Source organism: Callithrix jacchus, chromosome 13, assembly GCF_049354715.1.
Source record: "Callithrix jacchus isolate 240 chromosome 13, calJac240_pri, whole genome shotgun sequence".
In the NCBI taxonomy this organism is placed as follows: Eukaryota; Metazoa; Chordata; class Mammalia; order Primates; family Cebidae; genus Callithrix; species Callithrix jacchus.
Genome location: NC_133514.1, coordinates 84,738,211 through 84,810,299, shown reverse-complemented (window position 1 = coordinate 84,810,299; position 72,089 = coordinate 84,738,211). Strand labels below are relative to the sequence as shown.

The 72,089-nt window shown below is 37.9% G+C and overlaps 1 pseudogene; it reads right to left on the bottom strand.

The window, feature by feature from the left end:
• Positions 1 to 30,174: 30,174 nt before the first annotated feature.
• On the bottom strand, positions 30,175 to 32,749 carry LOC100411339 (SWI/SNF-related matrix-associated actin-dependent regulator of chromatin subfamily E member 1 pseudogene; annotated as a pseudogene).
• Between the last annotated feature and the right edge of the window lie 39,340 nt (positions 32,750 to 72,089).

Below are 72,089 nucleotides of genomic sequence, written 5' to 3'. Positions count from 1 at the left end.
ATATAAAGTCTGGTCTTTTCAAACCAACACCTCACAGCAATCTCTGGAAGGGCATCACATCTTCAGAACTCTCTAATAGAGAGTCTGAGGTTTGTGTTGAGACCTTATCAAGGCTCAACTTCTCCCTCTGCCCAAAACTGCTTCCTTCCATCTCTTTCATAAGTGCTGTTTCCAGGAGCATGGCCTCCTAAACCCTAGGCACACTAATGTCTATCTCAGAGTCATCACAGCATGAGCCCTTGGGAGAATCTGGCATTCCACTTCACTCTTTTGATGTAAGACCTGTGCTCTGTTTCAAAATGCCAAAACTCGGTGCTGTTTTTAAGCCATTTTTGCTTTTTTTTTAGACAGAGTCTCACTCTTGTTGCCTAGGCTGAAATGCAATGGCACCACCTCGCCTCACTGCAAACTCTGCCTCCCTGATTCAGGTGATTCTCTGCCCCAGTCTCCTGAGTAGCTGGAATTACAGGTGCCCACCACAACACCTGGCTATTTTTTTTGTATTTTTAGTAGAGATGGCGTTTCACCATGTTGTCCAGGCTGGTCTTGAACTCCAGACCTCAAGTGATCCACCTGTCTAGGCCTCCCAAAGTGCTGGGATTACATGTGTGAGCCACTGCGCCCAGCCTTAAGCCATTTATACTTTGGTGTGAATGAATTTAAGATCTTCCCTAAGCCATTTTTACTTTAATGTGAATGAGTTCAAGATTTTTTTTTGGATGGGAAATTTCTTGGATATAAAGAGTAGGAAACAATAGCCATGGAAGACAGAGAACATGTCAGCATTAGGACAAAGGCCAATAAGCAGACATCTGGGGACACCACCGACAATCTCTAACAGCCTTGTGTTTTTTCCAGGAATTTTACCTACGCTTTTGGACAAAAAATGATGCTTCTTTGAAGCATGGAGAAGGGAAGTTTGCCACTTTAAAAGAGTCTTTGGCGGCTCCAAGGGATATGTTGTTTCATAGACATCCAAGAAGATCCATGCAGGGCAACACCTCTCTCAGAGTTTGGAGCTCACAGATAGTTATAGGAATTAGGTAGCAGGAGTTTTCAAATTGCCCAATTACCACTCTCCCTTAATGGGATGTGGGTCCTTGCTGTGTAATCCCTCTGCTCTCTTGTTACTATCGACTGAGCTTTTCTTCATAACACCTGCTCTCTCAGTTTCTGCTCCTGTATAACTTCAGCTGGCTCACAACTTCACCTGGGCCCTATTTTACTTTACGCATTCTCTCTAGGCAAACTTTCAGTTTTATTTCCTCCCATTAACTGCCTGATTCTCTCTCAAAGGCTCCTGAAAAGAAGAATCTGAACTCCAGCTTAGGAATTTTTCCACTGGTCACTGGTAAGTTCATAAACTGGCTGCTCTGTGTTCCAGTCCCTACCCCAGGGCAGACAATTGTCTGTAACTTCAGGGGTTGAGAAGCAGTAATGAATCAACAGGAGATGTGCCAGCTTCAGGCAATTTATTCCAAGGGGTTGGAGCTGAATTTCTCCTTAGGCAGGGCTATAGGTGCGGAAAGTATAACAGCTTGCTCATCTTACACCTTTTCCTTGACCTTGCCCTTGGAGATATTTGGCCCCGGGAAATGTTTCTTATATGAATCTGTAAGCTTTATTAAACTTCACCTTTATGATGAGATGGCTTGTCTTTGTTCCATTTTGGCCTAAGCATTTCTGATAACTATCAACAAAGTAACCTTATGAGAACTCAACTGTACCAAAGACTGACTTGTTACCAAAATTTTAAGTAATGGTTCTTGTTCTCAAATATCTAACATATTTCTGGCAAAATGAGCTATACATACATGCAAAAAAATGGTCACAATGTAGTAGCATTTGTAAGTGATAAAACTTATTTAACAAACACCAGGATTCAAGGTTTGGTGGGGAAAGGGCAAAGATAAACCAATACGGTGACTTCTCTGACCTGGCTCACAACTGTTAGAGGATGAGTGAAATTTCTCACTGGAAATGATCAAGAAAGTTGTTATGCAAAGGTAGGAGTCGGGTACCAATGGAGAGAGAGTATTTCAATAAGTGATACAGACTATGGGAGGATATTCCAGGCCTGAGAAATTTAGATCCAAGCCACAGAGGGGAACTAAACTTATTTTTATAGAATTTATGAGGAAAGTAGAGAGGAATGATGACAGATAATACTGCAGAAAGAAAATAAAGGCCTCTGTGCAAGTCCCTGGTTAGTGCTCTCACAGTGTTAAGGGAACATTTTGTAGTCAATGTGTTTTACATAGTTTTATCCATTTTGAATGCCAAGATCTTGGCTGTAGTCTTAAGAAAGCGTCCTGTTGTTTCAGAGGGCTCCTTTAACACCCCTTGAGAAGGTTCTATAACTTGGAACTTCCTAAGAACACACATAAATTAATCTGAGATGAACAAAATTTACAAAACATAATATTTGAACTCTTAATTTATTACTCATTTAAGTTAAGCAGAGAGAATACCATATATAACTGGTATAACACAGTTCTGATATTGATTTCTGATTATCTCTCCAAGAAAGAATTAGTGAGAAGTTTTAGCCTATTATAATGAAGACATTTTGTTTTTCTGTTTAGATCTAGTCTGAATTTTTCAATGTTCAAATTCTGCTAATCCTTTTCTAGGCCCTTGTCCCACACCACTTTATACTTCGTATAATTTCTTGATATTGGGGTCCTTTTCCCATAGGCAGGAGATGCCAATTGCAACATATGTAAAAATGCCCAAAGTTGTTTGCAGGTAAAGCAAGACTTCAGGGGGTGTGGCTTCTTTATGACATGTTCTACAAATGCCCACCAGGAGAATGCATCTTTTGTTTGTTTGTTTGTAGTTGCTGGGTTCACTGTAGATCCCTCTGTTGCAGGTGCCCTACATTTCTAGGCAGATGCCCACCTATTTTGTCCAGATGTACAAACAAAAGGCAAGGGTGCTTATATTTTGTCTTCCCATAAAAACAGTAACTCAAAAATTGAGTTTTGCACTGCTAACATTTCAAGTGCGGACAGCAACCTCCCCCCTGCAAGAACTCTACTAGAAACTTCCTTGACTGCAGCAGCTCAGAACCATTTGTGTTCATTTTTCTCAATCCCTCTTTCTTGAACAAAAGAGATCTTCAGTAAAGTTTGTTGACTTCCATAGAATTTTCATCTAAGGACTAGAAGTTTTTTTTAATGGAAAGGTTGTTCAAGGTTTCTGAGCAGAGTGTTTTGTGAGGATTTATCTGCAAGCACCCAGCAGGATGTAATAATAATGTCAATATGCGTAGCTAACATTTAATGGAGTTATCACACCCCAGGCCCTGCTTTGAGCGTTTTACTCATATCATCTCATTTAATCCTTAAAACAATCTTGTGAAATAGGTCTTATTATTATCCTTATTTTATAGATAAGGAAATAAAAATGCAAAGAGATTATCACACATATATTTAAATGCAGGTATCTGGCTCCAAAATATATGCTTTTAGTGTACAGAAGACATGTAAGAAGTCATCAAAATAGAAATAAAATGAAGTGAAAATGGATCATATATTTGCTTTTTTTCTTGTGAGTCTATATACTACAGCAAAATAACCCAATAATTTTTTGTAGAGGCTTTGCTTTTAGAAGACAGGGACTGTTGGTGTTACTCTAAGGCACTATGTCAGCATATCAACCATGCTGACAGCCTGGCCCCAGAGATATTCCCAGACATATTAGAATAGCTTACAGCATCTGTCTTCTTGGTCTTTGAGCACCTGAGTTACATTCTGAGTGGTCATAAGAGAGTCATAGAGCAAGTCCTTCAGTCATCACCCATAACTGATTACTTAAGAAGTACAGTTAGGGGAGTGTTGATTCCATTCTCCAGAAAGCAACTTCAAAAAACCCACTGGTTTTTCATTCCTTGCCCTCCTACTCCTCTGAGCATTCCCATAGCAAATTTCCAAAGTCCTTGAGAATTAGCAACAACAAAATTTGGTTATAGAAGGAAGGTAACCGAAGGTGTAAGAGTATATGCTCTCATTTCACTTTTCTACTCAAGACTTAGAACCAAAGGCACAATTACTTTCAAGACCGTAGACACTGTGTCCATTAACTAAGTCATGGGGTAATTAGACATAGATTAAGTGAGGCAGGGGTAGGTGGATGAGTGACAAAGTCCTGGGAACTAACTCCACAAATATTCATTGACTAGCATTAAATGACTTTAAAAGGAACTTCGCGACAGTGACTTATGTCTTCTTCTCACTGGCTGTTTTTGGAAATTATCAAGTTGGGAAAACATCATCCCCTCCGTTTCTAACTCCAAAATTTGACTGTTTGATATTGACTTTAATTTGGACATCCTGTGCCTTGACACATGGTGCACATATTAATTGTCCTTTTCTTTTTATTCTATCACTCCTTTTGTTTGTCAGGGGTGGTCAGGAGCTGACCTTGCTTTTAGACTTCCTTAGGCTGGAAAATGATTGTATCTTATCTGAAGAGATAAAAGATAAGGAACTCAGGGGAGAGTGCAGAAAGCAGAGAGGGAATTTGAACAAGTTGCCCAACTATAGAGGTAGAAATAGTTATTGATAGGCAGCTTATCAGGCTAAAGAGGCAAGCAATCTGAGAGCAAACCTGGGCAATAATCAGTAAATGAATTTCTATCTATAGCTGGCCTTTGTCAGACTGCTGTGCAGGAAAGGGACAAGATGTGCTGGCAATTTTAAAGGGCTAGAAAAAGAGGAGTTATTTCTCCCAAACTGGCCCCTTTCCTCACCTCACTATATTTGGTATTATTCATTTAGCCTTTATTATTTACCACATTTGAAGCAGGAGAATAGGGTCTAGAAGCAGGGAAACTAAGGCCAATTCAAGCTGACCTCCTAGAACTAAATAATAATAATAAAAAAAAACCCGAACTTTCCACACCTAAGTAACAAAAACACCGGAAGCTACTCCCTTTACAACCTCCTCCGCCCCCCACCAACCCTGTTTCTGCATGGCAGCTGGCAAATTGAAAGTATCTCTCATTGGTTGCTTTCTGTAACCAATCAGACATTTGCATAGGAGTGTAATTTTATAACGTCACTTCGGCCTCTGATTGGTTGCTTTCTGCAACCAATTACCAATCAGACTGATTGCAGGCCACTAGTTTATCTGTATAGAGTGTACACCAAGTAACCAATGGGAAATCTCTAGAGGGCATTTAAACCCCAGAAAATTCTGTAAAGGTGCCCTTAAGCCCCTATGCTCAGGCCACTCCCACACTGTGGAGTGTACTTTCAATTTCAAGAAATCTCTTCTTTTATTGCTTCATTCTTACTTTGCTTTGTTTGTGCGTTTTTCCAATTCTTTAAGATGCCAAGAACCTGTACACCCTCCACCAGTAACACACTGCATATAATTAGCTAGCTTTAATGTACACATATCCTGTTTTCCTATTCTATTGTAAGTTCCTGAGGGCAGGAGTCTTGTCTAAATCTTATTTGCATTCCACACAACTTATGAAGATTGTCTTATACATCCCAAGGTGAATACTTGTGATGGATTGCTCAAGACAGGTCGTTAGGACTCACTGCTGTGAGCTGACTGTAACTGCTTTGAGCAGATGGTAGTGGTTTTGCTCACTTCATGTGGACATAGTATGCGAACAGGGACGATCCGAGGCATGGCTAAAAGGTGAGCCAGTAGAACTTGGACTCCACATCGTGGTCATCTCGGATCAGAGTGGCACAGTGGCCCATTCACAAAAGGAAACTCTATCTATTATTTAGGTCGCACTGAGAAGGCATTCTAATAAAGGCCCTCTTGGCCCATTACCATTATAATATGATAAAATGTCTTCAAACTTAAACCCATCTTGTTAATAGTGGTTTTTGTTACTACCCAAAATCTATTGCCAAGTATCTCATTTTTGTGATCAAATCGCCATTATAAAGTAGATAATTCAGGCCAAAAAGTTTATTATTTAGGGTAAGTTTTCCAACTGTCTATTCTTTTGCTATTAACTAGATGACTGCTTTATTCCATAGAGTTTCTGAAATCTTAATACTTCAGCCCACACTGGTATCACTCGGATCTGATCTTATGTAATACATATTACTTGAACCCCTCATTTTGACATTTAATTATATGTAATTGTATCTGTGGTATATTTTAATCTTGTACATTATAGTAGATGGCAAGTACTATCTTGTATCTATTTTATGTCCCCTGAATCACTCAGCACAGATTAAATGCAGTAAGTGTTCAATGTTTTATTTTTTAATCAAAATAAATAGTCAACATGGAGTAAGTTGTGGGAGCCTTCACATTTGTTTTGAAGCCTACACTGAATTAATTGCCTCCTCTCACTTGATGGCAAGCTTTTCAAGGGCTCTCTCTTGGTTCAGAAAATAATTTTTCATAATTCCAAAGCAATAACATGAACTCATTTTTTGTTTAGTAAATATTTGTGGCCTATGAAGACCATGGTTTTTAAGATAAGCTACTATGTAGAGTCAGCACATTGAATCTAATAAATACAGAAATAACATATTAAGCTAACATAATGGGAGCAGCAGAGCACAGGAAATGGTAATAGGCTGAGGGGGTCTCTTGCTAGTTGGTTGAAAATTCACAAGTATCGAGTTATTACCTTCTGACAACCACAGTTCTAATCTTGGCTTCTATGCGTTCAACCTTTTTAGAACCAGGAAAAATGGGGAGGTATTGGTCAAAGTGTACACATTTTCAGTTATAATATGAACATGTTCTGGGGATTTAATGAAGAAAATAGGTGATGATGGATGTATTATTTTGATTTTGATCATTATTATATACTATGCATATATATATATACATATCTAATTGTCATATTGGACATTTGAAATCTTAGTCAATTAAATATTTTTATAAAGCTAAAAAGTAAATACCATGAAAGAGATTTTATAAAAGATCCTTTCCATGTATTTTGAGTGGCACTTGTCCAATATGAAATGGATTTTTAAAAAATAATAAAATTTGATTGTTCTTCTAACCCCTTAACATACTCTTTAGAGCATAATAAAAGTTTTCCCATAAAAACAAAACAACAACAAAAACAAAGAATCTGTCTTTTGATGGCTGCTTCCTTGTCTGAAAAGAAGGCTTTAGTCTAATTCCTAGCTAAGGGCTTTTTGTGTGCCCACAGGGTGGTAGTAGGACATGCCATAGCCATATTTTTAAAGCTAACTTCTTAAATATTTCTTATCTCATTGGTTGCCATTTCTCTGAACCAAGTTAACATTTCTGTGAAACTTCTATTATACCTTGAAGATATACTAGAATTATGTATGTTATGCATTTTTACACATTGACAAGTTGCTCTTGAATTACACATGTGAAATCCCTGAGGAAACAGCCATTCACTGTGGTCTCTTTCTTCTTCTTACCTTGGGTAAGGTTTGTGCTCAATGTTAGTATCTTTCTGACTACCTCATCCCCAAATGTCTGTTTCAGCAGAACTCACTGGTCCTTGAAAGAGTCCACACAAAAATTAAACTGTCAATATAATTGGAGCTCTTCTGTCCTTTAATTTCTACTTAGCTCTCTCATGTTGTTGTAGACTACTTAGCTAGTTCTCTCTCTCTCCCTAAAGCATTTTGAGGCTGACATTAAAGCAAACAGATTATTCCTGAAATTCCAACTTCTCTGCATCTCTTAGAAGTGGTTCAGTAAGGTCAGTACTAGGGCATCAGGGCCCAGCTCCTCCCAAATATGGCCATTGTGTCTCTCAGTTTCCCTAGCATGAGGACCTCCAACTCCTTAAAGTTGTAAACCTGATAGTTTTTAACAACATTAACGAAAGCCACCAAACAACAATGACAAGCCCCTGAAATAGATTCACAGGGTTTGTGGTGGCTAAGAGATGGGTTTGCTAAAAATAAAGCTGCTTCTGCTCTCTCCGTCATCCTTTTTCTGCTAGACTATAATTAAAGTCCACATCTGAAATTCTTATTGAGCAGCAAAGTCCCATGAGTGATTGGCATCTGGCATCCAAAAATATTCTGCAAAGAATAGTGTTCTCAGTGGCACATCTGACAGGCTTGGCTCACTTTCAGTGCTCCTGGCTTCCTGATGAGTGGCAAACCATTGGATGAACAGGACGATTGTTTCACCCCAATATCAATCAATCAGTTGGTTCTTCCATCAATGACTTGAAGCAATTTCCCATGCCTACCCTCACTTACCCCACACTGGCACAAGAGAGAAGAGTGATAGCGACAAAATCAGCCTCGCTAATTGGAACACTTTTTGCCTCTGCCAGTGATAGGAATGAGGGACCCAGCTTGGTTGGGAAAATGCAGTTCCCTGGTGAGATGGAGAATTGCACTTGCCTGCTAGTCCAAATAGCATTAGTTTTGCATAGAAATTCTACCCAATTAAAGGACTTTTATTTGAACCTGAGATTTGTTGTCCCCCTGGAATGGAGAGATTAATTTTAGAGAGGAGGAAAATAAGCCTTTCCCATCATCTTGTTTTTCATGCTTGTGTCATTTGCATGAGGACTAGACATTGTGTGATTGCACATGGGTTACTCCTCATAGCATCCTAAATAAGAAGATGTTGGACAATGAGAGGCATTTTTTAAAAAATCTGAGCAGTCAAATAAATCTAATCACATGAATATACAATGAGATAAAACACCAATCTTGCACCAAAAGGTTTTATGATTTTAAGTAGACTTGTGCTAAACTCTTACTGTAATTGTAATTAGAAAGAGCAGGCCAGTTTCCTGCTGCTCGTGCTCACATTTGACATGTGAACAGTATGAGGGTAGTTGCCTGAGCTGGGTTCTTGATTTGCATTAGTCCAGAGTTGCTGTTTGCTATGTAGCAAGTAAAAAGGTCATATAAAGTGACACTAACTCTGCTAAAAACAAATGATCTTTCTACATTTGCTAGAGATGGCCAGTATTTCAAAACTTTTATTGTGTGAAAAACATCCTCTTAGTATACATTATATTAAATAATAGATTTATCTGACAAAGGAGACTCAGATATATAACAAATACAAATATAGGATCGAGGCAATGATCCAAATGTTTTGGGATCTATGTGACTCATCTGCTGGTGGCACGGATTCCTGCAATTGATTAAGCCCATTTCCCAGATTTTGCTATATCACTGGGTGTCAAAAGGGGAGAAACAAAACAACAGTCTTGACTGAGAATGAGTCTTGGAAATGAATGCAGTGAGCAGAAGGAGAGTGGAATGCCAGTTAGAAATGTTTTCTGCAGAAGAAATTGATGAACCAATATATATTGACACTTTGTACTTCAATTGAGTCTTTTGATGAGTTTCAAATAGCCTTTGAAGATACTATAGATGGCAATACTTGACACAAATGCCAAAGGCAGTTACTTGCTTGCTGTTGCACAGCTCATTTCTTTATCCATAGACTATTAGAAAAATGGACATTGGCACTAGAAAAGCACCTCAGATATGCTGTAGTTCTTTTTCCTCAGATGAAGAAGCTGTCAACAAAGAAGGCTAAGGGATGGACATAAAGTCCTATAGCTAATCATGGGAGATCCTGAAGACTAGAATTTTGGACCCCCGAATGTAATTCAAATGCACTTTAAAGTTTGGTTAATGACCAAAGGTATGGCCTGAACAGAATATGAGTAATGAAGCAATGCTCACTCATTTTGTCATGAGTACCATTATAGGAACACTTAGGTCAATAATGTGGTGAATCTGGCTTGTTTTTGCCTTACAGTCTCAGCTCATGAGAATCAACTCATATATTTTCAGAAATTTTGTTAGCTGGTTGATGTCATGTTGGAAACTTGAATTCTCCATGGTGGAGGAATTTTCAGTAATTAGGACTAATTCATGGAATGAAAAATGCAGTGTTTGCTTGTGCAAATGTACCAGGCTGAAACTATATGCCAAACACCTATTCAACATAAAAGAAAAACTTAGTGAATTCTACTCCTTTAACAGATGCTTATAGAAATGGCACCATCTATTAGGGACTTAGTAGAGCAATCTTATGATTGTACAGATGAACTCTGATCTGGAGATGAAGAGAGATAATTTCTGATCTTCATGCTAAAGAAGGAACACATCAATCTCTCTTAAAAAAATCTAGGAAGGAATTTCAAAGACAAATTTTGTAAAGTAGAAAGTTCAAATTTGTCCCAGATGGTTCTTAGTGTATTTGTCGATTTGAATGATATTTACGGAATAAATCTAATTTAGGGCTCCCTGGAGAGACAAGATTGTACAATATCTTAAAACAGAAAAAAAATCACCCATAGTAAAGATAGAAGTATATTCACTAGTGAGCTGGAGTTGCCACACACTGGCTCGAGGGGCTAAGCGTGCACATCTCTCCTCTTTGTGCTTTATAATACCACTTTGGAAGCTTGAAATCAGCTATGATGGAACAATTTACACCATGTAAGCTGGCAAACATTACAAATCAGGTTTTGATATTTTTTGTTTTGTTTTTTACAGAAAGATGGCTGTTGAACATTTATCAGACATCAGTGGACATTATAGTTCCCTAACATTGAAGCCACAGACAATAACAGACATTGTATACTGAAGGTACAGTTTTTTCTTTTTTCTTTCTTTCTTTCTCTCTCTCTCTCTCTCTTTCTCTTTCTTTCTTTTCTTTCTTTCTCTTTCTCTCTCTTCCTCCCTCCCTCCCTCCCTCCCTCCCTCCCTCCCTCCCTCCCTCCCTCCCTCCCTCCCTTCCTTCCTCCTTCCTTCCTTCCTTCCTTCCTTCCTTCCTTCCTTCCTTCCTTCCTTCCTTCCTTCCTTCCTTCCTTCCTTCCTCTGAGTCTTTCTCTGTGGCCCAAGATGGACCGGGGCTGGAGTGCAGTGGTACAATCTCAGCTCACTGCAACCTCCGCCTCCCCGGATCAAGTGAATTTCCTGCCTCAGCCTCCTGAGTAGCTGGGATTACAGGAATCTGCCACCACTCTTGGCTAATTTTCCTATTTTTAGTAGAGATAGGTTTCACCATGTTGGCTGGTCTCAAAGCTCCTGACCTCAAGTTATCTGCCTGCCTTGGTCTACCAAAGTGCTAAGATTACAGAGGCATGAGCTACCATACCTGGCCTCCTTTTAAAACTATTCTCAAAAAATCATTTTGGCAAAATATATAATTATGAAACAGAGACATGGCAGTGATAGACCTATGATGTGAAGCCCTTATAGGAGAATGAGGCATTACTTTTGCCTGGCGGTATAAGGGGATCTATTGAAATAAATAGAACCAAAGTTAAGAGAATTGGACTGATAGTCCCCATTCATTTAACATATTTTGTATAAAACTTAAACTATAACCACAAACATTATAGGTACTTTAGGAAATACAAAAGATATATAAGCTTACCATTCAAGAGCTTAGAATGTGACTAAGTAGCAAATCTCGAATAAAATATTAAAGGAAAGTACAGTAAGTACAGTAAAATTGCAAAAAAAAATCTTTTTTTTTGCCAATCAGTTTGAGCTTATGAGGTTGCTCAGGTTAGCCTTGAACTGATGACCTCGCCTTCGCAAGCACCATGACCTCTGGCGGGAGCCACTTTGGACCCCCCCAAAAAATCTTTAACATTGGGTAGAATTAACAGACAAGGTCCTGGTGAAGGTAAAACTGGAGTAGAATCCTAAAGTATGGAAAGTATTTGGAAAACATTTGGAGCACCCAAATGGAGAGGTGGTTGTAAACGTGATCTAGGGGTATGCAAGCAAAAAAATCTACAGAAAAGTACACTGCATGTGAGACTATGTCAATTACCTTCCTGGTAAGAGCAGAAGGGGCAGCTGGGAAACAGGGCAGATACAGTGGGTTACAGAAAAATAAAGGAAGGAAGAAAGGAAGAGAGGGAGTAAGGGAGGTAGGGCAAGAGAGAGGAGAGGCAGTAGGTTAAAAGTGAAGCAAAAAAAGAGAAACCAAAAAACTGTACGAAATAGCTCTTATGTGTTTCTCATCAGGTAGTTCAAACATCACTGGGGGCAGACATCATTCTCCTTTCACAGATGAAGACACCGTAACTGTACCAAACAGACTCACTAAAAAACCATAGTTACTAAGGGTGGAGCTTGGTGTCCAGTCCAACTCTTCTGGCTCTAGATCCAGGGTGCTTTCCATACCACAACACACTCCCGCACATGATTTCTTGGAAACTCCAGCAGTTTCCCTAAAGCATTGTTTTATTAAATGCTTATAAGAGAGGGAAATACATCATATGTAGAAACTTGGCACATTGAACCTCTTATATCCCAGGCAATTAAACATTTAATAATTGGCTTCGTTGAGTATGGAGTCTTCTAAGTTTGGGTGAAAGTCAAGGTTGTCAGAGGGCTATGGTTTCACATCTAGGTGAAAAGACACCAAAGGGAGAATAGCCGTAATATGGAATGAAAGAGGTTCCAGTCATTGAAATGGGAGTAGACAGAAGATTCAACTAAAAAGAGATACTAAGTCCTGAGCATTTGGTACAAACTGTACCTCTAAATCTTTCCCAAATGGTGGAACTACCACAAGTTAGCTCACCAGGGCCTAAAGATAATTTTGACAGAACTACAAAATCCCCTGGTAAAGATAAATGGGGTGTAATTTAAGTAGTCTCGAACTTTTCTGCAAGTTTCAAGATCACTGCACATTGTTGGATCTGTTCATAATGGCCTGGACTGTATCCCAAAAACACCAGTGGGAGAGGCTCAAGCGGACTGGCCAGGCTAGAAAAGGGAAATGAAGCCATTTGGATTTGGCTGAGACTATGGATGATCTGACAGTTTGCAATTTATGATTTTTTTTACTCCTTTTAACATTCTTTATCTGCCTTTATTTGCTCAACAGCCCTTTGCTCAAGTTCACGCTCAGCTTACCACATTCGATGAAGCACACAGCAGTGGACAGGGGAATTTAATCTAGAAATCAGCCTGACTTGTCTTCAAAATGTAGTTTAGCTTCCAGGGCTGTGCTAGGAGGATGCATAAGTAAGAGCCCTTCTAGGTCAGGTGGCCTGAGAGTCCTGCCAGCATCCCTAACAATGCCTTTTAGGCAATGCTGTCAAACAGACTCCCATCTCCTTAACTGACAGCGATGAGAATTTTAATAAAATGAGGTTCTGGTTGTTTTGAAGCATGAAGCCTAGTAGAAAGGAGAATCTGATCAGCTTTTGCCATGGCTTTCATAATTGTGAATCCTTCCATCTGTCTGCCAGTAATTCGCCTTCCCAGACATTTAGAATAGATCATCCTCACTTCAAGCTGTCTCTGACGCATTGCTCAGGATTCTTTCAACCTGTCTCATAGCTTTCAGGTGCTAAGATGGCAGGCGTCCAGTCTTTCTGAAGAGAAAGCCCCCATTGTTCATTGTGCCACTGTATCTTCCAACCCTTTTTGTTATATCCCGGAAACCTATTTGCTTTTTAACTGCTGCCACATACTGAGCAAACATCTTTATTGAGCAGTCCTCAATGCTGTGGCTTCAGTCCTTTTCATCAGGGGGCCTGTAAGTCCCTAGCTGAGATGAAAAGTCAGAATTTTTCCATCCACCTGGTTTTCTTTATGTCAAACCAATTCAAATGGCATTGGTTCTTGTGCTGCCTTGTTGCTGAAATTTTTCTGGAATTGTCACCATCTTCCCAGAAGAAAACTCAAAACCATTGGCAAATATTTTCCAATTATAATTCCTTACAGTTTAAATACATACATCACTTAACAGTGTCCTGTAAGAGGGTCTTTCACAATGAAATGAAGAAGCTCTTGGTCAAGCATGCCATACGAATGGATACTTGTCCACATTGCCATAAAAACTCTATAATCTCTCTCTCATATTGCCTAAAATCTGATTTTGACTTCAACACATAAAAGAGCTTGATTTCTACAAACTAGAGCTTAATTTAGATTCCAAACACACCCTACGATTCAACAAACATATTTTAAGCATACCTTTTTAAAGTATGTATAATCCTGGTAAGATCAAGAAGGCATCACTCATTCATACCTTAGAAAAATGTGTTTAATTACATCGCTTCCCTCCTGATGTACAGCAGACACTAGCTGCACTGAAAAATGTAGTTAATCATGTGAGACAATTTTGTATCTTTTGACCAACATCTCCTAAGTGTCCTCATCACACATATGCACACAATAGTAACTATGTGTGGTAATGGATGTGTTGATTAATGATTGTGGTAATCATTATACAGTATATATGTATGTCAAGTCATCACATTGTACACCCTGAATATCTACCATTTTTATTTGTCAATTATAGCTCAATACCTCTGGAAAACAATCAGTTGGGCCAAAGGAAATTAGGAAGAAAGAAAAAGTTATTTTGTGCAAGTAACTCTCTAAGAAAGCAAACCAAAATGTATTCTCTATACAAAGGACGATGAGGGTATTGAGTATCTGGAAAAATATAGTGGTGAGTTCACCAGATTGAGGGAGACATGTGTGGAAATACAAGAGGGGTCTCCCCAAACCAACTTTAGAGATTTCTCAATTTAGAGGAGGGCTATAGGCATTTGGGATACCCTAATCTAATTGATGCAATTAAATTAGTTTAACTCTGTCCTTTCCATCCTGGAGACTATGCCCAGAGGAACATTACAAGCTTGGTACATGTAACAGTTAGTTTCCCTCATCTCCCTCCACTCCCTGGATAGCAACTTCTCCAGCATCAAACCTACTTTTCTTTTTGATATGCTGTTTTCTGCTTTTCCCAGTTACCTGCTCAGAGGGGAAGCATGCCCACTTTTCACAGAACATATATGATTTTGCAGGTATAAAACATAAACATTTGGTACTCACTGAATGCTTCCAAGCAGACACATAATCTTTGCTCGATTGAATACTAGAAGCCTTCATGGAAAAGATGAGCCAACTCTCCTATGTCATTCTATCTGTAGAATGGCAACCACATCTCTATTCTCCTTCTGAACTTAAAGAACTCAGGGGTTCATATCATACTTTTTTTAAATTCTTAAAACAGTGCCTTGCACAGTGTACTGATAAATAACTAGTATTTATTGAGTGTTTGCTGTATGTTAGACACAGAGATAAATATGCTGTAGGAATTATTTACCTCATGATAATCCTATGACATACTTGCTATTATTATTCCCATTTGTCAGATGTGGACACTGAGGCTTGCAATATTTGATGGCTTCTCAAAGGTCTTATTCTTCAGGTATGAAGAACAAGATTAAATTCAGGTTTGTCGGATAAAGAGTACCTGCTGGACTTGTGAAGGAAATAATTCTATCAATTTCTTATGCTGGATCTGTGGGGAAAACAAACATTTATGAAGTTCTGCATTTACAGGTCTATGTTGAAGTATTCTATCAAGAAGCCTTGTTATACAATTCATCTGACCCTCCAATAAATACTGAAAATTGCAAGGACTGTTTAGGAATGGACAAAGCATGTATTGAAGATGTCTGTTTTACCCCTCTATCAAGAAGGCTTCAACATAGACCTGCAATAGATATTGTAATAGATCTGTAATAGATATTAACCTGTGTTTTTTATATTTATTTTTATTTTTATACAGGCTTTACTATTCTCTCTGCCTATTTTCAGGATCCTGCTGAGAATGTCCATGACGGCTCAGGTTGTGAGTCCAACCTTTCTGGGTTGCGGGACCAGTGCCAATTCTTACTACCTGCCTAACTTCATGCAATCTATTCTAACCTGCTCTCCAGATCTGTAAGTAAAAGGAGTGATGGTATCTAACTCACAGTTGTAATGTGAGGCGTAAGTGACATAAGGCACTTAGTATGAAGTCTGGCATATAGAATGTGTTTGGTGAATATTATTATTGTTGTCGTGTTTATGTCAGACCACCATTTTCTTTGAACTTTCTCAAAACTAGAACTTCAATAGCAATTTTGTTTTAAATATGTGCTGTTTTATTTCACCAACTGGTGACATAAATCCCCTTGATGACAAGGAGTAATGGTATACAAAATTTCTGGGGATACAAAATTTCTAAACCCACCTTATCCATTGTCAGAATGTGCCTGGGCAACAGTACCCTGGCCTACGTAGGTGTGTGTTTTACAGGCCTTGAGACATCTGTAAGTAGGCAGAGAGCATATATGATACTGATCAGATGCCAAAGAGGAAGTCAGCCTTACCCTGGGATTAAACTCACTTCTGCATGATGATTGGAGTCAATGTCTTGCTTACTTAATCTCCAAGAATCAAGATATACATTTTCTTTAATCAAAGTATGGTGATTGCTTCAGACCTTTGAAGAGTTGAATTGGGCTTCCAGACTTTAACTTATTCACGATAATGTATCTTAGATACTTAGTTGCAAACTTGCCCATGGTTCTATTCACTTTGAGAATATGCAGGAGTAAGTTGTAGAAGAAGGAGTCAATGTCCTCTGTTCAAGTATTTGTGAGTGTGCGTGTATGGCTGTTACTGTTTTTAACTGTGGTTGTTACTGTTTTCAGGGAATTTCTAGTTACATTATGTAAAAAAATTCCTTTGTGCAACAAATTTAATCTGTTTCTTAGCTTCTTGCCTTTGACAACTTGAAGAAAATACTTGACTGAACATCCTGCCCGAGTGTCCAGTAAACTATATTATCTCAACCTAAAAAGAGGAGAGGGAGCCAGAAATTGCATATATTAAACAACTCCCTCCTTCTATTTCCCTAGGATCTACATTCCAAAGCCTCAGAAATAGGAAAATCTTTTTTGAAAATTTATAGGTGATGTGTACAGGAGTGTTAATGAAGATATATAATTAATCTGACACTCTACAGAACTGTTGTAGGAATGTGCAAAGCATATATTTAAGATGTCTATTTTACCCCAAGTTTTATACTAGTTTGATCCACTGCAAGAGAAATTGTACCCTTTGCTAGAGGAAATATTAAAAGGACTTGGAAACGATCTGCATTCCAGTATGGTTGAGAGAAAGAAGCATCATTAAGCTAAATTTCAAAAAGTTACTGATGAGGGAAACCAGAGATAAGATTAATCTGAGACAATGTAGAGAATTCAAAGTAAATAAATTTTGGGGGGCAGGGAAAAGAATCAGAATGCTATTTAAACACACATACACAAAATATAATTGCCAAAGCCCCTGTTGAGACTTAACAGGACCAGATTTTTGAATGAAAGGGCATAATTTCTTCTTAAGATAGTTTCATGTTTAGAGAAGAAAAAAAGTTTCATTGTTTCAAAATGTCTATAACTGGAAAAATCAATAAAAATGCAGTAGTAGAAATGATGGGGAGCACCTGAACTAAAATAAGAGGAATAAAACAAACCATCAGTGTAGGAGGAGTGTGCTGCAAAACTCATGCAGATAAATTAAGTAGGAAATGATTTTCAAATACGGATCACAGAATGTCTCTATCAGGGATTGGAGGCATATACATACGGAGTAACTTATTTTGGTAAAAGTAGAAACCACATACCTAACATACTAACCATTTAATTTTTATGAGAAGGTAAAGGAAACTTTATCTTTTATGTCCTGGGCTATTTTTGATTTTAAGAAAAGTAACAAAATCTTGGGACAAAGGGATCAGGGCATCCTGGAATCTGTAATAAGAGGAAGGAAAGACAATAGGATACTAGAGTACCAAATGTGGGGGGCGGGGCAAAGAGAGGGTAAAGGTATATCAGAATCACTCAGAGGACATCATAGACCACACATAATGTTTCTCATGCTTAACTGATAATGTATCTGAATTTCTGGGGTGTCTTACTGGTTGGAGCTACAGCAAGCACTTGATTGGAGATACCTAGCTTTAGGTTCCTATGCAAACAAAATAAACCAAAGAAATATCAGCGTTAGGTTTCATTAGATTCCAGTAGGAGTGCAAGTTGGAATGATCCACTTTTGAATAACAAATACCCTTAGCATTTTCAACTATTCAATAGGAAAAGGGAACCTTAAAACTGAAATGCTGAATTCCTTTTTATGAAGCATGTTGGAGCTCTTTACAGTCTTCTCTACTTGAACGTATTTGTAGCCTGATTTTTTTTTTTTTTAGCTATTTTTGCCAGTTACAAAAGAAATTTGATCATCTACAAGGGGAGATAATTTGGGTAGAGGGTTGGTAAACTAGGTTTTGGACATAAAAAGTTTGAGTTCCTGGTGGGGCATCTAGGCAGATACAGCACTGGACAATATTACCAAGGAAGAGGGCACATCAAAGACAAAGATTGATCCATGAAGAGCTCCCGTAGCCATTGCTGTTGGTATTGGAATATCAAGAACAGGAGAAAGCACAATTAGAGAAAAAAAGGAAAAATAATAAAGCAGTGAAGAAAGTAAAAGAGGGTCTTGATACTGAACTAAACAAACATCATTGAGGAATTTGTGTGGGTAAAGAGGAGAAGGAAAAATCTGAAAACGAAAATTAAGATCATACATTCTGAGCATGAAGATTCTTTCAGAGAAAATGTGCTACGCTGGTTTTAAAATCAGATGAAGCCCAGGAGTAAGAAGATAGAAGAAAAAAAGAACACATGACTAAGAATAAATGCAACAGAAAACCATAAAATTATTTTTAAAAAATCCAAGACAGACAAATACCAGGCTAAACTGAGGGCAAGAAAAGTAATATTTTAAAAAAATAGTATGCAGGATTTTTAATGCTGTATACAAATTAAGAGTAAGAAAAGAGATGATATAAGGCTTGGGGACAAAAATAAAAAAGGCAGTAGATAGTAAGCAAAGATGAACTTTTACTCAGCTTCTATTTGCCTTTCACATTTTTGACTAGCAGAGTCATTCTTAGACTTACTCAGACTGAGATCTTCAGGGTACTGACATAGCCCCTGTTCTTGTTTTGCTGTGTTCAGCACCTTTATAATTTTATGTCTACACAGACTTTTTATAAGTAGAGGTGTATAGATATATCATTATGTCAGCAAGTGTTCACTGCCTTTGGTGTACATTTCTCTAGATCCTTTACAGATCAAGGTCAGTAAGTTGATATAGCTCAAGGTCACAAACACTGCAATAGCTTGAGTATTGCTTTGACCTTTATGAATATGCATCACACTCATTTTAGGCTTAATTTTTCTTTCTTTTCTTTTTTACTTTAAAGAACTAAAACCCTAGGAAAAAAAATCTGAGTTTCTTATTTTAGTCTCAATGTGATCTGAAGGTAGTTAACCTTGGAAGAAAGGTAGAAATGAAGACAAACTTTCCTTCCGGCCTCCTGATGCTTCCGTGTAAATTGATGGATCCCTCAAGGATGAATGCGACACCATGACAAGTGTGGAGGGAAAAGTTATGCTGAAGCTGACATTCACAGGGTGTATTAATTATAAGTATCCATCTCCCTAGTGTTCACATACTTTTTTTTCCCCTAGGAAGCAAGCTGACCAAGAATTTTACTTTTGATGGAAATGAAGAATGTTTGGAGTTCTTGTTAAGTTTCTATACATTTCACTTAAATTCATCTTCACATTAACTTTAGAGACCTGCATAGCTCAAATTTACAGATAAAAAGAACGGGAGTGGAAAATGTGTACTTTCTTTTTTTTCACAGAGTGTGGGGTGAACCCAAAGCTTAGTTCATTTGAATGGGTAAAATTTGAACTTTGGTGGCTGAAAGGAAAGAAAATTCTGAGGATATAATCAACATTTTTCTTTCTTTTAAGTAGCCGGAGGAATGTTTCTTTGTTTAAATCTTGGATGCTGAATGTATTCATGATTGCGACTCCAAAAAGGGAAAGGAAAGCCAACCAAAAGTAGCCATTATCATCTCGGTAAAGTGAAGCTTCAGAAACAGGTGTTGGGCTTGCCAACAGAGCAAAGCAGGGGGATTACCCTCTTGCAGATTCTGAAACCATGCTCACTTACCTCCTAAAGACAAACGACTGTGTCTGGGAAATCCATTCCGTTTGGCTGATGGTTATGTTGTAGGCCAAAATATAAAAAGAAAACGGTGTTGGCAGTATGTTCGTGAGGAAGTTCTATGGCAACAAAATACATATGTATTTATTTAATCTTCTCTTACTATTTGGTGATGTGCAGACACAGCCTTAGACAGCCCATATGACTAATTCAGGTCATACTCAACGCATTTTTCCCAGCAGGTTCTTTTGCCTGAGTTAAGTGTAGCTAACATTTCACTTGCACACACATATTTTAGTTCTTCTGATTTCCATATCCACTGTGGACTCTGAAATTGTCATTTAACTAAGTTGATCCTTTATTTCCTGAGTGGACTTTTGTTGCCACTCCCGTTGCTGTTACTGTCATTTGTTTGTTTCCTTCCCGGTAGCTTCACAAGAACAAAAAGCTGACTTTTCTGAATGTGGACATAAATATTTTTTCTTATCTAAAATTTCTTTGTAGCTTTAAAAAAATGTTTTAATGAAAGCAAGTATCTCAAGTGAATAAGCATATGCAAAAATGCTGAGAGGTGAGCCAGGAAGATATTTCTACCTTTTTAAACTGATCACTTTTCAGGTGTTTTCTATTTATTGGAAAGAACGTAAAATCTGCATGGATTTTCCTGAATCGGTAAATCACCATTTTAGATTGCAGAGTCCTTATTCCCCAACATTTTATCTAACTGTCTATCATTTACTCACAGCACTGAATTTTGCATCCTTTACAATATGAATTTTATAATGCTCCAAAGCTCAGGAGCTATTTTCTTATAGTCAAATGTTTTCCTACTGGAAAATGTCACCATGCAGATAAGTCACAATAAGATCAACTCATGAATATTCACAGGGCATATTTTGAGTACTGTAATACCCACTTAATGCTCCTTTACTGGCTAGATCACCCATATTCCTGATTACTTTCCCCCATTAAATCCTTAATTGCTATTTAAACCAGGCAATTTTTCATAGTAATTCTTGCCCAGTCTGGTGTCCTGGTATTGCCACTTGATATTACATATGACACATAATTTCCTCTCATTCTTGAAATTTATGTGTGATTCATTTCTTGCTTTGCTTTTCAAGTAGGGATGTTTTAATTTTTGCTGAATTCATTGTCCATATTTTACCAAAGAGAGAACTACTGAGCTATTAGAAAGCAGATTTTAATGTAGAAGTTCTATAACATCCCCCCTTTATTTGAAAAGACCTATGTCATTATAATCATTCAAAACCCTTCATTTCTCAATTCTGAACAAAGTATTTTGCACTTCAATATTATACTTGGTACTAGACATATACATGTGCCATTTTGAGCTACTTTTGCTTCCTAGGAAGTCATAGAAAGGAGAAAACCTTTTCCTTAGAATTAGTATTTAGCTCTAACCATTCTCTCCACTACTTTTGTTACATGATTTCTTACTTATTAGTTATTGAAGATATAAAAAGTCTTTATTAAATGGCTGCATAAATACAATGCCATGTGTTATCTTTTTTGTTTAGGCTTTGGTTAATGGTTTTGGAGGGATATGCAAACTTTGAGGAATCTTGTCTGGTTTGGTGAAGGCTATATCCGTAGAGTTGAATTTGCCTGTAAACTGCCTTGAGAATGAGATACTTAAATTTTCCCTTTAAGCTTACAGTTTCATCACATAGAATTGTCAATGTTCAATCTGTTTTGACACATGAAAATATTGTTAAATATGTATTTTTATCTCTTTTGAATAATTAGTATATATATATATGATTGTGTTTATTTAAATAATTCAAGTAATAGTTTTCTATAAGAATGTTAGCATATTCCACAATCTCTATATTGTTTGAATTCTTAATTCTTTTGGTGAGTATTTAGGGACACCCTCTGCTACACTTTTTAATATGTTGAATCATTCTGATTCAATGGGTCAGTCATGACTGGATACTCTATTATGGGCTTAGTGGGATGTCTATTTTAGTATACTAAGTTTATTGTCTTATCTCATGAAAACATCCCGTAGAGATGTCATAAATCGAAAGACACAGTTCCTTTTCATTTCTGTGGAAATAAGATTTTTAGAGGTATATGAGGTCATTAGAATATAGCAATTTTAGTGTCAAACAGACCTGAGATTTGGCCCTGGATCTACCCATTTTTAAAATACATGTCTTTGAGCTAGCTACTCAGTCTCTCTGTGTCTCAGTTTTCTTATCTATCAAACCTGGATAATAGCACTTGTAGATAAATGCTAACCTGCCCAAGCCTGACCCCTTACAAAGCAGTTGGCTGCCTTCAAAGCCCCATGGAAACCAGTTATGAACCAGTGCTACATAACAAGTCTTAGGTCCTGAAGACTGCTCTCTCTACCTCCATCCATCTTGCCATGAGAGGATCTGTGTTTCTCCAACCAAGGATGCTTGTGTGATGAATCCTATCACTATCTCAGCACATTGCATCAGTGCAACTACAAAGCTTGGACCCCAGATTGCAAAAGGGTAGGGCCTGGTTTTCTTTCAAATCATGAGCACTAAGCTCACAGGAATGGGCCAGGGCTAAGATTTTGTCATGTTTTATTTCTATTTATATATTGGCCTCTAATGATAGCAGCAGAGGGGCATTCCTAGTCATGTAGGCAGTAGCCCAAAGATTGGGTCCCTCTCCTAGCTCTCCTAAGTCTCTCTACACAGTTCTAAAATGCAGTGGAGAAAGGCAATTCCACAAATGTACTTCTACTCCTGTCTCCATAACTTTTCCCCAAAAAAGATGCTCCAGCAGTTTAGAACAAAATCTTAATTATCCAAAGTCACTTCCTTTGGTGTTTAAATTTATCAGATAATTGCTCAATTATCCACTTTGTTTTGTCTGTGTGGATATCCTGGCTTGATCCATTAACCAACTAATGTACATCAAAGATGAGAAAATTAGGAGATTGTGCCTATGTCGACAGATATTTCTCTTCTCAATCCAATGGTTTGTCTGTACTACTGATGTGTGCTGTCCTCATTAGAAGTTTTCAAATCAAATAATGTTTATTGTACTCAGCAAATGAGATAAAACAGATTTGTATTTACTCATTGGCTGCCAGCTCAAAGAGACATTATTTCTATGTTGGGGGCAGAAAGGTAGATGCACCTTTTAATATTGGAAGACATTTCAGTTAAAAAAAAATTGGGTTCTCATGAGAATATAAAAACATGCTCTATATACCCTGAGTAAATTATGTCTCAGGCTTTGTTTCTCAGCTGGAATTGAAATACCACCATGTCAACATTTCTCAGCTGTAGTTAATGATGCCCCTATTTCATCAAGATCACTTCTACCTCTATGTAGTTCCTGAGATGGTCTGGATCAGCAGAGCCTTGTGTCAGTGCCTTTAGCTGACCACTTGGTGGCACCTGATTTCTGGTGTGCTTCTATGCTAGGTAATCTATAGGATGATGGCCTCATTTTTACTACATAGCATTCCTCTTCCTTCTAGGATTATAACTCTATATTGAACTCAAGCTTGGCTAGGGTTGCCTGTCCTGATGCATGGGGGGAATTTTGTGCCTAGCATAGGATGATAGAAAGATAATGGTCTTTGGAGTCAGAATCTACATTCTGTCTCTTAGAAGTTGAATTACTATCTCAAGTTACTTAACTTACTTAATAGTTGTGTTCGTTATTTGTAAAATATAATGTCCATCTCACATTCTGTAAGGATTAAATGGGTTAATGTACAAAAAACAGCAAGCACAGTGCCTGGCATTTTTTGGCAACCTATTATTGCCATGATCCTGCAGTAAGGCATTTAATATTTAGGTCTCCCTATGCCCATCTCAATAATTACCTAGATTCCTCTTATGTCTAATTTTATATCTTTCTAATCTCTTTAGCTACCGAATGTGCCTTTTCTAGTTTAGTGCCTACATCATAGTGAGTTACTAAATGAATAGTTGGCAGGCTGGATAGATAGATTTTCCATCTATCCATCTATCCAAAGTCCATTCCAGCCAAACCCAGTACAAAGTCTACTTCCTTTGTAGAACACAACTCACTGGACAGAGAGACCAACATTTATATTAATTAATTTCCCCTTGTATTTATCTAATTATTTTTCCTGGGTTCCTGGTGTTTCTTGTTCAAAGACAATGTGCATTAATTAGTGAGTTAATTAATTAATTTTTTGAGATGGAGTCTCACTCTGTCACCCCGGCTGGTTAGAGTACAATGGTGAGATCTCTGCTCACTGCAACCTCTGCCCTCAGGTTCAAGTGATTCTCCTGCCTCAGCCTCCTGAGTAGCTGGGATTACAGATACCTGCCACTACATCCAGCCGATTTTTGCATTTTTAATAGAGACGGGGTTTCACCATGTTGGTCAGGCTGGTCTCGAACTCCTGATCTCAGGTGATCCACCCACCATGGCCTCCTGAAGTGCTGGGATTACAGGCATGAGCCACCACGCCTGGCCAGCAATGTGCATTATAACACACCATGGGGATTTTCTAGAGACGAAGGAAGGCAGTCCTCTATCTTCAACTCCAGAAGACTAGAAATGTAGACAACTCGCGATTATCTTGTCTAGAGAATTAAAAAAAAAGGTCAACCATTACTACAGCACATTTCGTATTTTTGACTAGCTAATATCTTTAGTGCAGCCTACTGTACTTGGGGAATATGCGAAGTGTAGTATGTATACAAAAGTACTTTTGAATAAATGACTAAAAAGGCAGTAGTTTCTGACTTTCACTTAGCATTTGTTAAATGCTCACCTCAGTGTCCATCTGGATTATCACCAACTAATTTTCTGACCTTGAGGAAGGAGGTTAGTGCTAGAACTCTGTCTAGGCCACTGGATGGAGCACTATGTAAGGAAAATATTGTGTAGGCTTCTTAGTGGCATATTAGCCAGTGTTATTTTTCATTAATATCTGTTCCTCTTCTTGACATTGAGCTTGCCTACATAACTTTTTAAAAACATTTTATTTGTTTTAGTCTTTTTTCTTCTAAGTTTATACTACAGCATACTATTTTTGTTGTTTTCTCTACATTAATGTGATCATACCATACATAATGGCCTATATCTGCTTACTTCTCTCAAAAGTGGAAAAATATCTTTGATATTGCTTTTAAAAAAATATTTAATTTGAGATTCAGGGGTACATGTGTTGGGTTGTTACATAGGTATATTGTGTGATGCTGAGATTTGGCTCCTAATGATCCTGTCACACAAGTAGTGAATATAGTACTTGACAGGCAGTTTTTCAACCTTTGTCCCCCTCCCTCCCACCTTTTGGAGTTCCTGTTTATTGTTTCCCATCTTTGTTTCTGTGTATACCCAATGTGCAACTTCCATTTATAAGTGAGAAAATGCGGTATTTGGTTTTCTGTTTCTGTGTTAATTGGCTTAGTATAGCGGCCTCCAACTGCATCCATGTTGCTGCAAAGAACATAATTTCATTATTTTTGCCTACAAAACTTGGTTTGACCAACAGAGTGTGAGCAAAACTGACCTCAGAACAAATTTTAGGAGTCAATGGAAGGTTGATGACTTTTTTTGAAAAAAACTTCTTCCTGTGATCATGAAACCATGAGTTGAGATGGTATCTTTATCAACCTGCAACTCTGAATGACTACAATGATTGGAATCTTCTGCTCACCTATGATAGACATGTAGCATGTACAAGACATAAACCGTTGTTTTAAGCTACTGACATTTTACGGTTTTTCAATATTGCAGCATAATTTAGTATCTTTTAAGTAATACATGGCTTGACTCTTGTCTCTAGTCCAAGCTCTCCAGCAATAAGCAATAAGGAACCTCCTTATTAAATCCCTGAACAGCAGGGAGAGGAAGCCAGATGCAAGGGTGAGAGATATGAGAAGTAATTTCTGTGTTTTAACCAGGCTCAGAGAACATAACATTGTCTACAGTTTTGTTTTAACATGTATTTTGGGATAACCGTAGCTTTTTCCTCCCTTCCATTATCTTTTCTATTCAAGAACTGTGTATTAAGAGCCACTGTCAGGAACCCTAGGAAAAATCTTAAAAGCAAGTCAAAGAAACTGTTTTACCATATGAGCCAATAGATCTGATGACCCATACTTTGACAACAGAGAACAACACAATATGGGCCACTTCATTCCCTTTAGAGTACTTAAAAGTTATATGAAGAAAAGGGAATATAAGCATAAGATGTTCTAAAGTCTTTGTCTTAAATCATATCACTTTAAAATATTTACTATTTTGTAATTAATGATACAGAAATTTTGTTATTCAATGTCCCTAATGTAAAAAGTTGTTACTGGGTGTGATTATTGTCACTCTTACTGGTTATAGCAATTGCAGCAGGCACCTTTAGAGATAGGCCACTTCAGAGACCTGGACTTTGGACAAGCCTCTTTTTTCCCAGTTGCCTAAAAAGGAAGTAGTAGTAATAAATCGTCTGAAAGGAGTTCCAGTTCTGGTTGTACCCATGAAACAGTCAACTTAGCAAACAGTATAAATACTATGTGGTTATTTTTTAAAGCTGAGATATATTTCAAATACCATAAAATTCATCCATTTACAGGCTACAGTTCAGTGGATTTTAGTATATTCAGTGTTATACAACTATCACCACCATGTAATTACAGAACATTTTCATCATCCCTAAAAGAAACCCTGTATTTATTAGCAGTCACTCCTCATTGTCACATCCCCACATTAGTAGGCACTGGTGCCTACTAATCTATCTCCTGTCACTCTGGCTTTGCTTACTGTGAACATTCCATATAAATGGTCCTCTACTTTATTTGGACTTTTTGTCTTTGCTTTTTATAAAAACTTGTATATTAAACAGGTTCTGTATGTTACATTATACAGATACATATAATATAAACTGTATATTATCAGATATATGATTAGTAAGTACTTTCTGCGATTCATTGTGCTATATTTGCACTTTCTTCATGGTGTCTCTTGAAGTATACACAAAAGCTTTTTATTTTGATGAGGTCCAAGTTACATATTCTTTGTTTTGTTTCTTGTGCATTTGGTGTCATGTCAAAGAAATCATTGCCTAATTCAAGGTAAAAAAATTTCTCCTACATTTTCTTCAACTATTTTATAGTTTAACTCTTGCATTTAGATTTATGATCCATTATGAGATAATTTTTGTATATTGTGTGTATGTCCAACTTCATTTTGTTGTTGTCATTCATTTTGTTTTCTTGAAAAGACTATTCTTTCTCCCATTGAATTGTGTTGTCACCCTTCCTGAAAATCATTGACCATAAACGTCAGGGCTTATTTCTTAAATTGTTTTTCAATGATCTCTATGCTACCTTTGTTGTGGCATAAAACTGTATGAGTTACCATAGTTTTGTAGTAAGTGTTGAAATATGGAAGTATATGTCCTCCAACTTTGTTCTTTATCAAAATTATTTTGGCTATGTGGGATCCCTGAATGTGTATGTACATTTATAGAATTAGTTTGTCAAATTCTGCAAGAAATTAAGCCGGATTATGATGGAGATTAAATTGAATCCCTAAATCAATTTGATGAGTCTTGCCATCTTAACAATCTTATGACTTTCAATTCACGAACGTGGTTGAACAATCTTATGACTTTCTATTCATTTAGGACTTGAATGCTTTTTATCAATGTTTTATAGTTTTTAGTGTTCAAGTACTATACTTCTTTGGTTAAATTTATTGCTAATATTTTATATTTTGATACTATTGTAAATTGTTTTCTTAATTACCTTTTTAGATTATTCATTGCCAATGTATAGAAGTACAATCGATTTTTGTATATTGATCTGGTATCCTGCAACCTTGTTTGACTTGTTTATTAATATAAGAGTTTTGTCATTACTATTGTGGATTCCTTAGAATTTTCTATGTAAATAAGAATATGTCATTTGAGAATAAACTTTACTTCTTTCTTTTTGATCTGGATTCCCTTTATTACTTTTCTTTTCTTGTTTTTCTGGCAAGTAGCTTCAGAACAACATTGAACAGAATGATGAAAATGGACATTCTCATCTTATTGCTGATCTTTGATCATAAGTTTACAGTATTTCACAATTAAGTATGATGTTGACTGTGAGATTTTGTAGATGTCCTTTATCAAGTTGAGGATATTCCTATTCTGTTTCTATTTTATTGAGTTTTATTTTTTTTAAGTTTGAAAAAATGTTGGCTTTTTTTCAATTTCTTTCTTTACATCTATTGAGATTATCATGTGTTTTTGTTTCTATCCTATTAATATAATATGCTACATTGATATTAGTATGGTGAATTACTATGCATTTCAGGACAAATACTATTTGGTGATAGGGTACAAGCTTTTTTAGCTGTTGCTAGCTTTGGTTTGATAGTATTTTGTTGAGAATGTTTGCATCTATGTTTATACTGGATATTGGTCTATAATATTCTTTTATTTGCAGTATCTTTGCTTGTTTAGATATCAGGATAATCCTGGCTTTAATTTGAGTTCGTATGTTTTTCTTCCTATTTCATTTTTGCAAGAGGTTGTGAAGGATTGCAATTAATTCTTCTTTAAATGTTTGGTAGAATTTACCAGTGAAACCACCTGGTCCTCTTTTTTTTTTTGTGGGAAGTTTTTTGATGACTAATTCAATTTCTTAACTTGTTATAGTTCTATTCATATTTTCTGTTTCATATTGTCAGTTTTAATATTTTTCTCTTTCTATGAATTTGTTCATTTTATGTACTTCATATTACTTTATCATTCTTTTTATAGGCATTGAATCCTTTTTACTGAATGGTAGTAATGTCTGTTCTTTTATTCCTGATATTAGTAATTTGAGTCTTTTATCTCTTTAAGTTGGTCAGTCTAGTGATAGTTTTGTCAATTTTGTTGATTGTGATTATTATCAAGATTTCTCCTTAATAAGAAATACAGAGACTTTGTGGAATATTCTTTCTGACTGTCAGAGCCTAACATGTTCACTTACTCCTTATAAAAGTAAATTATTTATTATCATTAGCCAACCATTTTTCCTAAAACAGTTCATAACTCACAATAGATGCATTCTTTGGGGATTAAAATTAAAGCTTCTAAAATTACACTTTCAATGTATATTTCTTGGGTTACACATTTAATAAGTTCTAGAAAGTAGACTTTCTTACATTTGCCCCAGTGCACTTTTTTAAGCTATAGATCATGCTATGTCCATTCCAAAAGATTAACAATGTGAACTCTATTTTGATTCTGTGTCTTTAACGTTGATGTTTGCTTTTAGTGTTAAGATATTGGTTGTATTTTCCTTCTGTTTTTGTTTAGACTGTCCTCTTAGACTCTTGTCTTAGACTGTCCTCACACAGAAGCTCCTTAATCAGTTCCCTAGATTATCTGGAACTTTTCCACCCTGATATGTCTCCCTTGAGTAGGAGTGCCAAGAATTGCATGCTATATTCCAGATGTAAAAGTGCTGTGGTTTTGTAACAGTAGAAGATATTTTTTCTTGTGTTATGAAAAAGAGATTGTAGGTTATATGACAGTAGTAATTCTGTAAAGAGAGAGGTAGTAGGATGGTGGGTTTGAAATCTTTGAAAATAAGGAGGAAAAAGATATCTTGTATTTTCTCAGAATGAGATGCCTCAAATAAAGACAAAAGAACACAACTTTCTCTAAATTATTTTATGACAAATATACACGTATATTTTGGTGAGAAATTTCTACTGCCTACCAAAGTATCCTTCTGGTATCTGAGATCAGAATCTGATTTGAAGTCTTCATGCTCTGTTATTCATCTTAGCACTCTTTTTTGCATGACTTATGTTGCTCGGTAGCCAAGTGGAAGATTAATCACAGAATTAGCATTTTCAAATCGCCAACAGTCTCCTTTGCAGATGTGCAGTAATATTACTGAAGTCTGTTGTTTTGCTCTACTTTTATTGTTAATAATTAATGTACATTTCTGGCTGAAATTATGTGTTATCACCATCTGGTTAATTTAATAGAAATAGTCAAATCTAAAGCACTTTATTAAATATGTTGGAAATAATCATCATCATTACTATAATGTAGCAAGTAACATGTTTTTCTATAAAAATGCGAGAAAATAGAACAATTCACCGTATGTCAGCTTAGTTATTGTTACTACAAACTCATTTTTTGAAAATATCTCTATATATTGTGTAATCAATGTGGGAATTAACAAAATGCAAAGTTCATAGATTAAAAGGTGAGCTATAAGCAGATTATTAAATTTCCAATAAAGAGCTTGTATAACATAATTAAACTATATCAGTTAGGTAAAGAGAAATTATTTTCCATCTTATATTACTCTTCATATTGAATATCAAATGAAAATTCTAGAGAGTAACAAGAATATATATATTTGACATTTTCCTTCTTAGAACTGTCTAAGGAAAATAAATGGTGTGAGGTAAGTGCTGCTTTCTGAATTTATAAAGTGCTGATATAATAAAGAAAACATTTAGCCATTTTACATCATATCCTCCTGATAAGTTTTGCTCTGAAGATTGAAGCATAGATGACCACTGGATTTTTAATATCATCTTTTTAATACTCATGTAATGAAATACTCAATCTTTATGTCAAAAAGGTACAGGTGAGCTGCCAGGGTTTTCCCACCCCACAGTTGGTATTTCTCTCATCTTAAAGGCTGAGATTCCTCCAGGTTGCACTTTTTCATAATTTAAATATGTCAAAGCACAGCCTTTCCTCTTCTTCTTAGTTGCTCCCCACAAAGACCAGCCAAAAGCAAAACTTAGGTAGCATGTTATCTAATTTCCATTTGTGATACTCTTATTCCCATTTTTCCCCCCAGGTGTATGTTTTGCTGTAAGTGATGCCCGGTTATGAGTGGATAATGGTTTAGGCTGAGAGTTCACTCTGCATGGTTTTGCACTGTAACAGCTGAAAGAAGAATCTAACTGGTCTATAAGCACAAATGGAATATGCACTAGTTATACAGTCTCATTTCTGTGATGAGGCACGAACATAAGGCATAGTCCCTTCCCTTGAGAAGAATGATATAAAGCTGATTTTTATTAATAATTTAGCTTTCATTTATGGAACTGTAACTATGTCCTTGATGGTATTTGAAACCCTTTCCACAGATTATCTCTTTCAACCCTTATAACACCTTGGTAAGAAGGATAACATTATTAAGCCCATTTTACAGACTGAGAGAATGAGGCCTAGAGGGATTAGTTAATTTATTCAAATTAATTATCTTAATTTGCATAAAAGATAAGTGATGGAGAGTGGTGGAGCCGAGGTCTGAATTTAGACAGACCTACTTCCATGATATTATTCTCAACCTTGGTTGTGCATTAGAATCACCTGGACAATTTTGAAAAATTATCTATGAATAGATTTTTTTTTCTCCAAGGAACTAATTTATCTGGGGTGGGGCCTGGGAATCGGTGATTTTTAAAAAAAATCCTTTCAGGTGATTCTGCAGTATGGTTAGGGTTGCGAACTCAGGCTCCAGAAGCTGCACTTTTTTCTTTTTTAACGAAAAAACTTGTTTTGCATTTAAAAAAGTATTTAGAACACATAAAACAGGGCAACATTGATTCTTTTTTCTCATCTTCCGGTCTGGGATCTGTGGGTGGCTCCTCCACTGCTGCTCTGTTGCTCTCCGAGCCAGTGTTACTATCACTGGTTCCTTCCTCTGCTGCACTGTCGAACCGCTCCTGGCCTCTCTCCTTGTCCTCAGGAGTAGACGTGCCTTCTTCACCGTTCTGTTGGCTCTCTGTCGTTTCTTCAAGGTGTGCCTCTTCTGTCTCCATCGGAATGTTCTCGTTGTCCTTCTTCTCCTCGCTTTTGTTGGCTCCTTGTTCTTCCTCATGAACCACGCTGCTCTGACTGCCTTCAGCGTGCTCTGCCGCCTCCTTCTCCTTTCCTCCTGCCTTTTGCGGGCTCGTTCTTCTGCCTGTGCAATCTCAGTTGCTATTTTCTCCATATCCGCTTCTACTCTCAGACCACACAACCTTTTAAGTTCATTGTTAAATAAATCTGTGCTTTCCAGGAATTTCCTCTTCTTCTACTGGTGTCCTTCCTCTATTGAAGGAAGTTCAGCTTCTAGTTTACACTGATGAACCATTAAGGACTGGACCTGACATTTGAGGACCTGCATTCTAGCTGTTGTGACAACTGACGGGACGTCTGGCACCTCACTTTCACTAAGAATTTCGCTGATGAGGCGGTGGTTTCTCCGGGAACGGGCGGTGGCTGTATGCTTCATTGAAAAGCCATCATCATAATCATCTGGATCTTAAACAGGCTGAATGCTCATGTACGGTTCTTTCTCCATGCAAAACTGTCTCTGTCGATTTTCTTCCTCTAAATCAGCTTCTGCATAACTTTTTGCATTTATGTAAGCAAGGTACACGGGGGAGTTATGATAGGCCTTCATAGATTCATTGTACTCTATCTTTTCTGCTTTATGTTCTTTTAAATGTTCTTGTTTTTCTTCATCACTGAGATCTCGCCACATGCCGCGAATAATCTTGCCAATCTCCCACCACTTTAGGTCAGGGTTGGAAGCCTTTACTTGGCCCCAGACCTTTCTGCTGTACTTAATCTAGGGCATTAGTGGCTTATCTGTGGCTTTGGGGGTTTTGGAATCGTAAAACCAGAGGATGCCGTGACCGGGCCGTTGGTGCCCCGGTTCCCTCACAGCCTGTAGTTGTTGTAGGCGAGGTGACTGTATGGATGGCATCCCACAAACTCTGGTGTGCTGGACATTTGTGTTGCCGGAGCTGGGGTGGCAGGTGGGGCCTAAGGTCTTTTTGACATTTGGAATATTAAGTTCTCAGTTCCTTAAAAATGAATCTGAGACACAGCGGGCAGAAAAAGTTCCCGAAGCTCCAGCTTCACTTCCCTTTGTCCTGCAGAAGCTGCACTCTTAGGGGAAACTAACTGTAAGGCTGGTTGCCTCGCCGGGGCCAAATGGACACCTGAAAACTACGTCATCATTCTGAGCGCATTACTCGGCACCGGGCCTCTCCACGCGGGCTCCCCACACCCATTTCCGCATTCCAATCTCAGTCCTGTACTCTCTAGGTACTCGGCCCCCCCCGAAATTTTAAAAAAAGCCGCCAAGACCTGCCCTATAGCAGCTTGCTCCTACGCCCTCAACCAGCCCACCTGCCAGTAGCCCAGCCTAGCTGCCAATGGCAGCTCACCTCGTCCGTGCCCAGTCCCTTCATAACCAATGAGACTACCTCCACTTTGTTTCCCCCGAAGCCGATCAACTACCTCTACTCCCTATAAAACCCCACACCCTCAGAAGAGAAGCGAGACTTCTCTGGCCCCTTTCACTGGGACCATGGAACCTCGCCCAGGAGCCGATTAAATTTCTTTATTTCAATAACTGGCCTCAGTTGCCTCATTCGAATCCTTACACTAACCTAGATTCAGATCCAGCCAACAGCAGAGACATCTGTAAGTTGCAGCGCTATGGGCTTCCCATGAATGACCTGTGGGTTTTGGTAGCATCAACTATAAAGTAGCCATATTTTTTGAGGCTTAACACTTATTTAATACAATTACCATTTATTATTCATTCATTCAAACACAATGATTTTGTTGTCTACCTGCTATGTACCAGGCACTATTCTAGGCAGTGAGGATTGATAGTGAATAAAATAAATTTTTTGCTTATGTGGAACTTACCTTCTAGTGGGGTTGACAAGGAAAGATAGATCATAAATAATAGATGATAAACTGAATGACGACAAGGGCCTGGAGATAAAATATAGCAGAAAAATGAGTATAGGTAGAACCTGGAATAAGGACATGCTATATTAGGGGAAAGATTAGTGAAGAAATAAAGTGGGGGAGATGAAACATTTGTTTTCTTGTCCAGGAAAACAGCAAGAGAAAGTTTTGAGGCAGGAGAAGACTTAGTACCTTTGAAAAATAGCAAAAAAGCCATGGAGGCTACAGTAGGGTAAAGAGAGAGGGATCAGATTTGTCCAGTGAGACAGAAGGGAGCTCACTTATACAGAGCCTTGTAGGTCATGGGAAGACTTAACTTCTGCTCTGGTAAAATGGGGAACCCCTGGAAGAATTTAAGTAGAGGACAGTTGTGATGAAACTTAAGTTTTGAAAAAACGGTTTGAGTTTCTATAGATGAAAGTCAGGAGGCCAACTAAAAAGCTATTGCAATATTCTTGCTGAGGAAGGATGATAGCTTGGACTAAGTAGATGGATACAGAAAAATGGCTGCCCTCTGTTTTCTATTTAGAAAGTGAAGATAATGGGATTTTCTTTTGAGTTGGAGGTAAGTTATGGGTTCAAGGGATGATGAGATGTTTAATTCAAGTTTTTAACCTGAGTGCTTGGAAAAATGCAACAGTCATTTTTAGAGATGGAGAAGGCAGCAGGAGGATCAGGGTTGGGGTAAAATCGATGTTAATAATTTATACAGGTTAAAGTCCAATGCCTGTTAGACATCCAGTTGTAGATTTGGAGAAGGCAGTTGGTTATAAGACTATGGAATTCAGTAGAGAGGTATGCAGTGGAAGCCAGGAACATTTAGATAACATTTGAAGTCACACACTTGGATGAAACTACTCAGGGCATGTGTGTAAACAATAAAGATATCTAAAATCTTAGATGGAGCAGCCCAATGTTTACAGTTTGGTAAAATAAAGACAAATTCAAAAAGGAGTATGAGAATAAGCAGCCTGTGTGCCAGGAGATGAAATAAGAGCATTGAGCAAAAGACAAAAGAAGGATGGCCTTCATAGAAAAGGGAGTGATTAGCAGTTTTAATGCTACTGATGGAAGGGGCCAGATCAAGTCCCCTTAACACTTGATCATTGAATTTAGCAATGCAGAGGTCACTGTTGACTTTAACCAGAGTTTTTTTTCATAGGATTTATCAAAGGTTTCCAAAGTTGTATTACTTTGTAAAAATATGCATGTTACTTCCTTAAGCAGGTGAATGAAATAGAGGTCCTTTAAGGATCTTTCATTCTTTGAGTTCTACGGATGAATCTTCTGAAACCTTTGATCAGGGGTTTGGTTTTTTGAGTTTAGTAAGACATGTGAACTAATTTCCTTGACTGTGAAAAACTTTTCAAATGAACGAAGTTAAATACTACATGTAGAAAAGATAAGAGGTAGTCAACCTGTTATTCTGTCTGTATCACTTCAAATGACCAATTGAAACACACTTTCACCCACAATGATCCAGGTAGCCATCACCAGACACAAATCGAAGGTCTTTAGAGACAGGGTGTTGAATCTAAAGATTTGAAGTGACTCAAAGTAGTTCTTAGCACTTGGATGAGAGGGAAAGAAACTATCTAAGAGATCATCACTACAGAGCTGTCTGGGAGTTTTCCCACATGGATGATTAAGTTCCAAACACATGGGCTATTAAAATACACATAATTGCCACAGTTGGTCATACATATATTGGTGGATTTGATGTGTACCTGGAGTATACACGAAAAGAAATTCTGTAGTTGTGGGGTTGGGACTCATTTTGGGTTGGAGGTAAGACTGTATGATTCCATGATCTGTGCTCCTTACATTATGTTATCTTACTTTTCTGTGTATGCAGGGGTTAACTGTCAAATAAATGGTTTGTCTTAAACCATCTGAACTAAATAAGTGCACTTTTGCTATATATTTTGATTTGTTTTTGATTTGACATCTGTCTCCACTGTATCCTCTCTTCCCACACCTAAGGCTGACACTCTATTTCATGTATCTACAAAGCAAGCCATTACTGCTCATTTGATGTAAGTTTTTCTTATTCCAGAATTTTCATGTTACAAGGAGGCATTTAACTTTTCTTGACCTTAGTTTCAGCTTCTTAGAATACAAGTTTGGATTAGCTGATCTACATAATCTTTTCAGGTACTGCAAAAAATTACAAATTTTATGGGTATATGTTAATAAACATGAAATCTTGCTAGTAGACATAAAGAGTGACTTGAAGTGCTTTCTTCCCCTATAAAGGCAAGAATAGCTCTATGATGGTGCTCGGTCACATTACAAAAGGAGGAGAAAAGGTTACACAGTGTCTCATAATCCTGAGATGCGGTGTGTAATTATCCAGTTTCAAAAAGCTTTCTTTATGTTCTGTTTCACTGGGAAAGTTAGAGCAAAGTGAAAATAAAGTTCTGCAATTATAAAATCTGCTCACTTGGCTCTTTCTGCTTTTCAAAGTAAATTCTGTGTTAATAGAGAAAAGTTAGTTAGTGTAACAGACCCCTAATTTGTTACCACTGTAATTATTTTTTTCAGACCCATTAACATTTGTGAATGAATTTAATGCTCAGGAAAATGACGATCTCAGCCGTGGTCTGATCCAGGCATGGCACTATCCTGCTGGGATAAGGACCTTTTAAATTGCTTCCAATATGCCTAATTCTCACTTAAAGAGTGTTCTCCTTTCTATCTCTTTGAGACTAGCTTGCTTGAGATTAAATGCTCTGGTTATCATTGAGTATTCATTCATTTATTCAATATTTATTAAGTACCATGTGCATGTTTTGTGCTAAGCACCAGAGACAATTTGAGGCACAAGTCAGACCTTTCAGTTCTATAGGGAAGACAGACATTTAAGAAATTAGCATAAAGTGAGGCACCCATTATGATGGAGCAAATAAGAGGCTATAGAAACAGAGTCTGAGCAAATAAAATGACATGAAAACAGAGTCTAGGGGTCAGGGAAACTATAAAAGAAGTGAGATTGAAGGTGAAATCTGAAGATGAGTTGAAGCTAGCTGTGTGAAATGTGTATGCATGTCTGCATTGTGTTTGTGTGTATGGCTGTGTGACTGGGTGTGAAAAGTCTAACAGGGAATCAGATAGGGAAACAATATGTGCAAAGGGAAGAAAATATGATAATACCAAGGAATCAAGCAAAACCCAGTATTAACGGGGTAAAAGGGATATTGTAAGGGGAAAGAAAGTTGGTGGGAGATGAGATTGGGAAAGTAAGCAGTGGAAAAATGAGAAAGAAACTCTGAAAGATGTTAAGCACTTTTGTACTTAATCTTAAGAGCAACGATAAGAAGAAAAATACAATAAGGTGTGAATTAAAGAATTTTAATGTATGTGTGAGTGTATATTTTATATTTACTTGGAGGACGAGAGGAGTTAGGAAGCAAAGATAGCAGTTAGTACATTCATGGCATCATCCAGGAGAGAGATAATAGGATCTTGGACTAGGTCATTGGCCTGAGTCCTGGGTTCTTAAAGCCATGTAAAAGAGGAAACCACTGAGAGCTGATTGGATGTAAAAAGTGAAGGAATGGGATGAGTCAAAAGTGACTTCCAGGTTTCTGGCTTGAGTAACATGATAGGTGGTGACGGGGTGGTATTGCCACTTACTAAGGTGGAAAACCAACGTGTGTTGCTGAGATGGGGAACTCAGGAGGAGGATTGGGATGGAAGATGCAGGTGGGTGGGAGTTATGAATTGATTTTGAATTTTTGACGTTGAGGAGAGTATGAGACATCCAGGTGGGAATGCCAACAGGCAGGTGGATGTATGGGTCTGGAATGCAGAAGCTAAACCTAGAAGAGATTTGAGTCATTTGTATGTAGATGCTCTGTCTTTGAAGCTCTGTGGTTGTCCCTCTATCATGAAGAGCATCTTAGCATGATTTATAGACATCTCTCAGTACTTCTTATCCCCCACTGTAGAGAGTTCCTTAAGCTCAGAAACTGTATTATCTATTTTTTGTCACTCCTTTGAGTATAGTACAGTGCTTTATGGTGGGAATTCACTCAATGATTGCTTGCTAAGTGTAGTCTAAGGTCTTCCTGCTAAGGTCTTCCTGACTCAGCTATCTTGGCCATGGCCTATGGTTCTACAGCCCCATATCTTAGTTCTTCCTCCTCTATTGAAGGAGAATTGCTCTCTCCTTTCTTAGTTTTAAACCTCATTTTGTCTAACTGTCTAATTCTCCCCAGCCTAGAGAAGATAGCACAATGTACAAAAGCATAGTAAACTGGAGGTAGAGGAGATATGTAAAACAGTATCAATTATGTTCCCTCTGATTTGGGCAATTGTGGACAAATCTCATTATTTCTTCAAGCCTCAGCTTATCCACCCATTAAAGAAATGGTCTCCATGATCTCTTATAACTCCAATAAACTCTAATTCAGTTTTTCCTCTTTTCATCTGATTTGTCATTTTACAATTCTCTTATATATTCTTAACTGTGCTTATTGGCATTTACATTCTTAAAAGTATAAATATGGTGGATTTTGTGAGTTTTCTCTGCTCAGATAAATTGAAGAGTTGCAATTTGTTCTTAACACAACCTTCAATCTAGTATAACAAAAACCACAAGACAGTGCTCAGTGAATACTTCTTGAATGCGATGGAATAGAAACAAAAGCATCACAAACCTACATGTGGTCACTCTGCTTGTGTGTCATGCATACTGTTGCCTTGCATGGCCCCAACTCAACAAGGTGTTGTGAAATAGAAATTAAAGTCTGCTGTTTTTCATGAACCTGCTTAAGGAAATGTTAGATGATAATCTCGGGGTGCTATATAAAAATATCTCTAAGTTTTTTCTAAGCAATGAAGAACTTTTCTTCAAACAATATTCTCGCATCACATCTCAAAAAAATTTAAAAATTACATGAGAATAGATCTGGTAAGAGTGATGGAACGTGGAGTTCTCTTGCATAACTTCCTCTTCGTGCCTTTTTCTGAGCTCTCTTTTTCTGAAGAGATTAGGTGTTTAAGTTTCTAAAATTTTGATTCTATAATTCTAATTGCCAGTGTACACATAGCTCTCTGTTTCTCTTGTACTCCGGCTTAAACTAGATGTTGTGGGGGCTTGTAGAGATGAAGACAATATAGTCCCTGTCATTATTTAGAAGGATAACCTGACTTACACGAACAAAGCAAGCAGAGGACCCCACATAAAAGCACTGTGTATTTTTCTGTCTGTGGAGGAGTTGAAGCCGGTAATCCTCACAGTCTCTTCCAGTTTTCACATTCTGTGACCCTAAGTGTTAATGACGTGGTCACGTGCATTAAGTGCTTTGAGCTCAGGAGTAACACACTATATCCATTCAAGGACCATTACGTGCATAATCATAGCTGCTAAGCAGGAACAAATTCCATATTTGCAAGATATTCTCAGGAAATCCCAAGGGAAACACTGTTTAGGAGCCAAACACTATTATTTTTTTTTCAAGAAAGAAGAAAGAGACATAGAAAGAAAGAAAAAAAAGAAAGGAAGAAAAGGCAAGACAGAAAGACAACACAGAAAGAAAGACAACACAGAAAGGAAAATGTCAGCCTCTTCTGATCCACAAGCTCTTCTTTAACACGTTGCTGCAGGTAAATCGTTCATTTGTCATTTAGGAAAATATCCCAAATAATATTCTCCCCTGATTCAAATAAAACTTCCAATGCCAAGCCGTGCTGGCTGCCAGAAGTGTGTTTGGGTTAATTGCACACCTGCATTTTATTTCAAGTAAATTGCATGGTGCCCCCCTCTTTGTGCCCCTCACAAAGCAGGAGCCCACCTGTCTGGAGGCTCTTTGGGCAATGAAGGGCTGCAGGAAAAAATTAGTCATCCTCTTTTCTTCCTTGTGACTTCTTTGACCTTGAGACTTCTAATGGCATCTCAGACAAAATGAACATAATCTAATGGACAGCGGGGAAGAGGGAACGGCTGGGTACATCTGTCGTATTACTGGGCTGTCTGAACAGTCAATGAAGCAGGGCCAAACCATAAGAGGCCTGTTCAGTTTAGCTCCAGGGTCTGCAGAGAAGGAGCACAATCATTTATCTTTATTTACTGAACTCTGCTTTCTGTTTAAGGAAAAAAAAAATTGACAGGTTGACAAAAACCCGCATTGGCGCTGCCCGCTGCCCAGAGATAAATGCTATTTGTGCTCTGGAGAGTCAAGGACAGCTCACGATGCCCTTTAGCTGGTTTTAGTAGGTGCCTATTATATGGAAACAAAAATGCCAAGGCACTTGGTTCCTCTGTCTGTCCCCACCAACACCTTCACATCTTCTCATAGAAGGATTCTTGTAGATGGATCCACAAGAAGGAAGTTTTGCAAGAAATGGAAGGTAGAATTCGCCAAGAAAGCAAATCAGATCAAAAGAATTCAGGCAACAGAATCAGAGAACAAAGGCAACTGGGAAATGTTGAATATCCTGTAGGTTTCTTTGTGATGAGAGATCTACCCATGGCAACCATAACAATATACACTCTCTTACATTGATAAAAGAAAGACGCAAATAATGAATGTTCCAGCTGCAGAGAGAAATGTCAAGAGCAGGAATTCAGAAATAGGTCTTTAAAGTTCTGTTCAGCTATGTCTCTTCTCACCAGCTCACATCACTCATCCTGTTATTGCGCTTACCACACTTTTCTTGGTATAGTCATTGCCAAAGTGGGGTTCCTGCCACTCAGGGAGTGCACAGGACTCTAAACTGGATGAGAAGAAAACATGAGAGTTTATTTTTCCCTTCTTTCCTTCTCTCTCTTATTGCATCCTTTAAAATTTCTGTTTGTTATGGAGGTTTTATAGTGTATATAATGTATTTATACAATAGTACCTAGATATGATTTCTAAGTATAAAAGAAGAGAGATACATGCACAAAATCCTTTTACAAATGGGAAGCATGATGAAATAAATTTGAGACCATCTTGGAGATTTGGTAATGTGCTATGTCCTTTAAGATTAATCCCTGAGTCTAATTGCCTAGGCTGAAGTTACCCTGCTGTTTATGAAGATAGTTTTCCAGAAATTCTGGAAAATAGTTACTTATCTTCCCTAATTCTTGGAAAAAAATAATTGTGCACAAATTGGTATAAGATCACTCTATCTCTCTGCTAAGATGATTCATGTGTATTTTAATATTACCACTAGTCAATTTTTGAGATAATTTCTGCACTTGTCATCTCTTTAATGCCATTTACATAAGAGAAATTCCAAATATCTTGTAGGACAGTGGTTGAATTTGGAGACTGAGTGGGAAACATGTAGGAAAGACTAAGATTTGAGATTTCCTACATTTGGGCCTAGGAGAGTGTCTTAGGAGAGTAGCAGAAACCCTGCATAACATAGTGACTCTGCTTTGGGGCACCAAAATGGACAGCCCAGAAGTAGACCCAACCATTTCCATCCTCTTGACTGGCTTCAATGTTCTACATTTTAAGTATTTGCTTTAACTATATCAAAAAGGATATGAATGTGAGGCACTGGTATGTGCCTGTGAAGAATATTAATGTTAGAGAATTAAATGGAGGTCTGAACAGAGGTAGGGACCACCCTTCTAGAGCCAGGGTTGGTTCTGGAGAGCTTTCTGCAGAGTATGCTGCAGCAGTGATTGGAGCTCTGGCATCCTGTAGGAGGGATGGGATGAGTGAAAGCAGCAGAAAAAAGGGTGAATTCTAAATGTGCCAGAGGCTGAGCAGGGAAGCTGGAAGAGAAGTTGGAAGGGATTCTACTGACACGAAGCCATGATCTCATTACATGGGTACAAATGAACCAGATATTCGGATATGAACAGAATGAGAAGAGGCCACTCAGGGGTCTGAGTGGAAGGAGGTTAAATAATAGTGGTTCAGAATGTGTTAGGTTGGGTTTACTACAAGTGATCCTTGCATTCTCAGCAGTGGGAATCAGGGAAGGAGGCTGACACATTCTGCTGAGTCTAAACTGGCAGCTGTGGAGGCTGGTAGAATGGCGAAGATTATGTCTCTAAAAGCCACTTTAAAAGTTTGTGATCCATAGTGTGTGCTGGCTTGTAACACGGCCACTGTGTCAGACTTTGTCATGTTTAGGGAACTCACTTTGACTGATGCAGTGGATGGGGCCACCAGAACCTGATGCTATAGACCAGAGCCATTGTAGAAGTGAGGAAGCCATTTTATGAACATAGGCTCAAGAGCTGTAAATGTCACAAACCCCAGTAAGCCTGATTTCCCTTGCTCTGAGCTGTTTTCTAAAATTGTCGACTAATATTTTCTACCCCCTGAGGAAATAAATAATCACCAGAATTTTTAAATTGTGTTAACTAAGAAAACAATACATTTGTAATAAAGAGTATAGCTATATATTTCTTCCATTTACTTAATGGTTTATGTAAATAAAAAACAATTTGGGGGCATTGTGATGAGTATTTTCTGAAAATGTCTCAACTAATTGTTTTCTATTCACTTTGTTATAATTGAATAATGCAACTCCTTGCTGTTAAGAATAATTATTTCGAGATATTAAACGTAATCACCATTTTCTTTCTTGATGTTTATTTCTTATGTTATTTATATAGCAATTGTGCACTAGTATCTATGAATGGCTGTATACTTTTTACTCATTAAAATCAGTTCCTGATATGAGTTTTTGTTTCTATTTGATTTAATATGCACTGAACATTTAGCTGTATGCATAGTACTGTGCTAGGTGCTATAATTGAAGGTATAGGCCTTGTGGGCTACTAAACACAACACCCTAGGGCATACTTTGGTATAAAAATAAATGCCAACGTCTCAGAACTTAACACAACAACAGGTTACTTCCGTTTCATTTCAGAATCCTGTGTAGATCTTGCTATTTTTTTTTTTTCTTGGAGACTATCCTCCAGCATGGAGTTAGAAGTCCAAGATCCCTCTGTCTCTAGATTCTGCCATCTTCTACAGAGGATCTCAAAGTTTCCTGTAGAAAAAAAGAGAACTGGAGGACTGCATAGGATAGATTTCAGGGCAGATACAGATGCGGCTTCATTGCTTCTGTGAGCATTTTATTGACTAAAGCCTAATAACCTTTCCAACACACACTACAGTTGACCCTTGAACAATATGAACTTGTATGACATGGGTCCACTTATAAAAGGATTTTTTTCAACCTTTCCAACCTTGGAGGCAGTAAGAACAATCCCTCTTCTTCCTCCTCCTCCTCAGCCTACTCAACATGAAGACAATGAAAAGGAAGATCTTCATGATGATACAGTTCCACCTAATGAATAGCAAATCTATTTTCTTCTCCTTATGATTTTCTTAGCAGTTTCCTTCCTCTAGCTTACTTTAGTGTAAGAATACAGTATATAAAACATATAACATATAATATAAAAGTATGTGTTAATTGACCATGTTATTAGTAAGCCTTCTGGTCTTATAGTAGGACATTAGTTTTTAAGTTCTAGAGGAGTCAAAGGGTGTACACAGATCTTTGACTGCAGAGAGGTTGGTTCCCCTAACTCCCATGTTGTACAGTGGTCAATTGCATTAACTTCAAGTTTTTCAGCTTCTTCTCCCAATACAATAAGCTCATTAGACATGTAATCTGACTTCCAAGTTCTAGGAGGCAACAGTTCTACCAAAGTTTATTCACTGTGTAATATGCATAGCCATCTTTTCACCTCTTTTTCTTTAGCTTTGTAAATTTTATTGCCTCTAATCATTCAGTTTCGAAGTGAGTGCCATACCCCACCCCCACACACACATGGTGCTTGTTATAGTATCACCTGACTTGTCTGTACCTGAGTATAGCTATGCTGTAATTCAGTAAAAAATAAGCCCTAGAATTAGAAGGGACAAGCAAGAGTTAAAACTAGAACTGACTGCAGGATGCAGATCACAGGGAAGTGAGAGAGAGATGTGATTTAGCAGGGGCATGCAGGCATGAAACAAGGAGAAATAGAGGTAGAGTAACCATTTAGGAGATAATTGATACAACCAGAGAAAGGATAGCAAGGGTCTGAAACAAGGTTGCATCAAAGAAACAGAAAAAAAAGGGAGGCATCTGAAAGACATCCTGAAGGAAGAACATCTGGCTTTGTGGAAAAGTAGTCAATCAATGTCAAAGGCACAAGTCCTCATACCAATTACTCAATTTACTCACTGTTTAATTTTCTTTATCCTATGAAGCCTCCCTTTGAGACTGAGATGATCGAATCTAACCTATAGATTTACAAAGTTTGTTTTGAGAATCAAATGATGTTAAGTAAATGAAAATGTTTTGTAAACTATAGAATGTCATACCAGTGTTAGTTAAATCATGGAGTACAAAGGAAACATTTAAACACACCTCCAAACTTTGTGCTTGAGTAACTATGAGAATATGCCACATTCCTAACAGGAATGCTTATTGGAAGTGATAAGTGGGATGTAACGATGCATTTGGTGTTGGCAAGTTTGTCTAAATCTTCACGTGGATATTTCTGGAAACAGCATGTCACAGTTGGGTTCCTGAGAAGAAGGCTCTGAGATGGTGTGCAAATGGTTTGTTAAAGAGAATTCAGTAAGGGAGTGGGGAAGTAGCCCAGAAAAAGGAAAGAAGCCAAGGAAGGCTGAGATTTCAGGCAAGAATCTGTGGAGGATAACCTCAATCTGATCCAGGAAAATTCTGGATTTTAAGTCATGCTTTTGTGTTCATTCTACACTAAATGAGGGTGCCAGACCTTCATATTCCAGTACCCCTAGTATTCATTCACTCACTGGCTAAGAGCCTGGGGAACACAAACTTCTAGGTTTGCCCGAATTGGCAAATTTGCTCTAGGAACCAATTATGTAAATGCAGCTATAGAAGAGCTGCAGATGTGGTCAGTTGTAATCAGAAACATGGAGGCTAGAAACAGCAAAAGGAATACAATGGAATCTGAGGGAAGCTTCAAAAGTACAGTTTTTTTATTTTAGGAGGAAGAGTGAAATGAGTAGTCTGTGTTTTTAGTGTCCAATAAGTAATTAAAGTTAAGGGTTCTATATATTAATGAACTGTATAAATATATCTGAGGTTTTAATTATTACATCTCTTTGCATATTTTTCCAAGGGATAGACACTAATATTACCCCAACTCCTGTTTTCTTCTCTTTCCCTTGGAGATCTGCAGACAGAATTGTGACCTAGGCAAAGTTTTCTTTCATGCTCCACAATACCTTTGGAAAGACCCTCCCATCTTTTCAACTATGATTGTATATATGACCCTCACCCTCATGTTCTCCTGAACACCACAACATGCTGTCTTCACTCCCAGTGATATTCTCAACAAATTCATGTGAAGTTTTGTGTGCCTAGTAGAGATTAAGTTCCTTTTATCCTCTCATACTCTGCATTCTTTCTCCTGACCTTTTAGAGATTTTATCATTTAATAACAAATTTATTTCTGATGGTAAAATTTTAGGTAATAGCAGATGACTATTGAGTAGATTTAAAAAAATTCTTGTATTTTTAATTTTTATAGAACATCAGGATTGGAAGCTCATTTTATCCTACATCCATTTGATATTTTTCGATACACTGGATACTTACAGATAGGTTAATTTTAGGGAAGATTTTGTTAGCTTCATCCATAACTCAGTACCAAAGAGCACCAAGTGAAGAGTCAAACAATTTATGAGAATAAATATGAGACACCAAGAAAGAAGACACAGGGTTTGAGCATAAAGTTAGCCCCACTTTGCAGGGACTGCTGTTTCTTGCATTGACATACAGACTTTTTAGACGTGTTTTGAAGGCAAATTTTCTTGCATAGGCTGCTCTATGAGCCCTTCAAATGAGGTTAGAAACTTTTTTTCCTCCATGGGAAGTCAGGATTTATGTGGCAGAAGTTTTACTTAGTAATTAATTTGGACCCCAACCGCGTGGAGATGGTGAGAAAGGGACCCTATTAAGACTTGATATTAAGTTAATAGCAGGTGACAGTGACTTCATCAAAACCTCTGTGCAAGACATCAAGTAGATGGAAATTTCAGTTCTGGTACATTACTCAGCTGAGTATCATCAGACCTGCTTACAAGGGTCATAAAGATTATTTGTACATTGAAGAAGGGCCTGTCCATCAAACTCAGTATGAAAGAGAAGCAAGAAAATTACCATTTCATCAGTGCATTTCTTTTAATGAAACTCCCAAGACTTCAGAAAATTCTCTGTGGCTATTTTTCATTATTTCTTTACACACACACACACACACACACACACACACACACACACACACAGTCTTGCTAGAAACATGAGTGAGGGATGGAGGCCATCTGGGACAGATATCACCAGCATTTCCATCTCTTCCATGAAAAACCACCAGGACAGGAAGAGATGAGAGGGCAGCCGGGAAGATGTCCATTGTGATTTACACAAAATTTGCTAGCTAAATAGGTCGCAATGGTCATTTGATGAAATGGAAGCTTGGTAAAGCTAAGACAAATGTAAAGAAAAATCACAGCCTATTTGGAATATTCATCTCTCCAATTCATTGCTGTAAAGGGTCATCATGTATAGATCAGGGATCAGGAAAAAAAAAGCAGTTAACAGAAAATATCTGAATAAAATTTCCACCAAGTGACAACACTTTCCACTGTATAAACTCAAAATACAAAAGGGTGATTCAATTAAGTATTCAAGACATACAAGAGTTGGAAGGTCATGAGACACCCATTTTTTTGGAATGCTTTGAATAATTGGTACAGGAAGACTGTACCATGGATACAGCCCGGAATTTAGCAACATTTCCGTATCATCTGAATAGGAAGCTTAGAAGTTCTGTACAAGTAGTTTACAACAGGAATATCTTACCTCTGTCCCTTGTGCCTTCTATAAGCCAAAAGGACATTTCTGATTAATATGGTAATTAGATGGTTATTAAAAACAGTAATCATCCAGAAATTATTTTGTGTCATAAACATCCCATGCAGAGAAAATATTTGAACATTTAAAAGTTGAACATTACAATTGGCTTCATATGCAAGAAGCCAAAGGGGACATAAAGAATTTTTAAGTTCCCAAGAAAGCACTCACATTTAGAACAAGTTGTCTTCTTGATCAGGTTGGAAGTTAGTGCCACACATCCTATAGATTCCCCTTGTGGCCACTAGCAATAAGCCAATTTCTATTAATGAAGAGCTCATGTTTATGGCTAATATAGAAGAAAATGTACTGAAGTGGGAGGCTGAGTCATTCAATGGAGATAGCTTAATTCTAGTAATATCCAATTTCCAAGCTTGTTTTAATTTGTTATCAAAGTAATCACTCATTCTAGCTACAGTTAGAAATAGCTTTTTGTTGTCAGTAGCCTGAAAGATTATTCAGATGGAACTCCATTTTTTAAAGCTCACCTGCTCAGCATCTGTGATATGCTCACAAATTCCAAGAGGTATACTTTTCAGCATTAGAGCCAGGCTGAAAAGAACTTTGGCTGCTTTTCTGCACTTTTCTGAGCCAGAGAGTATGTTTGGTGACTTTACAACCTGACTGAAACTCAAATACAAAGAACACAATATCATGGGAGCAGGGATGACAGGATGGGGTGTCCACTGGACTTCATCTTTTATGCCAACCTAATCTTACAAACTTTTTTGCCTATCCTTGTCATAGGAACAATTTATCTGGATTTGGTTACAGATATGGTAGTGCTCTTGCAGGATTGCCTGGGGTTTTTCAAGTACTAATTCATATTTCCTTTGATCCATAGTTGTCATTTATTTACAACGTCCAGGAGAATGGTCAGCTCAGTGTGTTTGGCCAGCTGCACGGAAACTCAGCAAATGATGCTGTGCAAATACGAAACGCTATTTAGAAATCAAACTTTGAGGTGCATATTGGATTACGCGATTTACAAAGACAATTCCACCACCAGAAATTTGGACATCACTTTACATTGTTTTATCAGTGATGAAGTAACCACATAAAAGTTCTTACCCAGTGCACTAATTAGTTTTAAAGCCATGGAGACCGAGGAACACAGGAAGCACATGGAATTTTAGTCTGTGGAGAAGCTGGGAAGGCCTCAGGACCACTTCCACAGGACAGGAAACTACAGCCTTGCTTGATAGACTTAGTCACATTTACACAGCTTGGTACATTTACAGCGAGGATTAGAATCTTGATGTATACTCAGGGTTTTCTTTATATCTGAAGAAAAACATCAGTTGAAACAGATGGCAGGACAAGAAGAGACAAGGAAAAGAGATTAATTTGGGATGTGGTTCGAAGAGAAGGGAAAAAGAGAACTAGGAGAGGGCATTCTTGTCTCAAAGAGCCCTTATTCCTTTTCAAATCCGTCATCTCTGGTGATCTCCTGGAAGCTCCAGTTTTTAAAATCAAAATATGGAACAAGATGGCCAGCATAGTTAAAGCGATTGTCACTAAAACCACAACTTTAGGATATGCTTTCTGAATGTATATAGAAACACTAGCAAACCCAAAACACAGTCCCCTCATTGTCACTGAGTAGCTTCCAGGGATGATAATGAAGAATTGTCTCCTCTTTATTGCTTTGGCTGATGCTTGAGTCTGTGGCGCCAAGAATCTGGATCTCCCAGAGCCAGGCAGTGGGAAAACAATACATTAGCATTAAATAATGGGATCTCTGGTGCCGGACTGGCAGTGGAGAAAGGGTTAACTGAGCTGGGGCTTTGTATAGCAGGAGCCTCCATCTATAATCACTTGTTTTCCTAGGCTGGGAGGGGGAGAAAGGAGCCTTGGGGGAGGAAAACACAGAATGCACTAATCTTATGATAAAAATAATATGATTCGTATACCTGCTATCTCTCCCCACCAGGTTTCTGCTCTCTCCACAGAGCACTATAATGCCCATAAATGTCAGTTAAAATAAAAGTTTCTGTTCCATTAAACATATGAAAAATATGTTGCATTGAATACTGTTGGTTTAGAAAATGCATTTTTATCCCGCCTAACCAGTCCATACAAACTGTGGCTGCCACAGGTGGCCATGTGGTGGGCTGGGGCCGGCTTCACAGCATCATGAAGCTTACCAGAGCCATATCGTATCCAGCGTGCGCCATTTAGGTCTGCATACTACATCAGTCCTGCTCAAGTTTTAAGGTCCACAATCTGGCCAGCCTGCCCTGAGAGTTAACTGTGGGTTTATGCTCTCCAGTGAAACATGCTCTGCTTTTGTTTGTATTCAAATAAGCTTTAACCAAGGTGGTGCCTCCAAAGCCAGGATGGAGTTACCATCATCATATACTCTGAGACATCAAGAGATCACATCTCTACTGGCTTCTAATCGATGTGGCAACAGAATTGGCTACAAAAATTCACTTGAGTGTAGGAGGTAGCTCGGAACATCAGTCCACCAACCATTTAGGAAATAGTACTTCTCCATCCACCACATGCCAGGCACTGTCCTGAGAATGTCAATTGGTTCCTGAGCATCTACCATGTGCCAAGAGCTTGGATCATGTGAGCTCCTTCATTACTATTTCCCTCATTTTTGTAGTAAAGAATCTAAATCAGAAAAGATTTTTGGCTAGGGTGGTGCTCTGTGATAAAAGATGAATCTCCAATCTAATTCCTCACTTTACCTCTCTCCTGAGGTGTGGCCCTTCAGCCACAGTAGTGCACTAACATGGTCTTCTGTTTCTCTGCTCCAGGCCAGTGTATGAGCTGCTTGCTTTCTGTGTAGCTTCCTTCCATACACTTCCTCTTCTTCTTAATTGCAATTCACTCCTCCAGATTCTTTTGTCAGAGACAAATATCAGATGAATAAGGAAACGGATGTTATTCATGTTACTGCAATAGGGACAACCTTTCAGATCTGAAGATCAGAGTGTCTCAGCAGCGTGGCTTTGTCTTAGACTTTTATAGAAAGGGGTGGACAAGTTACAGGTGGGATGATTTGAAATGAAAAGTCTCGGTCAGTCAACCAAGAAGGAAATGTTTCTACTTTCATGGGGACATCTTTCAATCTCAGCTACTAATTCATGAGACGAATAGGAAGTTGGAAGGTCAGCATCTGGCCTTTAAGCAAGTTCAGGCAAAGTAAGAAAGATCTGTGTTTGGCTTTGTTGCGATAAACAAGGGAGTTATTTGTGAATCTTATGGGGAGTTGTGAGAAGAGTGGATCAAAAGTCTTCTCCAAGTTGTTGGGGGAACGGTGATGCTTTGGCTTCCCAGAACACAAAAGGGTGGGGAGATTTCTTAACCATTGCTCTTTTTATGCCTCAGGTAAAGTTTAATATTGTCAGGTTTCAGGAATTATCACTTCATACCTTCAGTCTATATCAGGATCTCCCCCTCCTTATTTCCAGAGCTCTCTGGTCCTACATCGATCATCACACTTGTTACTGTAAGGTCTTTTAGGCCGACTGCCTGTACCATGGACTATACCATGGTAACCTCTGTGAGCTGCTTGTACACTCCAGATGAGCTCCTGAAACTAGAAAGTCTGAAGTAACTGGAAAACCACAAAAAGGAGAAGAATGATCAATGCCTGCAGTGCCTAATTAACTTTGAGACATCCTTGGGTTCCTTATTCCTGCCTCAACTGATAAAACAGCTGGACTTTGTAACCAACTTTGGTCAACCTCGTGACTCCAGACCCTACTGCCCACTCCTAGCCTGCAAAAGCGGCCCTGAACTGTAACTTCTGTAACTTTCCACTGCCTATCCCAAGCTTATAAAACCAACTCCTATCCCACTACCCTCTACTGACTCCCTTTTCCGACTCAGCCCACCCACACACAAGTGAATAAATAGCCATATTGTTCACACAAAGCCTGTCTGGGGAGTCTCTTCATTCAGAGCATGCCTTTAGCAGTTACACTGTATTTACGTATGTGATTACTTGACTGGCTTTCCTGCTAGCCATCAGTTTGAAGACCATGATTTTCTCCCCACCATTGTATCCATCCCCATGACTACTGGAGGCTTTCATTAATTGTGTACATAGAATGTATAGATTTAGACTACTAGGTAGGTTTCTAAGGTAAAGGCAAAGTTTGAACAAAGGCACAATGAATAAGCCTGACTGGTGTGGAGGGGTTGGATGGGAAGGAAGGCTGGAGAGCACGATGAACCCTGGACTCTGCAATGCCTCCTGGTTCCACAAGGGCCTCTCCAATGCGATAAGTCAGGCAGAGGATGCCCTTCAACACACTGTGATTTTTTCTGGAGCTTGGTCTTAAGTGATCCTGGGCTGTCATTTTCACCCTTTCCCCCGTGGCTAATTTTTCTGCCGTTCTGATGACACTGCTGTCAGAAAGTTTTTCCTGGCAGTCCTGCAAAGGAAAATGGAGGGTATTGTATTCCATCTGTAGCACACGAATCCCTTCTCTTCTCACTGCTTCCACCCTACAGATATTTATAGATATCATTATGCCTCTCTTAGCTATCATTTATCCAAGCGGTAACAGCACCGGTCTTTCCATCTTGCCTCATAAATCAACCCTTCCAACCCCTGTAATCATCTCCCTGCTCCTCTCTGAACTCTTCAGGATCTGTCAACATCTTAATAAGGTACCCCAAACTGAAGCCTCCTCTCCACCAGAGTACCAAAGCAATAACCTACCTATTAGGGGATGGCATATGCTAAAAAGACACTTTGGCCTTCTGGATACCATCGCGGAGTTCAAGCTAATTTCTCACGTGTGGCCACTTCTCCGCTCCAGAAGGTTTTCTGTTCAACTGCTATCACTTCTCTCCCTACGCCGGCAGCCAGGCAAATGTCAGAAGTAGGCAGGATTTGCTCTCACCCCCTCCTCCTCTCCCTGAGGCCTTTCCCTTCTGGACTTCATCTTTGCATGTCTAGGCCTTCACAATGACCCATAATAGGCTTTTGAGGTCTTCACTTTCTTTCTTCAGTCGCAGGCTTTTCCCTTTTCCCGGTCCTCTTTAAAAGTGTATAAATTAGGCCTTAAAATTGGACAGACCTATTTTCAAACTCCAGATCTACCACATTGACCCAGTGGGTAACACTGGGCAAGCTATTTAACATCTCTATGCCTCAGTTATCCTATTTGTAAAATGAGAATAAGAATTATATCCAACTCGGCTTCCCGTGCGAATTAAAGGAACAACGTATATGAATAACATTCAATTAATTCCTAGTTGTTGTCATTGTCCTTCTCCTTCTTTTCTGGTTCTTTTTTTTCCCTCTTTTTTATTTATATTCTAGGTGAGAATTTAGACCAATGATTCATAAATGAAAGAGGAAGGAATGTATATGCCTCAATTACCTAGGCATGTTAGGATAAAAGTGGCTTTAATGGAGACTCTTATATATTTTTATTTTCTTTGAACATATGGAGGTGTTTTGTGACGATGCAGAATTTCATGAAGCCACACATATTGACTACACTATTTACTCATTTTCAGGATCCTGGAAACAAAACCTAGAAAGAAGAAAGGAGACCTCTACGAGAAACAAATTGGCATTTCTTCTGAATGCCAGTGTAATAGATGTGATACTGTCTAGATAAATTAAGAAAGAAACAGAATGTATTTGGTGAAATTAGAGAACATTCAAATATATTAATTGATAAAGATTATGTGAGCGGTACCTCTACAGCGTTATCAGTCAGAGTCCAATTAGCAAAACAGAGCCTTTTCCAGGTAGGTCAGGAGTAGAAATTTACTTCAGGCTACTAACTGTAAGAAGATGCTACTATCCCTAGGACTGAAGAGACCAAAGGGAAAGGTGGTGTTATCAGAGACTAAGGGTCAGGGCTGTCTGGCTGAAACTGAACATACACTAAGAGTTAAAACCTTCAAGGACAGAGGCCACAATGGTTCAAAATGGTTGTCTTTGTGTATGAAGTGGTAAGGTTGGGGGTTGCCCAGAATTTTTCCATTTTCCTTCCATAACATTTACCACTACTGGCTGAACTTAGTAAAAAACTGATTGGTGAAAATTGTGAGTAAGCCCCTGTGATACACACTAGAGAGGGAGAAGATAAATCAGAAAGCAAACAGGTGAATAGATAGCACAGATGGAATTAGCAACACAGTATCTCTAGTAGCAGTCAATAACATGCCCAAGAGGTTAGAGAATTTTATTAATGGCTAAAACTTTCTCTCTCCCATTCCTCTTCACCACTACCTCTATTCTTACCTCTGTCTCACAGATGAAAGAAAAGGTGCTCGCCCCTAAAGAAAAGCAAGTTCTGCTTATTAGTCAGGGTTTGGTTAGGAGACAGAAACCTACAAGTAATTTGATCAGGCAAACAATATGAAGGATTGATAAAAATATAAAGGTGATTTACTACTAAAAGGAAAGAAAAAGTCTCTTCTAGGGGCTAACAGAGGTGGCAACTGTAGAAAGCAACTAATTACCGCCTCTCAGGTTGAAGAAAAAGTGATCAAGAAGGAACTTGAAATTCAGAGGAGGATTCATGAGACTGAGACCCAGCCCACTCTGCCCAGCTGACAAAGAAATGAAGTCTTTTGCAGGGTGCCAGCTTAAATAACACGAAGTAGGACAAAAACAAGGTGGGTTTGCAGCTGAGAAGCAATTAATTACTAACTGGCACCCTGCTGAAGCTTAGCAATTTAGATTTTCATTGGCTAAGTTTAGGTCTTGCCATTTTACCATTTAAGCCATCATCTAGGGATAAAATTCAAGACAAATGCAATCCATACATTTGATTAAAGCTGGAACTGCAGGCAGCAATGTGTGCATCTTTGGATATTCTATAGGAGTCTTGAGAGCCTCCACCAGGTATGATTCATTACACTGAAAAGCTGCTAAATATGGAGTCTATCTTGATTGAATCAACAAGAGGAAATTCCCCTGTCTGTGGGCAGAATGTTCAAGTAGAAACCTAGGAAACTGCTTTTCTCTCCTCTTTGCTTATCTAAGCCAGATCCTTGCTTCAAGGTTCAGTTGAAATCCTATCCCCCTCCTCAGTCTGACATCATCTCTCTCTCAACACAACTCTTTTTTTAGGGTGCTTGTATTCATTGCCATCCATTTGAAAAAGCCTTATTGGCTCTCATTAATTCTCTCTCTCTCTCTCTCTGTCTTGTGTGCGTGTGTACGTGTGTGTGCGCGCGCGTGTGTGTGTATGTGTTCAATAAGTTTTCACTCCCCAATCTGATTGCTGGTTCCTTAAAATAAAGCACTTTGTCCCATAATTTCTATGCTCAATGGAAGTGACAGTCTGTGCTCTGCGAATTCACTGAGTCTGAGAGACATTTATGCAGAGGAGCTCATATTTAAGTCTGAGGCACACTTTGCAGGTGATTGGAATTTTGATAAAAAGGAGTTTGTGCATGTGTGAGTGTACACACACAAGAGTGTGTGTGTGTGTTGGTTGTGATGGTAAGGTGGTTCTCATGTCTAAACAATGAAAGCAGAGTGCTTAGTGGTGAGTACAAGAACGAATCTACTAGGCTGGAGATGAGCAAACAAAGAGGAAGCAGACAGGAGACTACGGTGCAAAAACCAAGTATCAGAGATATGTCCTTGTCTTATTTTCCCCTCAAGATTATAATGCAGCTCTTTTGCATCCTGACACCTTTATGAGTACCCAAAACAACCCTTTGATTAATGCTAAGCTCCATTCAGGAAATTATTCTCCTTATTCTCAGCACCCCGAGAAAATGGTGGTTTTCTTTGTGCTGTTTGTTCTTGGTGAATGAGTGTGAGGAATGGAAGATCTGTTAGGGCATCTTTTCACCATCTTTTCAGAGTTGCATTGTTCCCAGAATAATACAGCCTCTTCCCCTGCCTTTTGTCAATTCTGGTTTTTTATTTTGAGAGCGGAAGCTGCCTACACTTAGTTGAACAGATTGTCCCTTACTAATAAATCTCAGCATCAGGATCTTTGTACTCACTCAGAATTTTAGCCTTTATTTTTTCTGAAACTTATTATACCAAAATGTACTTTCTCCAGTGTTATTCATGAACTTTCCTATTTTGACTTTTGCTTAGAAGTAGTCTCTGGGAAGACAGACCGCAGTGATTATTCCAGACACTATACTCAAGCACCCAACAGTGCTGTGACTTAGGGACATGGTGTATTTAAAAGTCAAATGAAAGAAAGCTGAGAACCCCATTTATACACTGTGACTTTGTCCTGTCTCTGCAATCCCCATTGTGAAACACATTGAAATGTCTCTTTCCTCCATCTCTTCCTCCCTTCCCATTTCCCTAAATATTTTCAGAGTACCCATTATGCATCATTTATCCAGAAAACAAAGGTAACTAAAATTCAGCTGTAAGCCTTGGGGAAACAGGAACTATTATTTATGGAATACTGACTATTTTCCAGGAGCTTTATACATTCTAATTCACTTAATTTTCGCAACTGGAGCAGTTTGAAATTATTGCCATTTTACAGATGAAGCTCAGAAAGTAAAACAATTGGCCTGTGACAACAAAAACTGTAAGAGGCTGACTAGATGACAACTCAGTGTCTCAAAAACCTGTGTTTTCCACTCTTTTGTGGCCATGGCCCCCACGTGGATATGCGCATAGTCACTGCATAGCACCATGAGTGTCAGAGGAAACCAGGCACGGGGAGAACACTGAGCAAATGTACAAAGTCACGAGCCATGTCTTTTCTCTGTTGTGGCTCCTCTTGGTGTTCTTCATAACCAACTTTGGTTTAGGGAAAAGATTGGTAAGAGGGTTGTCCAGGGTGGACAAGTCATCTACTAACAAATAGGCACCTGTTGTTCGAACAAAGATAGATTCTTTCTCTATATTTTCAGGGGGCCAGACAGGACCAAAGAATACATGTTGGAGGAAGATTGATATGGACTTGAAATCAAGAAGCTCTTTTGATAGTTAGAGCTGCTCTATAAATGAATAGATGGGTAAGGAGCATCCAATTCCCTGCCACCGTGAGTGCTGAGCAGAGCCCAGGCTGGAGACCACTATTGTTCCTTATAGGTCTAAGGCTTTGTGATAAATAAATTCACATTCTCCCTCAGGCTCCACTCTTGAGCTCTCAGTGGGTAGCAATCACTTTTTTTAGTGATCATTTATTTCTTTTAGTTGATGGTTGAAACCAAGAGAGTGGAAACTCTAGGAGCTCCAATTCTTAGATAGATTTTGTATAGCCTAGTTTAAGAAATCAATACAATACTCTGTGCTCTCACTAGAGCAAATGTACAAGGAAGAGCCACTGACCTAACATTTGTTAAATGAGTTGGTGATGTGTTTCTGGTTCTATTTATTTTAAGGTGGATACAGAAATTATGCAGAGTAAGTATTTGTAAACACTGCAAATGGGCTAACATCTGAGGCTGCATCCAAGCAGTACCAGCTATTAAAGAAAAATGAAAATAGGTTCTCAGATAATATCAAGCATCTTGAAATTTGGAATTGAGTTTAAAAAGATATTAGTATTTTACACTGTTGTCTCAGCTTGAATTTAGTTCAATTCAATTAGTTTGTAAACACTGAATTACAATAGTCAATCTAGAACTTTATTTTAAAAGATTTGGTTCCAAAGAAACAAAACCATGAAAGAAGATTCTACGGTGGTATTTTTTTATCCCTGTAGAGGCAAAATTTTTTTATTAATACTATTGGCTTTTAGTCATTTTTGACAAAAATATATTTAACCAACTTAGGCATAAAAGACAAAAAAGTGCCGTCATTTATTCCTTAAATTAATCCACCACTCTTCCTAGATTCCTTTCAACTCCATTTTCTGGGGAGTAGTCAAGGATTTATTCAAAATCATCCAATGCCTAAAATAATCATTATTCCCTCGATTATAGGTGGTATTATATCCGGGGCCCTCTCACTTACAGGCATGTCTGTCAAAGGGACCATTTTTCAGGCTCACAGTTCCCAAGACTCTGTCACTTTCTTACTTACAGAGGCCCAAAATGGAAACTATTTTTCTTTTCATTATGAGCTGTCACTTTTTCATCTTGGCACTGCAATGATAGACTTTCATTCATCTTCTATATTACTTTTCCTGAAACCTCTGACACAGACTGACACAATGCAAAATGCAGGAGATCTTGGAGCATACGTTGGCAATTTTGAGGCAAGGCAGCAGCTTGTCTCGCTCCGTTATTTTAAATATATATTGAAAAAGCCGAGATTCCCGGTGTGGTACACTGGAAATGCTAATGTGTTATGCTCTGTTTTTACATGTTCTTATTTGGATTTGCTCCCTGATCCCAAATCAAAGTGAAGAGATGGCAAAGGGCAGCAGAGCTTCGAAGACTTTACCCAAGTAGAAGGCAAGAGTAAAAAGTTTGCTCAAAATCCATAAGGACAAGAGGCAGACGAGGGGAATGAGGGTTTCTCAATTGTTTCGGAGACTGTTGAGGAGATCAGTGATTCCTGTATGACTATTGGGCTGCTCCAGTTACAAAAGATGTCCTCAGGCAAGTCCACCCCTCCTCACAAGCCCAGATCTTCAACAGAACAGCAATAACATTTCACTAGCCAATATCAGGATCCAGAGGCATTTCTGTGACTGTTCCCTATAGGGTGGGTCCAGAACATTCCTTATGGCATTGGAGGTCAAAGGCAGAGAAGGCTGGAAAGAGTAAGAAAAGCCAGATTCAATATAATTTTACTGTCCTCAAACCATCATGAATTTCAACTCTACCTTTTGTTTATAGATATGACTATACAATATAAGTATCAACCATCATTGCTTCGTTTAGATTCTGAAGGTGTCAAAGGCAAAAGCATCTCACGTTCTTGATACTCACATTTTTCATAGGGTGCAGGGTTAGCTATAGCAGAAGTTGTGAAAAAGGTAACGTTTGGTGTTCCCTGTTATACTTCCAATGGAGCCTAGATATTTATTGGATTTGTGTGTGTGTGTGTGTGCATGCGCACGCACTCCTAGAATATTTTTGTAGCAAAACAAGCAGATAGGAACACTCATAAGGAATGGGACAATGTCATCACAGCCCATCGTCTGCAAAGCAATTCTTATACCTGCTGTTAGATACTAAAATCTAATTGGCTGAGTAAGTCCCAGTAACATAAAACCTCATCAAGTGTCATCTCATCTGGGAGTCTCACTTTACTTTCTCAGACAGATATTTGTCCCTCAAGTAGATTGTAAGCTATTTGCAGTTGGGGATTGAGTTTTATTTAACATTATATCCCCAGTGTTTGACACAGTTCTTGCTTAATAAATGCCTGGTTATTGAATGAATGGGATGGTAAAGGTTCTGGCCAGATTAATTGCCCAGCTCTTTTTAATTTCAATCTGAGATGTGAGCCATTAGAGGTGTTCTCTTTTCACCAGAGGAGGGCTTTAAAACTATGAAGTGAAATGCTTTTAGGCTTATCATGCCCTCTTGAGTAGTTCACAGCCCTCAATATTTCCTTTGCGTGTTTAGTATTACCTATCTCAGTTAAGCTCAAAGTTTTAAATTCCTTCCTTCCTTCTTGGACTAAGATTCTAACCATCCCCCCCCCCATTTAATGGTATTTTCTGATCCATTCTTGTTTCTTTTACTTGGGATACCTGTGTTCTGACCCTGATAAAGACTAAAGACATTCTCTCACTTATATGAGGTTATGATCAATGTAAGCTTCCCCTCACTTAGCTGCCACTAAGCCACACATGGAGAATCTAGCCTACCTCTACCTGAACGGTGAATCATCCTCTGTGCACTTCTAAACCCAACCCTTTCAGTATATTGGAGCATCATGGAAGCTGAGGGTTGAGAAGGCATGAAGGATAAACAGAAGACAAATGAAAAATTAAGGAATACCAAGTACAAACCTGTTAGGCTCATGACAATAGAGAGAGACAAGGCCAAAGGTACAGAGAAGTGTGTCTAGAAGAGGCCTGCTCCTATAGTACAAAGCCCAGAATGATCTGTCTGGAAATAGAAGAAGCAACCAGAGATTTTCCACAGAATTTTAGAGTCTTAAATATGGGAGAACTGCCCGGGGCAAAGTGACCTAAACATACACAAGTAGTGACCATGAACATACAAAGGGTAGATAAAGATGCAGCTTTTATGATTTTCTATGCTGGGCTAAGTTAAATCATACTTTTCACCCACCCAGTTGATCATGAGCTCTTCTTCTTCTGACCTTGAGAACAATTGCATCACTTTCTCTCATTCTGACAATGAATCATGTTATGTACTTTCACATCTCCTCATGCATTTTGAGGACTAGTACTTACATCTCTTGATATTTTTTTCCCCCCAAGTTTCTCTGTAAGAGGAATCATGGAGTGAGACAGTACTATACACCTTTCAATACACTAAATCTTTTTTCTTTATAGCGTGTATCAAAATATTCTACTTCCTGTTTTCAGAGCTTAAGTTATTGCTCCCTTTTCTGTTACCTCTCAAATTGTCTTTTCTACCCAGCTAAATCTTTCTCTCTCACTGGGCTAATCCAACTAGATTCTCTCTAGAAACAGCAACCTTGTGTTGTGCGGCTCCCTGTTGTCTACTAACTGCATCCCAAAGAAGTTCTATGGAACATCGCCTCATTAGATGAGTAAAGCACCAAGAGTCAAAGATCTCTGTGAAATGCTGCTTGATGAATCTTTCTCTTGGTGAGTTCCAAAATGTGTTATCCTATTAAAGATTCTGAGAAGTCTTTCTGCAAGGAAATAGGTTTACATTGCTTAAAGAAGAGTTTCACAATGGGTATTGATAACAAAACTCTTCTTCATGTTATTGCTGATATTAGTTTCTTAAACAAATCTTTGGGCCATAATTCCTCTATATATTCATATTTTTTTCAATGATTTCTTAGATTTTCCTTGTTAGGTTTAGTTTAGATATTTTATTCAGCATAGCGCAAATAATACTGAAAAAAAGAATGAAGTTGGAAAACTAGTACTATCTGGTTTAAGACTTCTTATGAAACAAAAGTGTTCAATTCATGGTGGTATTGAAGTAAAGATAGACAAGAAGTTTAATGGAACAAAATATAGATTAAAGAAATACATCTAAACATATATTAATAAGCACATTTCAACAAAATTACAAAAGCAATTCAATAGAAGAAGGTAATCCTTTTTAGCAAATGTTTTAAAACAAGAAGAAATCCGCTTAAAACAAGTAGATAAAGATATAATGGGATACTGCAAAATAGAAAATTAAAGCAAAGAAAAAAAGGAAAAAAATAATTTTAATTTATACCTCCTTATATTTTATGTAAAAATTAACTCAAGTGGATCTTAGACCTAATATATAGCCTAAAAAAATATAATTTCTAGAAGACAACATACTATAAAATTTTCAAGACCTTGGGTTAGATTTGTTACTAAAAGTATAATTTGTGACATAAAAATATTGATAAAATGATGTTTACCAAAATTAAGAGTTTCTGACCTTCAAAGACACTGATAAAGGAATGAAAAAATAAACCATGAACTAGGAGAAAATGTTTGAAAATACGGATCTAATAAAGAACTTGTCTTCAGAATAAAGACGTAACTCTCAACTTCAATTATAAGGAAAAAACCCACCAAAGTAAAAATAAAAAGACGATCTGAATAGACAGTTTATCAAGTAAGACACATAGATGGCAAACAAGCACATGCAAAAAGTGGTCAGCATCATTAGTCATTGGGAAATGTAAATTAAAACCTCAGTGAGATATCACTAAGTACCTTCTACAAGGGCTAAAATTAAAAAGAGCAACCATACCAAGTGTAGCCAAGGAAGGATGTAGAGGAACTGCTGAAGGAAATGTAAAATGGTACAAGCACTTTGGAAACAGCTTTTTGGTTTCTTAAAAAGTTAAGTATATGTCTTCCATATGATCTGACACTCAACTTCATAATTACCCATGGGAAAAAAAAGTGTATGTTTATACGAAGTTTTTTTTTTTTTTTTTTCCAAATGTTCATAGTAACTTTATTGGTAATAGCCAAAACCTGGAAACAAATCAAGTGTTTTGCAATAAGTAAATGGGTAAATAAATTGTAGTAAAACATATAACGGCCTACTACTTATTAATAAAAGGAATGAATTATTGATATAAACAGCAATGTAGATGAAGCTCAAGATACTCATGCCATATAAAAGAAGCCAACCAAAAAATACTGCACAATCTTATTTATGTTTGGGGAATTTGTTTATTATGCTCAAAATCAGAATGTATTAAAATTTCCAGGTTGAACTCTTGGTGTAATATTAGAAATGCACATTTGTGACATTTTTTTCTTTCTTTATAATTGGAAGAGGAAGAGTTATTTGCTATCACCTAAAAAGCAGTTCAAATGAAGTAGATATTTGGAATCTATGGAGTTTTCTTGGAAACAGAAGAGTTTATTACATAAATGTGAATAGAGAGGATGTATGCCTTTATTTAACTAAATTTTAAGCTGTTTTCACATCTGATGTACTTTTTGTTCCTTATTGCAACCCACCTAGGACTTCCCAGTGGCAGAGCAAAAGTTACAGGTATAAAATTTTGGCTTACTGCAATTTAAAAGAATGGTTTAGAGACCACAGGCATGAGAACTCTCCAAAAGATCCTTTCCTTCTTTGATGTTCCATACTCCTCTATCTCTCTCTCTCCTTTTCTCTCTTTCCCTCTTTTTCTCTTTCTTTAGAGACCGAGGAGTCTTGCTCTGTCACCCAGGCTGGAGTGCAGTGGCATGATCTCGGCTCCCTGGAACCTCCTGGCTTCAAGTGATTCTCCTGCCTCAGCCTGCTGAGTAGCGGGGATTATAGGGCGTACCGTGATGCGCGTGCCCCATGCCCAACAAGACCACTCTCTTCATAGGTAGTACCCAGGCAAGAATTGAGCCCAGCTGATGTACTAGGACCTGACTATTTCTGCTCAGAGAGGGACCTCTCTAATGGTCCTACTTTGCTCTGAGCTCCCCCTTGGGATGGCTGAGAATTTGTCAGATGTGTATTATGATCTGAAGCTCTCTCCCTGCCCCATTCTTCTTTCACAGCTGTTTTCTTTCACAGGCGCCTCACCATTTGAAGACTTTCCCTAATTCTGTCTTCTCTTCTGTTTTATCTTTCATAGGCGTTAGTCCCCCAATACATTGCTTGTATTCTTAGCTCAGTCTAAGTATCTGCTTCCCAGAGGATGAAACTGACACATCTGGAAATTAGGAACATATCATTGTTTAAAGTAAAGAGATAAGATTTTTCAATGATAGCTGAGAATTGAGACAAAAAGATGTTACATAAACGAAAGGTACTTTTTAAAGTGCAAATGGAGAGAACACTAACTATCAGTTCTCTCCTCAAAGGCCTCTATGTCTCATCATGGCCCACAGGATGAATACAAGCCTCGTTAAGTACCTTCAACAATCTCTTTTCATTCTTCTTTCTGAAATTTCACTTCCACTCTCCTTTATATACACCAGCTGCTCTGCTAACTTTATATGTTGACATAGACATAGAATTTTGGAACTGTAAATGGCAAAGTTTATATTATTTTTTTACTTATTTTATTAATTAAAAAAATAGATTAACAGGGATCCCACTCGTCAAGCTCTCCCTGCTCTCAACACACACACTCTCTCTCAGGGTGTTTTTGAGTTTAAGATAGCTCAGCCTATGGAAACTTCTCCAATGATGGAAATGCAGGTTCTGTATTTCCTCTGTCCAGCATGGTAGCCACTAGACACAGTAGCTAATCAGAAGAGAACAAATTATCGGAGAAGTCATTTTTTGGTAGCACTTGAAGTGTGGTTCATGTGACTGAATGAACCACATCTGACTGGTGGCTGTGGAATTCGACAGTGCAGGTCTAAGGTCTCACTCATCATCTTTCCTCTCATATATGCTTCCTGTTTTGGCTTGTTTTTGTTTTTCTAAATTTTACTTGTTAAAAAACTGTTCTTCCTAAGTCTAGGCCTCCCTGGATTATTTTAGCTTACTTAGAAGAGTGATATGTTTTACATTAGTATCTTTGTTGGTATTATCATGCAACATATATTTAGTGAGTGCATGCTATGTTCAAAGCCTTGTAAAAGATGCTTGCTTTTAAGTCTCTTAGTCACTTAACTTTTTAATGTATAAGATAATTTGTAGCTTTTAGATCACAAATTATTACTCAATTCCATTTGTAATATGTCTTCAAAGCACCCACTTACTTTCCAACACTAAATTTTAAACCTTGGACAGTTAAAGATTCTGTGTAATAATCTCTTGATTTGCACAAAATAGGAATCTAATAACTATTTGTTAGTTGATATGATAGATACATTATGCCCAATCCTAGTAATTGATTATAAAATAATACGAGTTATTGTTCTTAAAGAACTAAGACTCTAAGTTAAAATCCTACTTTTTTTTTACCATTTTATTTACCAGGCAATGAGGTGGGAGTGACTTTATAGTGAATTGGGACAGAAGGAAGAAATATAATATTGACTATCCTTATGGGATTGAGGTTTAAATTTCATAGTGGAAGGCACTCGTTTGCCAAATTCTATTCCAAAGCATCTTAGAAATGTTGAAGCACTTGCTTTTTTTGAAGTAGGTAGAGAATCATTGTTCCCTAGCACTATGGAAGAGAAGGAATTTTACTATATTTGTTATTTCTGACTATATTAGTTATCGAGAAATGTAATTTTCTCATTGTGCAGTGTGCCAGTCTTGGCCTAACTGGTGGAAAGTCATATATGATTTCCATTCCATAAAATGTTTGTCATCCACATGGACCCACATAATTAGGGAAATTTGGTTAACTTAGTTTCTATGCCTTGAATGTATTCATATTTCTTTCTTCAAGTCTAAGCTCATTTATTACTGTCTGAAGAGTTGTATGTATTCTGCTCTATTTTTAAATTCCACACATGATTTGGCAGTTTGTGCAGGAATTGACAGATTCCTTAAATATATCAATATAAGCCTATTATTTTTTAAAAAGGAATGGATTAATTTGCCTGCAGTAAAAATGTCCTTTCTGAAGTATCAAATCCACTGGGAGATTCGGAATAAGTGGTGATATAATTTATCTGTTCACTGACAGGAGCTAAATAGTCAGGATGCTTTAAATAAAAGAGGTGTCTGCTCTCCTCATTTTCCAGCCTAATCAGAAGAGAACAAATTATTGGAGAAGCCATTGTTTGGTAGAAAACACTTTCCTTTTGCTGCCATCTATTCTTCTTTTAGGGCTAACTCAAGTCTCACTGATCTAGGAAATTTTACCCATCTATTCACCTTATTCAAAATCGTCTTTCCTTAAGTTCCTATGTTATATATAACCCTTTCTATACAATTTCTTTAATTTTTGTTTCGTTTAAGTTTCTCCTACTCATGTAGTCTCTCCTTTTTTCCCTCCCTCCTTCCTTCCTTTTTTCTTCCTTCCTTCTTTCATTTCTTCCTTCTTTTCTTTCTTCCTTCCTGCACCTCCTGTGTCTGCACTCCCAGTTTAGATGGCATGCTCCTAAAGTGTCAGGGAAGAAGGTGTCTATTGTCTATTGTCTGCTTAACATGGGGTGAGTAGAAAAGTACTTAAACTTTTTGTATCAATTAATATATTGATTTTTTTGTAGAAACTTCTCAACTATCTGAAGCATTCTGTGCTTCGTCCATTCACAAATTTGCATAACTTTAAGTAGAAACTCCTATGGTGTGTATGCTCCTATATATACCTGAATCACAGGTAAGCAGCTGAAGGCAATTGCTTCCAGGTGTTTACCAGAGGAAATCACTGCCTGTCAGTAAGCCAGTGACAGATTGGAGCTAATTTCTCAAAAGAAGTAATTAACCCTCAGGAATCCTGGCGATGTATTCTAGGGGAATAAATCTTTCTCTTCACTGTAGCCCTTAGTAATGTTTTTTCATGCACAAACACACAAATCTAAACTCACACATTTTCAGGGCCTTTTCAGTTTGTAACTATCTTCATTATTCATGGTCACTGGCCCTAATAGTAGTACATCAGTAGAGATTCACTGGCAGAAACCAGATCAGCTATACTTGAAAACAATAAAGGTATGAATAAATAAATAAATAGTAATAAAGGCCACATGCAACTCCTCATTAGGATGAATCTAGAGAATTCAGTATTTTCTGAACAATATTTTCAATATATGACTTTGATCATATATCGGGATTTTTTATAGGGGACCACATGTCATGTCTTCTTTCTAGGGTGCTCAGGTTGGGAGAAACCTCAGGATTAAAAGAAGGGGAACCATCCACCTCTCCAGCTAAATCAGTCGAACCACCCCAGTTTCCATGCAGTAATCCATAGAATAGCATCAGATCTTGGTGGCTCTAGCCACATCCAAAGGAGAGTGAATAAAAATTAATTTCTAGCAAGATAATGTTAGTCATATTTTTTATTTATAAAAAGCAATGATATTTTTGGGGGAGAAAAACGTTTACTGACTCCGGCTATGTACACTTTATGGCAGGTGAGGGCCTGGGCGGCAAACATTGCATCCATATAAATAAACGTGTACCAGCATAATGAGTACTTAATTAACGCAAACACAAATACATCGCACAAATTTCTGTCATAAGTAACAAAATTGTGTTTTTTTTTAGTTTATTGAAGATAGAATTCTGAGACTTAGAAATTGGTCTGTGATGGTGATTCTCAGATATTGGCATTTAAATCATCTGTAAGAATCACTGAAACCCAGAGCTGGTCACACCTCTGATCAGTATACCTGGGATTGGGCCTGATAATTTGTTTCTAACAAGGTCCCAGATGGTGCTGATGCTGCCGGTTCAGGAATCCCACTTTGAAAACAACATGGACAAATACTTATCTACAATTAGCCCTCCCATATGGCAGAAATCATAGTGTCCACTAAATATTCATTGGCCACTTGTTATTTTCAAAGTAGACAGAGAGCAGTATGTTGTCTGTTATCAATTCCTTCATAATCTATTGGAGAAGAAGTTTTTTAAATGCAGGATTTTGAAAATATATTCAAAGTTAAATTGCATGGTGCATGTCCTTCTGCTGTAGATGAGAGCATGGAGTTTGTAGAGGGTTGGGGTCAGAGTGGAAGTAAACCTGGCATTCACTGGGCCTTGCATAAGAGACAGGCTCTATACTGTCTGAGAAGTGGGGCACAACAAGTATTAACACCTATAGGAAGGTGCCAAGGACAAGGGCAAATTCCATTGGCTGCAAATTTCCTATAGAACATAAGGGCAATTTTCTGTTTTAACTTCAGGAGAATCTGAGAGAGATAAAGCAGTGACTGGAAAATTCAGCAGATATTTTGAAAATGGATAGCTATATTGGCCTTGACAATAGCGTTTTTCTTGATTGAATGCAAAGTTTCACTCTTCAAATACAAAACTTCAAATACAAATGAAAATGTCTTCAGAATATTGAAACCATTTAACAGTTAACCAACATCATTGCATCTTGGAGAATGCACCTTAGAAAACAGAGAGTGACTGGGTGTTCTTGTTACTTTCCTTCAAAACCTCTGGGCCTCTGAATGAATCTCTCCATGGATGAGGTCAAACACCTGCTGATTCCAGCTTTTTCTTCTTGTCTACAGTCAGTTGGTGAAAATGTATGAGCACTGAGGTCGGCAGTACTAAGCACAGAAGGGGTGGTCTTCCGCTTCATTCTTCATCTGTTGCAAGCAAGCAGCACTCCCATAGAAAAATATTAATAAAGGTTGAGAGGGACTGGGTGGTTATTTATTTCCAGAATGTCAGAGCTGAAAGAGACCTTTTGGATGAACTAAGCTTATAACTGTGATTATTATTATTTTTGCAAATTAAGGAAATGGAGTTCTGAGGAAGTGGGTGAGTCACTGAAGATGGTACAACTCATCAGTGGTCCAGGCTCAGCTCAGCACTATTTTCACAGTGCCTTGGGTCTTAAAATCAACTCTAGCTGTTGTGTGAACCTCATGCACTTGTAAGAAAAAATAATGATTATATGAGGGTCGTAGAGTTGAATGATTAAATGTTTTATTTACATAATTATGCTTGACTACAAATTTTCCAAGCATATTCTCGAAGAGTTCTACTGAGAAAGACTGCTTTTAAAGCTAAACACTTATCCAGAGAGCTCAGATCACAAATTCATGCTGAAAGCCCCTAAAGTTATTAACTGGCATGTTCAAGCAGAAAGGAATTCTGGGTCACTGAGGCTTCTTGTATGTTTATAGCTCTAGCTACAGAGGAACTGGTCCTTGTAAATGTCACAGGAGATAATAATTGCAATGGAAAAGAAAGAAAATGTTTGGAGTTTATGAGAAAAAACCAAACCACTTCCAATCACAGGACTGGAGAGGTCAAGAAAACATCCCTAGGGCAAGAGAGATGAAACTTTCCAACAGTCAAGAAATTAATGCTGACACCTTGTCAGTTAAGTAAAGTGCAGGGCAGAAAGAGCCAGCCTGGCTGCATTTTGGCTTATGGATAGAGCTGTGTGTGTACAGTCCAAAGAGAAACAAGTGTAAAGATCATCTTGTCACTGTAAATAAAAATCACCCCATTGCCCAAGGGACCCAGAGCTCAGTTACAGTCTGGTCAGTCCCATCCAGGCCATCACCACGCTGTTATTGATGGTAATACAGGAAGAGGGTCATTTTTACTGCTGAGTGAGAGGACGTGGCTATGGCACTAATGTCCAATTACATTAATGAACATGAAATTTGGCTCTGTGCGTACATCTCTCCTCATGCTCTGAATTAGATTTTAGAGGGTAAAATAAAAGATAATAAAAGCCTTTACTCCAGCACTATTTTTCTTTGGCTGCAGTTATAGGAATATGTCTGAAGGAAACATAACCATTCTGGTTTATTAAGCAACCCATATGCAATAAGACCAAGTGTTGTACACAAGGCCGATTTTCTGGAAGGACAGCAGGTCACTGTCATCTCTGTCCTTTGGGGTGATTACATTTTCAAACTGAACAATTCAAAATGTATTATGTGTCTACCTGAATTGGGGCTGCTTTTAGAAAGCCAGTGTGAAGATTTGCCCAGCTAAGACACAAGGGGAGACAGCTCTGCAAACCTATGTAGCTGGACCAAATCTATTCTACCACTGAGCATCCTCTGAATACTTTTCTTACTAGGTGAACAACTGCCCATGGTTAGAGTTATTTCAAAGGGTAATATGACATCTCTGTGGTCCAGTGACAATGCTGGCCTTGAGAGAGGGAGGTCAGGGCTGGAAAACAACACAAAACTGTGACCTGTAGAATAATAGCCTTAAAGATATCCACGTATCTATTTATTTAATGGATATTTGTTAAGTGGCAGTAGAGAAAACTAGTTAATTCCCAGATACCTAACTTGACAAAACATGCTTTGTGAAGATAAGTTAGCTTACATAATAAAATAGACTTTGCACTTTACACTTGAGGTAAAGTGCAAATTAAGAATCTTGAGACAAGATCATCTTGTATTATCTGAGTGGACACATTGGAATCACATGATCTTTATCAGGGGAAGAAAGAAAGCAGAAGAGAAAAAAGCAGAGGCTAGATTGATGATGCAATCGCTGGTTTGGCCACCAGCCAAAGAAGGTGAGCAGCCTCTTGAAGCCAAGAAAGGCAAGGAATTGATCCTCTTTTAGAGGCTCTAGAAGAAACATACCCCTGCGTGCACCTTTATTTTAGCTCAGTGAGACTTCTGACCTTCAGAAATATAGAAGAAATCATGATTACATTTGTGGTGCGTTGTTAGAGCAGCAGCAGAAAACTAATACATAAACACTTTTTTTTTAAAATTTTTTATTGCATTTTAGGTTTTGGGGTACATGTGCAGAACATGCAAGACAGTTGCATAGGTACACACATGGCAGTGTGTTTTGCATAAACACTTTTTAACGAAACATGTAACTAGAACTGTGGAATCACTATACTATGCCATCCTACAGTGTAATCTTATGCAAATCAATTCTAAAATTCTGTACTAATACTTCCCTAAAGACGCTGGTGTCCTTACTATTACATATTTAGTCTTATCTCACCCTCTCCAATGAACCCATAAGAAGAAAAACAAGATTGGGGAAGTTTTGACTCACTCATCCCTCTGACTCCATTAAAAGTTGAGAAAGAATAATCAATTCCACCAATGACTCTGTTATAAATGGGTGTATCTGGAATGATGTTAAATCCTGATGACCTGGCTCTATAACTGAGTAAATGTGAAAGAAACAAATTTCTAGCAATAGCTTAACTTGAATTCAACTGCTGCATAGAAACAACACACACACACACGCACGCACACACTAGGATTTATTGAGTATTTTAGAATTTTTTAAAGAATTTTTATTTATATTATCTCAGCAACAATCCACCACCCCATTATATAGATACTATCGTTGTCTCTATGTTAGGGATGAACAAATGGGCTCAGACCAGTGGAATGCCTAGACCATGGCCCCTCAGCCACTAAAGGCAGGAGTGGGTTTGATCTAGTGTTAAATTTCACTCTCTTCCATTCATACACTACCTCATGGTCTTCTAATTCTCCACACGATGGTCCTGGACGAGTTCATAATAAGTGCTTACTTAGTACTTCCAGACTGGATTGATGCCACTTTTCAGAAACCCTAAGGCCTTGTCTTCCTAGAAAGATTTAAGGAATTATATCATTTGGGAAGAGGAAAATTAATTTTAAAGACAAAAATGACTTTTTGGAATTTCACACATTACAGCTAAGCTGTCTTTATAATTATGAAGAGCACATAATTATTTCCCCTTTCCTTGACTGGTGTAGACCAACTTCAAATGAATCTATAGCCTACTCATTTCTCTGTCTCAACTCTTCAACCAATTGCAGAATAATTTTATTATCCCAGTGTAAAGAAGTATTTTGATTCTGCTTGCAGGACAGGAGGCAATTTCACACATCCTGAGGAATCCCAGGGATTCTGTTTTACTCTCGTTTCCACACAGGGTCATTTGCAGATTCTGCCATGTCTTTCTCAAAGCCGCATAGCGCCCACTGCAGGATGCCACATGCTGCAGCCACATCAGAGAGGGTGGTCAGCTCTTGATGGCTGCTGCCTGGCAGTAGCACCTGGGTGCTATCTTTGCACATTTTGTGGGATTCAATGACAAAATAAAACAACATGTCACATTCACGTGATGATAGCAGAAACCTGACCCAAACCAGCATGTTTTGGGACATCTTTTATGTCCTTGAGAAGGTAACAACTAAGGCTGTAACTTAGTTCAGTGGATTGTGTCTATTTTCACCATTTAATCTTATGATAAAAGAGTGTACTGTTTTGTTGTTTAGTGTATTAAGGTCCTTATTTATTTGATAGATATTTATTTGCTGAGAAGGAGTAGAGAAATCTAGTTGAGATTCTGGCGTATGGCCTCATTCTGTTATCTACAAGCTGTGTGACCTTGGTTAAGTTTTTCACTTAAAGGCTGCATCTCAGTTACTTCATCTATAAAACAGAGATAATTATGTCAAAAACCTCATAAGGCTGTAGTGAGGATTAAATTAAGTTCTACATCTAAAGTATTTAGAACAGAGCCAGGCACATAATAAGAGCTCAATAAATGGAAACTATAAATGTTATTATTCTTTATTGGACATCTGCTAAGCGCATAGCTCTCTACTGAGTACTGAGATGTATGGAAGTAAATGAAACAAGAAGCTCACATCTCAGCGCATGTCATCTTCATACTCAGATTCCTTGAATGACTCTCCATTGTCCATTATATTTACTACAACCACTGTATTTCAGGCTTCATATCCCAAGACTCCTTTTTGCAGGCTTATGCATTGTTTGGCAATCCACCCCACTCTCTTATTTCTGGTTCACTAAGTTTGCTTTAATGTAACTGTTGTCTCCACCAGATGCCCCTATCTGACCAATCATCTGGCCCATTTGAAAGCATTCTTTGATGTTTCTCTTCCATAGTCTGAACTTGCAGTTAGTTTCCCCCTTTTAAGACTCCCTTGGCAATTTTTGTTTGTCCTCTTGTCTAATATATATGACTATATATTTGGAAATAAAGTTTTGAGTCCTTGGTTTATCTCTGACCCTGGGTAATAAACTTCTTAGGGGAGAGTCTATGATTAATTCATCTTTGTAGCTCCCATAGCATCTAATTCATGCCTAGTATATCATAGATGCTCAATAAATAGTTAATGAATCAGTGTTTGTTGAAATGATGAATGGTGAAAATATTTATATTGCTAAACTTCTTCTCCATATGTGAGCACATGTGTGTACTAACATTAAATGATACGATAAATTTTTGTGTGTGGTTTATGCAAATCACACAAATACACATAAATGTATATACTTCAGCTGTCAGAAAATATTTAAACAATGGTTATCCACTGCCTGAATAAATGTATTTTCACTCTGGGAATAATGTTAATGTTTCGCTAGTGTCCCCAGCTTTAATCAACCTCTCTGTAGCTTACAGTCCTTCAGACTGTCACAGTCATAAAAGCTTGAGAAAAGGGGATTCCTGTGGATACAGAGACCCCTCTGTGACCAACCCCAGGCAAAGGGGATCTGCACCTCCTACTTGAGGGAGTAGGAACTAGGAAACATATTCTGACTCTGAAGAACTGAAATACAAGCTGGGGGGAAAAAAATAAACCCATTTATGGTATAAATCAACAAGTAAATTAAAAGAGAAGACTGGATGGACAGGGACCAGTAAAGTTGGTAGTTTGTGCTGGTCCCCAGCCTGTGTCAGTTGTCTGAGTTATTTTGTTTTGTTTATTCTTCCACAGTCATCAAGATGCCCGCTTCTTCTCCTGAGTGCAAATAATTTTAGAAAATGAAATCTGTCCCAAAGCTCTGTTTCTGACACACTTACCATAGAGTAATCAGCAAACACTGCAGCCGTTTGCAGCAACTTGGAATATTACTCATGTCACTGTAATGTCTCCAGTTAGTCAGGATGGCAATTTATTTTAATACTTTTGTCTGAAAAGAAAAATGATTTCGATTTTTCTGATCACACATGGGCTCAACCATGTATCAATTTATTTTTAAGTTCAATATTTGTATTTCTGATTTAAGCCCGGACAAAATCAAATAGAGAAAATATAACTAGGCAAAAAAGCAAGTGGCAAATAGAGGCACAAACAACTTGTTCATAGCCTAAACAACTTGTCTTTAGAATTTGAGAAAATATCAGGGTATAATTGTGAATTATTAATGGTAATAGCTGTAACCTTGATTGCTCTATTAATAACCTGACATTTGATTTCTTGTTCGTTTTGTTCTTGTTACTGCTTTTTATGATTTTTTCTTTTTCTTTTCTTTCTTTTTGTAAAGGATAGAAGTTTATGAATAGAAAGTAAAAGAATTCCGGAAGAAAGGAATTAAGAACTGAAATGAGGGTCCATGAAGTTGACAAGAACCAGAGTCCTATCATGCTACCACTTCAGAGAGATCAAAGAATATACTCCCATTCAGGGTCCCCTTGCCATTTAGTGAGTTTGCCCTGGTGTTCGCAAATAATTATTTCATCCATTTGCCATAATGTTGTTGAGTTGACTCTATGATTACTGTGTAATATTTCTCCTTGTTGTTGATGATGCTCTTTTTTTTTTTTTTTGAGACAGAGTCTCACTGGGGCATCAGGTGCCAGGCTGGAGTGCAGTGGTACTATCTCAGCTCACTGCAACCTCTGCCTCCTGGGTTCAAGCAATTCTCCTGTCTCAGCTTTCCGAGTAGCTGGGACTACAGGCATGTGCCATGAAGCCCAGCTAATTTTTTTGAATTTTTAGTACGGATGGGTTTTCACC